General features: G+C 38.8%; 2 protein-coding genes across 2 annotated transcripts; one reads left to right on the forward strand and one right to left on the reverse strand.

Annotated features, from left to right (window-relative positions):
- Positions 1-7,918: 7,918 nt before the first annotated feature.
- Positions 7,919-40,667, forward strand: lpin2 (lipin 2). Its single transcript, XM_053483578.1, has 20 exons — positions 7,919-8,239; positions 16,526-16,726; positions 24,491-24,577; positions 24,813-25,111; positions 25,222-25,326; positions 25,452-25,578; positions 28,201-28,519; positions 28,689-28,788; positions 29,039-29,220; positions 29,305-29,398; positions 29,500-29,662; positions 33,077-33,156; positions 33,657-33,813; positions 35,021-35,169; positions 36,014-36,100; positions 36,211-36,363; positions 36,745-36,859; positions 37,571-37,674; positions 38,447-38,655; positions 39,145-40,667. The coding sequence occupies exons 1-19, from the start codon at positions 8,111-8,113 to the stop codon at positions 38,592-38,594; spliced, it is 2,799 nt and encodes a 932-aa protein (XP_053339553.1). The 5' UTR covers positions 7,919-8,110; the 3' UTR covers positions 38,595-38,655; positions 39,145-40,667.
- A 1,372-nt stretch (positions 40,668-42,039) lies between these two features.
- emilin2a (elastin microfibril interfacer 2a) lies at positions 42,040-57,885 on the reverse strand. The gene is made up of 9 exons (XM_053498831.1): positions 57,660-57,885; positions 56,984-57,094; positions 51,000-51,193; positions 48,974-50,845; positions 45,024-45,368; positions 44,880-44,927; positions 43,835-43,882; positions 43,564-43,704; positions 42,040-43,444 (listed from the first exon to the last, which is right to left on the reverse strand). Exons 1-9 carry the CDS (start codon positions 57,758-57,760, stop codon positions 43,116-43,118), a joined length of 3,189 nt encoding a protein of 1,062 aa, XP_053354806.1. The 5' UTR covers positions 57,761-57,885; the 3' UTR covers positions 42,040-43,115.
- Between the last annotated feature and the right edge of the window lie 14,204 nt (positions 57,886-72,089).

The raw sequence follows: 72,089 nt of genomic DNA on the forward strand, positions 1-72,089 counted from the left end.
TGTGAGGGCCAGATGGAGTGTGGTAGAGATGGCGTCGTCCGTTGAATGCTTAGGACGATATGCAAACTTCAATGAGACCAGTGAGGGGGACAGCAGGGTCTAGATGTGTCTCGTGACAAGCCGCTCGAAGCACTTCATGATGATGGGTGTGATTTCTACAGGATGGTGGTCATTGGGGCAGAACACTAAAGACTTTTGCGGCACGGGGACAATGGTGGTGGGCTTGAAGCACATGGGAACGATGGCATTGCTCTTGTCGGTAAAAACATCTGCCAGCTGTTTAATAATTCTCTGAGCAATCTGCCAGGGATATTGTCTGGTCCAGCAGCTTTACGTAGATTGACTTTGCGTAGAGTTTTCCTCTCATCAGCCATGGTAAGACACAGCACCTGGTTGGTCAGAAGAGGGGTGGTCTCCCTCGCCGTCACAGCGTTCTGCGCGTCGAATCAAGCGTAGAAGCTGTTTAGCGCATCCAGGAGGGAGGCATCACTGTCACAGGCAGGTAATGATGTCCTGTAGTTGGTGATGACTGTTATGCCCTGCCACATACGCAGTGTGTCACCGCTGTCTCTTAAATGGTCTCTGGGCATGTGCGTGCTTCGCCTCTCTGATGGCCCAGGACAGATTGGCCCTTGCTGTTCTTGGTTGGGCGTGAGATGATGTTCTTGGAGATGGTGACGTCATCTGTGCACTTGTTGATGTAGCTGGTCACTAATGATGTGTACTCCTCCAAGTGGATGAAGTTGCCTTAAGTCGCAGCTTCCCTGAACATGTTACAGTCCTGAAAAGCAGAGATGGCTCCTGCTGGCCAGGTTTTCACCTGCTTCAGAACCGTTTTTGAACACCTGACAAGTGGTCTGTATGCTGGAATTAGCATAACAGAAATGTGGTCTGCGTAGCCGAGGTGGGGATGGGGCTCTGCCTGATATGCGGGGATGTTTGTGTAAACAAGATCCAGTGCCTTTTCCGCTCTTGTTAAAAAGTCCACATACTGATGGAATTTGGGAAGCACTGACTTGAGATTTGCATGGATGAAATCTTCAGGGGGGGGGACTGTTCTGCAGTTCACTGATCTTTGCATACAGTTCACAGAGCGCTTCCTTAGGATTCCACAGCCAGACTTTTGATGGGGATAAGGTTAGAAACTGTGGTTGCCAATTTATGTGTGAAATTTACTTCTCATGCTCCCAGAATCACCGCTTCACAATTCCAGCCTGATGAATCTTGGAATTGTTGTCCTGGAATATGCCTGCACCAGGAAAAAACAATGCATGATAGAATGACGAGATAATCTGGTCTGCAGTTCACAGACAGACAGACAGACAGACAGACAGACAGGCAGACAGACAGATGGATAGATAGATAGATAGATAGATAGATAGATAGATAGATAGATAGATAGATAGATAGATAGATAGATAGATACAGTAGATAGATAGATAGATAGATAGATAGATAGATAGATAGATAGATAGATAGATAGATAGATATCAAAAGTTTACCTGACAAAAGTTCGGACACACCTTCTAATTCCAATTTCCTTCTTTATTGTAAAAAACATCTTTTTTGCTACTTATTGAGATGTAGCTGCAATTTATGCTTTGTAAAGCCTTCATAACGGCTCTAATCTGAGGTGCTGTTAATTGGTAAATTCTGAGCCTGGTAACACTAAATGAACTTCTCCTCTGCAGCAGAGGTAAGGTTTGATCTGGCTTTCCTTGAAATGGTCTTCGTAAAAGCCAGTTTCATTAGTTTCATACTGTTCTGCAAGAACTGTTCCAGAACAGCTGATCTTCATGTCTTAAAACAACAACTGACTGACCAAGTGCTATGTCATAGTTTTGAAAAAATCCAGTATTGTTTTAGAATGTAGAATATTAATCACAAAACAAAATGCATTAAATTAGAAGGTGTGTCCAAACGTTTGACTGAAACAATTGATACAGTAGATGAACAGGCATATCCCTTAAATAAATTCACTCAGCCATCTAGGAACCTCTGATCAGTAGTCCAACTGATTACCATTTTTTTCTCATTTTACGACCGTGGTGGGATCTCTGGTCAACATTCACACACTACAGGTATTTTCGGAATAGCAGTTTGTTTAATGTTTTGACTGTGGGAGGAAACCGGAGTACCCGGAGACAACCCACACGAGGAGAACATGCAAGCACGGGGAGAACCTGAGGCGGGAATCAAACCCGGACCCCGGTGGTGCAAGGCAACAGTGCTAACAATATTTATACAGTAGATAGATAGACAGACAGAGTGATAGATAGATAGATAGATAGATAGATAGATAATTTATCTTTTATTCAAGTAAAATGTCAGTGTGAACCATGCACTACTGATGTAGTGTGGTTTTCTTCCTCAGACTTTTTTGGATGTACTTATTTATTAATATATTAATTTGCCTTTTGTTCTGCAGGATATCATTTTTGACATCTGTGAATTTTCTTCAGAAGTACAATTTTTTTTCCCCAAACAAACAAAACAAACAACAACACATGGGTGCGTAAACTTTTGCACCTAGCCGTATACCATAAACACATTGTATAGGTCAGGCACACGCATGAGACTGTCATGCCGCGGTGAATCATGGGAAGGGTCTTTTACAGCGGCCACGGTCGCGCGTCACACAGCGCCTCACCGCCGCTGCTTACAGCACATAAACAGTGCTATGATTTAACCAGAAAAGACAAAACAACACCAGCACGTCCTTCTGTGTGTTTCTGGTCTGAGGAAGACCAGCTTTGCCTCTAAGCCGCAGGAATGAAAGGGTAGCATTTACCATCGGCGAGGAAGCTAATCGGAAGGAGGAACGTAAGCATAAACAGCAGCTCGTCTCGTCTCATCGCTAAATTACAGCGTTTTCAAATCAGGTGATTAATAAACAAACGATATGTGTGTACGTTGACGTTATGTTCTCTGTAACATTTACATTTTGATTTATTAACTAAATGTCGCTGGTTGACGGTATAAACTTGGGTGTCCGTGTAGCTAGCCGGTTAAAAAAACAGAGTCATATGATATGACAGGATGAGTGAGTGTCGCCTGGGTAGAGTTAGCCTGCTAATGTTTAGCTAACGTTCATCGAACATTCTGGAAACGTTCAGGTAACGTCAGCGGCGTTCTATTCAAAATGGCTAACTACAGTAGCTAACGTACAGTAATGCAGTGTGTTTGGTTAGCCAACTTGTTTTATTCATGTTATACTACTGGTGGTGTTGGTGGAAATACTAGGGTTTAGTTTGGAAGTTGTTTTGAGAAAATGAAAGTGCAAAAAAAATATGAATAAAAACGAAATCCTTCCTTCTGTGTAACCTGAGCTTCTCGGATGCCGGTTGGTTTCTCAGGTAACACGGGAAAACACTGTGGGCTGACAGGCTGGTTTAGTTTTCAGGGAAATCACGAATTGATTATAGTAACGATAATACACGCTCCTGAATGAGAAATCACTTCACATTCAGTTTTTTTTTTCCCTCACCGATATAAAGTTTTTTTTTTACTTCAACAAAACTCTGCTGCTACGGTATGTGGAAGTTTTCTTTCTTTTTTTCAGTCGCTTTGCCAACTCATCATTACACTGAGCCAGAGAGAATGGCGGCGCCTCACACTTAACTTACTGTGGGAGCAGGGAAAGTTTTTTTCTTTCTTTATTTCCTCCTTTGAAAAGGATTTCTCCTCATTCAGAGCTGTGTTCACATTCTTAAAAGCTTTAGTGTTTTTAAAAGAACATAGCTTGCTTATTTAAAACTATTTAAACAGCAGATTTTTACCACTGTGTGAACATGAACAGCTTTCTTCTTTCATATGTTTGGTTTATATAATCCAATTAAAAGTTGGAGATTAGCACAGTTTTTTTTAACATATTTTTTGTATGAACAGAACATTATACATATCCATTCTTGCCTATCTTATTTTGAGTAAAATAGCATTAAAATACAATGTCAGTGTCAACTTGGCATTCTGTCCAGGGTGTACCCCGCTTCGTGCCCTAAGTTTTTTGCTATAGGCTCCAGGCCCCCTACAACTGAGTGATATATATGGTGCAATAAAAAGTGACATTTTTAAGCAAAACAGGCAATATCACCCACTTACTCACTCACTCAACCCTGGGTTGCAGCGGGTTAGGAGCCTATTCCAGGAGACTTGGGGCAAGAGGCGGGGTACACCCTGAAATGGCAGCCAATCCATGTACACAAAATGAAAAAAATAAATAGGACATATAGGCAAAGTAATAGCACAGGTACACATAATCATATATTCTTCTGGTTGTTTCAGTTGTTCCTAGGACCCCCCCCAAAAAAAAAAAAAAAAAAGGGCAAATTTTTAGAGTATTCCGGTAGTGGTAAAATTTACATGTTATAAAAGTGTACACGTTCCAAAATTGTCCTTTGTGCATGCACATTCCCTGCAAAGGATTGGCACCCTGTCCAGGGTGTACCTCACCTCATGCCCATGCCCACGCCCACCAAGTCTCCTGGGATAGATTCCAGGCCTCTTCAGAAACTTATGTAATGTAAGATAAATGTCATAGACGATGAATGAATGAATGAATGAATGAATGAATTAAATGACTTAATATGTAATTGAAGTTTGTTTCGCATATGGGAAGGATTTTCCCCCCCCTATTTAGAATTTTACATTCTGGAAAAAAAATTATAATTTTTAGGGCTGTAGCTATCAAATATTTTAGTAATCGAGTATTCTACGAAAAATTTAATTGATTATTCGCGTAATCGGATAAAATGTAATTTCGCTTAATTAAACAGCAATGTAAAATATATAAGAGAAGCAAAGATTAATTCATAAAAATTATACAGCATTTTATCAAAATTAACCATTGTCATTATTCACAATACAAGGAATTGCTTTTTAAAGCCTTTTTTCAGATGAAAAAACTAAAAAAGGTATTTAAGCATAAAAAAAAAAACTAAGGCACACTGTTGTGCGCTAAAATGCCTCCCTGCCACGGATTGCTCCCTCCCTTACATAATCCCTATCAAATATTATATTAGAACATAAATTCATAGGTTTATGATTTACAAATGACAATTGCAACGAACAAATTGAATTATAAAATAAGCAATATAAAAATAGAGATGTTGTACAGGAAAAAAATAAATAAATTATATATATTTTTTCATATACAAAATGTATATTTTTATATTGCTTATTTTATAATAAAAATCAATCCATGTAACTTTTTCATCTAAACAATATTTATTTAGTGTAGATCATAACATTTTTGTATTACATGACAAACCCCTGCAAAATAAATGTGCCACAAAATAAACATTATATAATTTTTAGTACGTGTCTTAATTTTCGTGTATTAATTTGTCACGTGCCTAGGGTTAATTATAATGGTAATAATGTCTTTGATGATAATAATAATATATTCGATAATATGAATTTTTGATTGTGGTGTCCTAATATGTTTGATAGAGACTATGTAGCAGGGGCAATCCGTGGCAGGAGAGCATTTTAGTGCATAACACACATTAAAATAAATAATTTTACAAAAACACTAAGTTGTGCAACTTAACTTTCAGAACTAAAAGTAAAAAAAATGTACAGCTCAGACATAACATAAGCCTTTACAGACAATTTCTGTCGTTTTCTCTTGCTCGTTTATTCATCTCTTGGCCCGCTGATATTTGTATCGCTCCCTTCCATTTTGCAGTCCGCAACAGAGTGCTCTATTAAATCAATACACAGGTAACTGTTTGCGTCTCCTTCCGTTGTTTTAGCTGACGTAAGCGCTTCTTCTTTGTTGGTATTTAGTGGCGGCTTGCATCTGGAAGTGCGCTGTGTCACGCCAAACAAATACTGTAATTGCGCAAAAACATAACGCAAGCTTTTAAAATTAATTAAAAGGAGCTTCAAGGCAGAAGATTTTGCCTTGATCATTTTTTGTAATCGAATTACACGAGTTACTCGAGGAATCGTTTTAGCCCTAATCACACTTTCATCAGGGTATCAGCACCAACAGCTATGATGATGTTTTTGTTTTAGGTAATTAAATAAAAACTTAAAATGAATGGTTATGACTATAACCTCTGTTCCGTGACGAAGAGGAACGAGGTACAACACATAACGTATGGGATATTACGCTCTCTCGTGTCCTGGCTGAAGCCACCTATATTCACACCGTAAAGGCAGTCAAACCTGTGGTGACGTAGGTGTAGCCACGCCTATACCTATAAACCATTGTCACCACGGTTGACTCTCAGTTCGATAGCCGCTCTTTGCCGGGCTAAGCTGAAAGGCGGGGCAGCAATGTGTTGTAGCTTGTTCCTCTCCCTCTGGGAACAGAGGTTATAGTCATCACCATTCGTTCCATTTAAGTCGATTTACATGTTCTGCACATATTATTTGTACACTTTGACTGAAAAGTCTTCAGCTGACTCTTGTATGGTGACCCAGTGAAGAAAGGACATTTGAATTGACCTCTAAATAGTATTTATGTGCTTTCTTACATACAGATCCTTTTTAATCCCTTTTGAAGTACAAGAAGTATAAAAGTCATCTGGGAGACATGCAAGATGTCTGTGTTTGAGCTAATGTATTATTATTAGTCATCCGATTGGACAAGAGATTGATGGTCATAGAGTGTAACAGCACTCTGACATTCAACTATATGTATCACAGGTGTTCTAACAATTACACTAACTGTTAGTCACCAGCATGAGTAAAAGTAGGTCTGTATTATCTGCAGTACTGAAAAGACGGGAGAGCAGCTGCCTGGCAAAACCCACACTCAGAACCAGTCATTGAAACAATTTCATCAAGAAACCACATTCAATAATGTCTTGTTGGACAACACTTTTTTTCCCTAGTAATCGCTATGATATGTGTTGGCAGAGCCAAATAATTGGTTAAATAAGCAGACAAATAATAATTTGTTGATATTGAATCAACATTTGTGGAACTGTTTCAATGATTGTATCACAGCCATGCTGATATTCACTACAACATCACTGCCTCTTATGTTCATATTGCTTAATTAATAGTGTTTAATGTCCTGAAATGTCTTAATATCTTGAAAATATTTTCTCTGCTGAGTTTAATAAAATTAGCATATATTTTTTCACCTTTTTAAATGCATTTCTCCACATCCAGAATTTTTTTTACTTATTTTTACATTGTACATTTACTGTACTTATTACCTTTTACTGGTTATTTAATGGGATAAGAAGAACCTAATGAGAAACAGCCAGATATAACCATATGAGTATATAACCAAGCAGTGTTTGGTCCTCTAGAGGAATTTGGGTCTGACTTTTTTGCCCAGGCACAAATTTTTATTTTCCAATCTCAGAATTTTTAAGTACAGTCTGGCTTTTTTGCCCAGGCACAAATTTTTATTCTCTAATCTTAGAATTTCCAAATACAGTGGAACAGCTTTGGCAGCTTATTTGGAGCTTAGGCATTTTATTTTGCTTTTCTCAATGGTATCTCCAGGACTTAAAAATTGCTCTTGGACATTGTTAGCCTTTAACCTCGAATTTATTATTATTATTATTACTACTATGGAGAATTCTCTGTGAGAGAAAAGTGTTGTGACTAATGCACTGTTGTTTGCCAATCCTGTTTTCCTTTAGCGCAGAGCTGAACGGTCACGTCATAACTCGGGTTGAGTTTAGGATAAGGGTAAAATTCCACTCTGTCCTCCCTGCTAGTTGGCTGATTTCGCAGAAGCACAAGCTCCTCATGGTAAAATCATTAACTTGACTGTGCGTGTTTTTGAGTCAGTAAGATGGCCTCTCAGCCACGGTGAAGTTCATTCCCACCCTACACCCGCATGCATAACCCTTATCAGCAGCGTCCGTACCACGAATCATGTCGTCTTATCTGTCTATAAAATGCTGAAATTGTGTCCCGGTCCTCATGGGTCACACAGTGGGTGTGCTCTTACCTCATTGGATGACTTGACTACTCTGTGCATTAGAAAAACATGTAAGAAATATATTAGTATGCAAAATTTATCTGAGGATGACGACCAGGACATGTTTATACTTGCAAGACCAAGTGCATACAGTATATGAGGCATTAGTATGACAGAAAAGCAGGAGCACATGGACGAGTTGGAAAGGTCCAAAATATGCTTGAGGTGTTCGCTGTAATGAAGAAATTGGATTTTCGGCCAGAATTAGACCTTCCCTGCAGTGGGATGGAGAAAGACAACAGAGGGCAGGAGGACTCTTCAGCCCTAACGGCACCCTGGTCTTTTGTAAGTAAACCCATATTAGGATTTGTCAGAAGGCCAGGACCTGGTATATGACTCCCTTTCAATTTATTTCACATATTAGGGATAGATTTTTGCATTTCTTAATTGACAAACAAATATTTTCAGGCATAGTATATTTGGACACATTTTAAGATTTTGTGCATTTGTGCATTTGCTTAATGTTTGTCATTGTTAATAGCTGGATAAAATGTATCCTTAGCAGTATGAAGACAATATACTAATTTGATTACCATACATTTGTTTAACTTGGTATTTTGCTTAATTCTGTAACTGGCCAAAGCTGAAGATGCCTGTCCCACTTTAAGAAATCTTTTTCTTTTCTACTACTACTACCACTACTTTTTAATGTACTTTGATTACTTTGCACTGTATTTAAAGATGATCGTTTCAAAAGAGGAACACTTCGAAAGCTTCGAATTGCTCAATAAGACATTTGGTTTTACTTTTGATTCCTATTTATTGCTCTGGGAAGTTTATCAAATCACCATGATAAGGAATTCCATCGTTATCATAGATTTATTGTGTTGTTAATCAGCACGACTGTAAATATCAGCATGTACATTGATTTGATCCACTAATAAGTGGAAGTTATTGAATAATCATTAATAAATGCCCTGGATCAACTTATTTTACGTATTAAAAAAAGGCAGTAGGGATGGCAGTAAATAACCTAATGTGAATTTATTGCTATGCACTGTAATTATGGCATGTCTTTAATAAAACTAGGGATCTAGGGATGCACTGAAGGGGGAAAAAGCACTTTTTGTCAGACTGACTACTTGTTGATGGCGAGTACCGATACCAGTACCTGGCATTGTCCCAGGCTACAAGGTGAAAAGACCTCACGTCTGAACCATAGCATCAAACACATCTACTATTGCTTTACTGGTGCTTAAACTCAAAACTGTTAATTGAAACATGTAATGAAGCTGAGGCTTTTTTCACCAAAGTTAAGCAGCTTTGGGAGCACTTACTTTTTTGTTTTTTTCTCCATTATTGTGCGGTTGTGCTTAACTGGAAAGCCACAGACGATTACATATTTGATGATTGTCACCAACAGTAAATACATTTGATTGGGTTAAAAATTACTATATTTTTCGGTTTCTTTGGGGTCAAAGAAACATAACACATTGTGGCAATGGTAATGCCATTGCACACAAACTGCGCAAAAATATTTGACATTTAAAAGATGATCTATATATAGATAGATAGATAGATAGATAGATAGACATTCTTTAAAGAAGGACATTCTTTTGTCACCTCTGTCAATGTTTGAAAGGCAACCATAACACTGTTTTATGTGCAGACGACAGTGTTTTCCCCACATATAGAGTATAATTTGGCAGGCTGCCCAAGTATATTGAGGGTCCCATGACTATATTTGCGCACCCTTTTTAAAAATCTGTCCGGGAGAATGATGCCATCCGCTATCGATTAACTAGTAGTGAACAGTAGTTGCACTACCGTTCCTGTACCTGTTTCTTCTGCTACGGCAAGTACTGAGAGGCACTAAATGCAGCAGATGGCAGCTTTCTTAAATAGACTAAGATGGGTGTACTGTCAGTCGAGAAAGACAAAAAAAAAAACAAGCGGCGCTGATCCATAAAAACTGTTTATTAAGGATATAATTGTTTTCATTTTTTAAATTGTTTTTTTTATTTCAGTTTAGTTTTTATTTTTTTGTTGCCTCATTTATCTTTCGTTTTGGTTTTTTACTTTCAGTTTTTGTTTTAGTAATTTACTTAAGGATGATAAGAGTTATCAGTCTAGTGGGGTGTCAAAAATAGTCTAATACGCATGAAGAAACATTGAAACATTAAAATAAAGACTAATATAACATATGGAATACATCTGTTTCACCATACACCCTCTAATACTCCAGTGTGTAGATGCCAGATGTGAGGCAAACTAAGCAGAGCATGATGAGTGTCAAAAGTCAAACACTTTTTAGTCCAACCATCTACGCAAAGTGACTCCTTACTGTGACTTTTTTTTTTTTTTTTTAAGTTAATTTTTAGTAATTTTTTTTCTTCCCAATTTTCTTCCTAATTTAGTCTTATCCAATTCCCCCCATCACTAGGGGGCTCCCACATTAAGATGACTACTACTACTACTACTACTACTACTACTACTACAGCATCACCCGGGAATCAAACTCGATCTCCAGATGATAAGTTAAGCACTTTACCAGTGCGCCACTCGGTGGCCCCCTGACCTGAGTTATCTCAGTCAAGGAATTTACACGAACAGATCCTGGTGTTTTGAATTTCTTGTCAAGAGCAGCATTAAATTCTTTGTAAGCTTGTGTTTCACATAATCTGGTTGACATATCAGTCTTAGTTAGATAGCATTTCCCGGTCCTTTTGTATTCGTTTGAGCTGGTTGTTCACTCCTCCAATCTCTTTAGTGAGTTAGATGGACTGTTTGGTGTACGTACTGCTAATGCTGATGCTTTTATAAAAAAAAAACTGTGCAATTTTTTTGTGAAAGTAATGTTTTTACTTGATTTTACCCTTACGTGTGTTTAGATGGAGGGGAAAGTTTGTGGGTTGGATCTCTAAAATCTGAAATTAATGGACATGTCAAATATGTACCATTTTTGGGCTGGCAGGTAACACTGGGCCCGTTCTGCTGTATGCTGGCCGTAACCCTATTTTCATTACATTACGTGGGGAGCGCGCATCAACTTAAAGTTACTTTCACTCTTTGACACCAAACTTAGGAAAGAACACATGCTAAGAACACATGCTAACTTGATTGCTGTTTCTGCAGTTCACTCAACAATTCAGCACAAACCTTCGAAATAGTTAAAGATTTTACAAGAGTCATTTAATGCACTGTTGTATTTAGTGGGAAGTTTATTACCATTAATTCCATTGTGTTGTGACTCAAGTCGTCACCGGAGGGTATCGCTAAAAACGATTTTTAATCACGACACAGGCTTCCACAATTTTGATTAAATTTAATATTGAATGAAGAAAAAGTATGACTCAAAAGTAGGGCTGCATGATTCTTGCCAAAATATGAATCACAATCTTTCTCCAAGGGAATTGAGCTCAAGATTCTCTCAAATGATTCTCTCTCCTTTTTTTTTTTTTTTTTTTTTAACCGAAAATTTCTTGCACACAAGTTAAGAATTTCCTCTGGGTGCTTCAGTTTTCTCCCACAGTCCAAAGACATGCAAATTTGGTGATATAAATTAGACATAATTGGTGTTCTCAAATTGCCCAATTTCGAGAACAATGTGTGTGAGTGTGTATGTATAGAGGATAAAGCAGTAAAGGGGATGAGTGAGTTCTTTCACTTTTCCTGTTAAAGTAGATTTTCCTTATTTCTTTGCTTTTTGTAACCTTAGCCAGCTACAGTACAGACCTTTGAAAGGTGCCAATCAGAAACAGGTCATTACCTTTTTTTACTCTGTTTAATCAATGAGGGTGTACACACCTGTAAATACAGCAATCTGTTTTTTTGTCAAGTAAATAAGCAAACATGTGAACTCAATGTTATCTAAAAGATCAGAAAAATACAGAAAGGCAAGTGAATCAGAAATAGGATTGTGTGCATGTATGAATCAAGATTGTGATTTTATTTATTTTTTTAACGGTAATCTTTTAACTGTTGCTCAGTCACAAATCTGTCCTAACAATGTACATTATTGTCTATACAAAACAAAAGGTTATATGAATAGTTACTTGCTACAAACAAAGATTTTACATCTTAAACAAAAATTCATAAATTCTCCCAAACATTTGATGGAATTTAAAAAAGGAAAAAAAAACAGTCTCTGACCTGGTGAAATAAATGGCTTAACACATAACGAGCTTTGTAACAGCACCTGAGGTGTTGTTTTAAACAAAAATAGAGCTTCAGAGTCAGCTAAAATGCTTCTACAACACTTTTTTTTTTTTCCTCTACAGGCATTGTAGATTGCATGGGGCTGGTGGTGTATGAAAACTGCTGAAGTTTTTTATTTTTTTTTAATAGCACTTACAATGTGCTCATGTGACCATATACAATAACATATAATCGTTTTGATTTTGAGCTCTCGAGTCCAGCGTGCGCTCATTATACAGCATTTTAATTGTACGGGTTGTGCAGTTTGGGAACAGTGGTGTTTAAAGAATGTATTAGGGTAATGTGTATTAGATGTATAATTAGTAGAATGCTGATTTCCTTGTTGTGAATTTTTGCAGTGCAAGTTCTCGAAGATGCGATTCATTCCTGTTTATTACCCATGTGTAAAACATACAGTAGTATGCAAAATCTTTTTTTTTATAGCGAAACTTTGTTATACGTGTTTATTTCATGATTACTAAGTCTGTTAAAAAAGAAATTGTGTTCCAGAACAAAATTTTAATTTTACAGGAAAATGTCTGTAGGCCTGTAGATCTGAAGTGGCATGTAAAAGACCGCTTTTCAAAAAAGAAAAAGGCTTCTGGCTTTGCATGAAGGTGTGACAGTTCTTAGAAGGATTGTGGCTGGTTCTGCAAGATGTTCAATAAAACTAAGCAGCTAATTTCTTTATCAAGTCTACAAAACATTTTTTAAGATATCCTTGCTCTACAGCAGTTATTTGCTTTTGCACAAAACTGTAATCTCGCCTCTGAGAAAGACTTTAAGTTGAAAAAGTGTCTGTGGTGAATACACACTCTTTTTGGACGTTCCTACAACTTTTCCTTCAGGTGCACTCTAATTACTTCACCCGTTTTCTACAAATAAAAATGTCTTTACAAATCTGGTCTCAAGGGCAGCGTTAAGGTTTTTTTCCCCCCTTGAAATCAACAGCCGTTAAGGGATTTCTGTTCATATACAATTCCCTGTTCTCATTTGCTCTGTAATCCCATGTGTGAGGTGTGATACCAGCATTCGGTGTCAGTCTGTGTTGACTGTCAGACTTCTTTTTTTCTTTTAAAAAAAAAAAACACATTATCATTGGATTCTATAATGGCTGTAAAGAACCTGTGGCAAGACATGTATAGACAATATACTTTATGTCTTAAAGTTCATGCTTCATCTGATTACACTGAGTTGAGCTATCAGGCTAACTAGCTTATAAAACAAGGCTGAATTCCAAATTCCTCTCTAAACCATCATGATCAGGGGAGCTGCTTAGTGTGTGGAACGAGGGATTGTAGCTTTCTATTTATGCCTATTTTTTATTTAATAAGGTGAAATATTAATAGAAACCTATGAGATTTAACAGACTGTCTACCACCCCCATTGTTTATTTTCGGTTGTCGGTCGGTAACTGTCAGTCGCCAGCTCGCAAGTTGTGGACGGATATGTGTTGGCGGAGAAAAAAAAAGGGTTAAATAAAGAAACCAATCATAGCCTGTTGATAATATATGCTGTTTATAGAACCTATATATAAGAGCAATATTACACTGGTGACATTTCGCACGAGGCCATCCATCTCAAATGGCAACAAATGAGTTACTTAGCAGGTTAGAGCTACTTAGAGTTTTACCTTGTCTGCCTGAAAAAATTGCCATTGCAAGCTGCTTGTGGAAGAAGATTTTCTAACATGCTGTTCTGTTTTAATTTCGTTGCTATGACTGCATGCATTCAGATAGAAATCCAGGTTACATCCTAAACAGAAAAAAGCAACTTAAGTAGCAATGATCATGGTGTAACAAACTAATGTAGTTTGGGAGTTGTTTTTTTTTTTTTTTAACTGAAGATAGTTGAGAAGCATTAGTAGAATAAAGTTTTATTGTGCACATCAGGGTTAGGTAAAAGATCTAACCTCTCAGGAAGAGCTTGTCTTGTGCTGCATCTGCTAGATAAAATAGGAAAGGGGGAAAAATGGTTGTTGAGGTGTAATCACAGCATGCCGAAAGTTAGGATTTGCTGTAATCTACTGTAGAGAGAAAAGCCATACCACCCCAGTTGCTTCTGTGAATTTTTTTTCCTCATCTCTGTTGTGTGTTATTTGCTCAGTGTGTTGTGTTTTCTTGTCTGTCTGGCACAAACTGGATAGCGTTAGCACAGTACTTCAAAACCTCATATAGGTCAGGGATTCTCTTAAGAGGCTCAGGATAATCAGGAAAAACTGTCACTGCATCAAGTAATCAATAATTAACTCACAATGACATTAACATTACCTGTATTGAATAAAAAAAAACTCACTAAGTTTGATACTGATAGTTTTTTTTTTCATCAGAGTTGTTCTGCAAAGAAGAATGGAGCCATTTTCATCAACATTATGAACACTGGGTAAAAAGTAATCCTAGCCAGCCTGAGTAGTTTACACTTGTATGCAATATTGCATATACTTTTTTTTGCATCTAAATACTGAAAAGGAAGTATTATCTTTTGTGTTTCCTGTGGTCATATTCATGAAATACTGGTGTGATGTAGTCTCGGTACAAAGTCTTCTTAAAGTAAAGCAGCCTATAATAAGAATGACCTAGATTCACCCATTTAGACAGCACAATGGTGGCCTTCGTGAAAGAAAAAAAAAATACCTGGCCTGGTGCTAGAATAAAAAATATTTTAAGTCTGATCATACTTAAAAAAAAAAAACATTGAGTCTGATCATTTAGAGTCTGAAATCTTTAAATGTTTGACCACGCTCATGAATTTAATAGCTCTAAGATTTTTTTTTTTTCTGCTCATGTAAAGAACGAGGTGGAAAAATGTTAACAAAATAATTAGTGGTCAGTGTAACTAATTACACTTTGTGTATCTGTTTATTGCTGCAAATATCTGCCTTTATTTGGATTCAAACCTGAAGCACTTGCGGCTTAATGCAAAAGTCTTTTCACAACATTTTAATAAAATATTTTAAAAAAATGTTGGCATTGTTAATATTGTCGGTAAATTCTGCCTCTGACAGTTTCTTACTCCAATTAATAAAATCTTATATTTAAATAATATTTTGGAATATTTATTCATAATTTAGTATTTTGATTCTGTCAGTATCGCGATTTTATAAGAATCCCTATATTATTAATACTAAATTATTAACATTATGTGTGAACAGATTAATGTGTGCCACCTGTAGGATTTTAGAGGAATGGCAACATTTCACCACCTTAAATGCAAACATACTGTATAAAAAAAAAAAAGAAAGAAAGAAAAAGAAAATTTATGTGGGGAATGACTTTTAAGAGATGGGGACAATTCATTGATGTATCGTGAGTCTTTTGTGTGGCAATACATGTTTCGCCAAGTATCACCATATCCTTTTTTTATTTATTTTTACATAGTGTGTTGATTGTTTATCCAGATACAAGGGCGAGTTAGCTATAAAACTTGCTTGCTTGCCTATGCCTCTCGTATCTCTATAAGAGTGCATATCAACGTAACTGACCAAAATGAATGTCAAGTTATTCGGTAAAGGATTTAAACACAATTAGTTGGTAACATCATTGTGCCATTTTTATTTATTTATTTAATTATTCATTTATTTATTACCCCCTTTTTTTTCCTCCAAGTTTTTTACAGTTAAAAAAAAAACTACTAAACATATTGCATATGGATTGAAATGCTGTTAATTATTTAATATGTAATTTTTTTTTTGTTGGCCGAGATGCTTTGTGAAGGAAAAAAACTATCAAAAAAAAACAAACAAACACTGTTATGCACTTCCTGTCCCTGTGATCACTTGTAGATCACATTGTCATTGGAATCTAAATCGTATTTGGTCGTGTTCCTAGTTTATGCAGAGCATTTATAGCCTCTTTTATCAAAGCAGTCTCTCAGGCATGCTTTTGCTCATCATGCTCACCGCTCAGCTTAACATTGTCATTAAATATCACAGGAGTTGAGGTTCTGGTTCTGCTTAGCCTTGAGGTACAAGCGTTCAGTTTTCTGGTGAAAACATGAATTTAAGTTTCATTGCCAAGAGAGAGACAGCCTAAGGGATGAATAATCTGCAGCTTCCCCACTGTGAGTCTGGTACCGGTCATGCACAAATAGATAGACATTAACAGAGCCAAACTCCTGCTTTAATATGACGTGCAGAGACTTGAAAGCCAATGTTTCAGTCCCGCTGTGATGGGTGGCTGTGATTTTGTAATGTAAAATATGCGAGTGTTACATCTAATCATCTCATTTTATGGGAACTGCTCATTATAGGCAAAAAGCTTTATGGCGGTGATTGTGTTATCTGAAACTGATGTGCTGTACACTTTAATAAGGAAATTGTTCATTGTAATGGAACTAATGAAGCCATTAACATAGGGCCTAAGACACTGATAGAAAGCGCTGATCTGTATTGACCTCCTTTTTTTTCCCCCCCTCCATTGTCATGTTCCTGAGCAGGTGGACACCATGAACTATGTGGGGCAGCTGGCAGGTCAGGTGCTGGTGACAGTGAAGGAGCTGTATAAGGGCATTAACCAGGCCACGCTGTCGGGCTGCATCGATGTGGTGGTGGTGCGGCAGAAGGACGGGACCTACCAGTGCTCTCCTTTTCACGTGCGCTTTGGAAAGCTTGGAGTGCTGCGCTCCAAAGAGAAAGTGGTGAGTGACAACAGGATCACAGGTTATAATGGGAAGGATGTGCTGTTTAAAAAAAAATAAAAACTATCAGAGGTAATATCTCTTTTAGATTCTTTTCTGTATTCTTGAATCTTTATATAGCAAGGTTGTCATGGTAACAATTTCTGCTTAACCCCACCCTGCTGTCATGTTTCAAAGGTCGCATGTGAAGTACATTTATTTATAGCTTCCTACCATGTTAATTTTCCAAAATAAACAATCATCTGTCATGGGTCGCGATTCCATCTTTTTATTGCACAGTTGCTCCCATAAGCAAACAAACAATAGATCAAAATGTTGGGCCGAGGTTCCTGTCAGTTGTAGCGAGCCAGTCCTAAATGGCTCCCTGGTTTTAAACAGTAAACAGGTTCAGTGAGTTTAAACGCTTTATCAGCACTGGGCCTGTGGTGTGCCATTGTTACAAACCGTGTTACGAGTTTGCTTGAAATGTATTCATCAGCAAGCGTCAGTACTGAAACACCAGCTCTTGTTGTAGAATAGAAAAAAAAGAGATTATCTGCACATTCCCTGTAAATCTCACTCAGTGGTATGTGCGCGTGCATCTGTCTATATTTTGTGTCCTTGTACTGTTTTTGTACCTGTTATTCCCCTGAATCGAATATAACCTCTTATATATTAGCCTCTATGGAACCTCTGCAGAGAGCCAAAAGGTGATTACTTGTCTTGCATTATAGGAACAGTGTAATAGGTATGCTGTAAAATCCTACATGATTGCAACACCACTTAAATGGGTGTCTGTTAGAAAAAATGCAAAATTGAATCAATGGCCAGTAATACAAAATGTCCCTAAGTTTCCATACATAGTGGTAATTAACACTAAAATATGTAACGCAGTATATGCATGTATATCTACAAGGGTGAGCCAGAAATTGTCCACACTACAGTTATATTAAAACCTTTCTTGGCCGCACTGTCTTATCAGCGCTTTCCGTTTAAGGCTGCTGTCTCCCCAGTCACTGCTGTGCAGTTGTGAACAGGTTGCAATAGTTCATTTGTAACTGCGGTGCAAGCAAAAATAGATGCCCTATTTCTTATTTTGAATGAATGAAGAGCAGCGGGCAATGGTAATTTTTACTTCTTTATGCGCATTATGGAGAAAGTGTCTGGATATCTGCAAATAAAATTTGGAACAAAACTTTAAGAAAGTTTAAAATAGAATCATTACTAATGTTGAGACTTGGATTCATCACTCCAAGCCTAAGAGTAAATGTCAGAGTATGCAATGGAAACATCCTCAATCACCGACTGAGAAAAAGTTAAAAAAACCAAACATCAGCTTGAAAATTGATGCTTACAGATTCCCGGGATTCTCAAGGGCCAGTATTGGAACATTATCAGGAAAAAGGTTCAACAATCAACAGTGTTTGTTACAGTGAGATGCTGATTGAAGAGCTGAAGCCTACTCTTCGGAGTAAATGCAGGGGACCGCTATCCAAGGGTGTTGTGATTTTGCATGACGATGCACGTCCGCATACTTCTGCACACGCTGTCGACACTCTGCAAAAACTTTACTTTGAGGTGTTAAAGCATCCCCTCTAAAGAGTCCTGATCTTGCTTCCTCAGACTTTTACCTCTTCGGTACCCTGAAAGCAGCCCTACAAGGGGCGAAAATTCTGTTGCTTTTGTGGCTTGCAGCTCAGCCCAAAACATTTTTTTAATGAGGGAATAAGAAAGCATGTCAATAAATGGACAAAGTGTATTGAAAAGCGAGGAAATTAAGTCAAATTATGTTTTCTCTTTTCTAGAATTTCTAGGGGAACCCCTTAGTCTCGGGTACAGTTTGGCAGTTGTATAAGGAAATTAGCAACTAAATTTAACTGAGCTTCCTGCAAAACCACAAACAGTTCCTTGTCTGCTGCACCTGCTTTTTTTGCATGCAAAATCCAGCAGCTTCCTTTTTTTTTATTTTTTTTTTTGCTAAAAAGTGGTTTCTTGTTTGTGAAAGTGCTACTTTTCTTTTCTTGCATACAAATATTTTTCTGTAACTTGTAATTTTGTGTTTGAAAATCAGAAACGTCTTTGTACTAATAATGAAGTCCCAAAATTTGAAATAAATCTATAGGAAAGTTTGTACCAAAAACACAGTACTTTTGCACAGTATATATAACACATGAGTAACTTTTATTTTCAAATGATTTTGAAAAAATGCCTTTTTTTGTTGTTAACACAAGGTCATCTCTCCCACTTACGATGAATTCATGTTTTCTACTGTACTCATTCAATTAATAATACATGGTAATAGATTCACTTTGTCCTTCTATTTTTTTTTTTTATTTAACTAAATTTGTTAGCTAAAACACATTTCCTGTTATATAATTGCATTTTTAACTATATATCACATAGCTTTTAAAGGGGTTTATTTATGGTTATGATATCTGACAACATCCAAGTAACACCAGCACCCACATACATACACTTGAGAATTTTATACATTCACTTACACACTGAAAATATTGTATGTAATTATAAATATTGGCATCTGGTGCACTGCAGTGTCGATTTCTTGTACAATACATGTAATCTACTGCTGTGATTTGTTTGCATTTATGACTGTTTGTGGAACCGCTGTTGGTTTGTATCTGCGGGAATTTGTAACTGTAATGTTCGTAAGGTGGGAAATACCTGTGTGTTGCAATGTTATTTATTTGGAAACGGTGAATGGTTTTGTACATCATAAAAATTGTAGATAATATGGCATTACTGTTAATATGGCACTGTACCGTATGTTTACATAACTAAACATGCACAGACAAAATAAGTATGCTTGACTACTTTGATACATTTTAATAAAAGTTTTATTTATATAAACTTCAGGAATAGTTCTATCTTGTTTCCTGCTTCTATAATAAGATCACTGCTATTTCCATGTTATTAAACAACAGGAAACATAGGCGTTTTTTTTTTTTTTTTTTTTGGGGGGGGGGGCATGTAGCGGACATGCAAAGAAGGAAGGAAACAAAAAAGATGGGGGATGAAGAAGCTCTGCCAGCCCACAAGAAGTGTGGAGATGCTGAGAGGTAGGTTGCTATGGCAACAGGTTTCTCAGAATAAGAAGTGCCTGCCAAAGTAGGAGTGGGAATAGTACCATCAAGGTTACTTATATAATAGAAAGACAAACCAAATGCGACTTTCTTTTTTTATCCTTTCCTGTGCTCATTGAGAGTCTTAAATGCCACTTCGATTTCCCAGCACACATATTTTTATCTGACCTTCCCTTACCTCACCTCACACATGTAGAGAGAATCGGGTTTAAAAGAAACAGTCCGGCTTTTCTCTAGCTTTTAATATTTTATATTGGGTTGGCATGAGGGACAGCTCTGGTTCCTGCTCAGCCCAGATCATCGTTAGTGGCATCGTTAACATTCTGGCCCGTCTTTCTGCGCCGAATGCCCAGATTGCCTAGCAACCTTGTAACTGAAGACAAGAGGCTTTTCCCCTAAGTGGGTGTCGAAAGGCAGAGATTGAGTTAAGCGGAGGCTGTGAGGATTCTGTGTAAAAGGCCAAAATAAATCAGTATTCACCAGAGGTTTTTGAGCGGTGCTAGTGCTTCCAGCAGTCTGGCTGGTGGCTGAAAGCTGAGCATTCTGCGTCTATGACACCCTGATCGTGCAGGGTCAGGTGGGTGATATGAGCTCGGTGTCCGTGACAAAATGCCAGCACACTGGTCCAATTTGGTATTTGTGTGGAGTCGTGGCTGAAGATGAAAAAAAAAGAAAAAGCGGGAAACCAAAGGTTTAATTTATGAGAGGCTTCACGCTGATGCACCGAAAAACTGATTTGGCAATAAAAAGTGGAATGAAAGAAGAGGTTGTGCAGTAAGCATTGATTTGTTGTATAGATTTGTATCCGTGAGAAACACCAGCTGCTGAAAGCTCTTTCAGAAAGCTGCAAGATCATTCTTTGTGATGCTCCGTAATTATGCGTTTTGATAACCACAACAGCAAATATTTTCCCTTAGCTATTTCTATTGTCTTAGAGTTATAGAATAAACATAGGATGAGGCATGGACCCTTTCCCACCTCCAGGGACCCAGGGTCGATTCTGAGCACGGATTACAATCTGTGGAGAGTTTTTTATATTCTCACAGTGTGCATGTGGGCTTCCTCTGGGCTTCCTCCAGGCTTTCACAAGAGTTTCACAAGGGTTTCCTCACACAATTCATACTGAAAGGTGAAATGGCCACTTTGAATTTCCCCTGTGTCTCTGTCTGTGCGCGTGTCATTCTGCGTCTGCGCGCGTCTGTGTCTGTCTGAGTCTACAAGCTGTCTTTACCCTAAACTGCAAAAAAAAAAAAAAAAGGTTTAAAAAATTTGTAGATAGTTTTGGCTTCAAGAATCAGTAATAAGTTTACAACAAATATAAGATTATTAAGCTTATTTCTAGTCTAATTCATTACCCCCCCCCACGAAATAAAGTCCTAAAAATTTGAAAAATTAAAATGCTGATAGAACAAGACATTTTTTGCCTAAAGTTTTAATAATGTGTATGTATATATATATATATATATATATATATATATATATATATATATCATTGCAAATAAGCTTAATAATATATTTAGTTTGTTGTAAATTAACTTTAAGAACTTATAGAAATGTTGGATAGATTTAAGAATATTTTATAAATAAATTAATGAATACATTATTAAAAACATAAAATCCAGCTAATGAAATACTGTATATTGAATAACAAAGCTATAATAAACTCCCAAGTTTGTGCAAACTGGTTTTTGAACCAAATTTACCCATAATATGTCTTTTATACCCATTATGCCCACCATGTCCAATAGAAACATACAGCGAACAGAACTGATATTATTTTGACTACTGTTGTTGGCAGGAGTGCATTTTACTATCCTTAAGGTAAAGCAAGTTTTTATTTATTTATTTATTTATTTATTTATTTATTTATTTTTAATACAAATATCTCAGCCATGGAGCTGCACAAGACTCAACTAGACACTAAGAACTAAAGAGATGGGTTGACGTACTGTAGCACAAAATGAACCTTTTTTGCTCCACTCGCTCTAAAAAAATAAAAGGGTTTCCTGGGATATTCTATATGATTTGCTGGTCTCAGTAAGCTGGTATTAAAATGCAAGATGTCTGTATTAGCAATATAAATATAGCACACAAATGAATGAAGTCTTTGCTACTTACATACCTTACTCTGCATGTTAACAACACCTGCCTTCATTAGTTGCAAACCGATCCGTTCAGTTCACTCAAAAATGAGTGTGTTCAAAGTACTGTTTTTTTTTCTTTTTTTTTTCCTCTTTTTTTTAAGTGATCTTGTGCAGAACACAGTTCTTGGGTTTGTTTTGTTTTTCTTACTAGAGCTTTTAGAAGTGAATCTGTTTGAAGTAGGGAGAAGACACGGAGAGGCACCTGCTAGACGCCCGAATGCAAATGATTATTTCCAAACAAGCGTATATTGGACAGGATTAGGTTTTTAAAAGGCCTGCCGTGTAGGCATGAAGGCGGGTCTCATTGGTATGGCAGCCCACCATGCCTATACTGTTGAGAAGAAACACTGGTGTAAGAGTGTGAGAGACCCACTGTGTGTAAATCCACTGTGACCCTGACCATGATATAGCTCTAACTGTAGATAAATGAATGGGGATTTTGTTACATTAGGTCAATAGAAAGTGCTTAAAAAAAAACCCAAATCAATCACATGTTCATGTGTATGCTTAATTATTTGACACAGGTGTCATTGAATCCTGTTTGTTTACAAGTTTACTCCAGAGTGCTGTCTATGGGAGAAAATAAACCAGAGTCAAAACCAACACTTAAAAAAAACCCACTGGTGTACTTAAGACCAGACTTGGAACAGGTTAGCTAAGAAAAACAACAGTAGCTGCTGACTGAAAAAATATGAGATCTGTGAAGAAAACCCCACAAAACACAGGCAATGACATCACCAACATCCCTTACCGGGCCAAGGATGAACTAATCACAATCCACAGTTTCAAAGATGACTTGGAGAGCAGAAATATAGGGAACATACTGCAAATGTCTCGTGAGCAGTAAGGATCAGAAAGTCCAACTGGAATTTGCAAAGAAATAGAGATGAGCCTTAAAGGGTTCAAAACTGAGAGTTCCTCTACCAAAGTGATGGAAAGGCCAAAGCATGGAGAAAGAAAGGATTTACCCTTAACCCTGAACATACATGCATACATTAATCAAGCGCAATAGAGGTCCTGTCATGGCTCGGGCTTACATTGCTGCTTCTGGAACAGGCTCACTAATCTTTATTGATGTTATAACTCATGATGTTGCAGCAGAATGAATTTAGACGCCTACAGAAAGATTATCTGCTAATTTAGAGATACGCATCCAGTCTAATAGAGAGGACAAATGACCCAAAACACAGCCAGTACAAAAAAGACTTCATCAGGGGAAAATCATAAAGGATTAGACTGGCCAACCCAAAGTGAGCATGCATTTCATTTGCTGAAGATGAGACTGAAGGGAGAACCCACAAAACAAACAACCAAAAGAAGCTGCAACAAAAGCCTGTAAAAGTGTCAGTGAGGCAGTGCGTCGCAAGCTTGATGGAGTTAGTGCAGGCGAGGGATATGTAGCTCAACATTAAGTGTTATCTACACATATAATAAAACTGTAAAGTTGGTGTGTCTGTTAATATAATATATAAATAAATATTTTGCGGGGATGTAAGATAAGTAATAGAACACCTTAGGATGGTTTTGGAATTTTTGTCTGTCTGCTTGTGCACGGGTTAAAAACTACTGAACGAATTTAAATGGGGGATTTATAGGTGAGTTTGGCCAAGCTTGAGGTAGCACACATAGGATTTTTCATTGCAGACGGCCCACAGGAAGAGAAAATATGCTAATTTAAATTTTTTTATAAAAAATGCCTTTATATCATATACTAAATAATTCATTAATTCATCTTAAAATTCAACAGATGGCGCTGCACATTATTTTTAAATACACTCTTACGAGTGTGCAGTTGAAATCTACTTAAACGATGATCTCCCACCTTCATTCCGCACACTTCATGGTTTCACAAATTTTTAGTTCATTTCAAAGTTCAACAGATGGTACTTTTTTTAATATGCGCTTGTTAGTGTGCAATTGTGTTTTAAAATATACTGGCCAGTTAAAGTATACAGTATCTGTCAATTTGTAATAACTATACAACTTCAAAATTCCACACGAATGAAATCACAGGCACAGCTAGTTTACCAAAGTTTTTTGAAAAATAATATATCTAAAAGAAAATTTATAATGCTAAAATTGTGTTATTTTGTCCTTTGTTATTTAATGTATGTTGCAGCTGGATGTGAACCAGATTGCCCCTTGGTGGCAAATCCTTGACCTTGATTTGCTGTAGAGACTCCTAATGGGAGCAGCCAAAAGAAAAACAACTCCAATTGACTCTCTGTACCAATACTTTGCTTATCTAAAAACCGGCTGCTTTGCCACTGAACATTTCTCCATCTAATTTGTATAATATGTTTATATTAGATATAATTATCAGGAAATGAAAGCTTAAATTCTGATCCGTTGTCTCAAATTATTCTATTGATTTCAAAACCAAATGTCATCATTGTGTAGCAAAAGCAAAAGAATTAGCCTTGCCGTTCAAGCACATTTTGAAACAAAGTGTAATAATACAATTGTATACAGTAATGGATAGAATGGAAAGGGCTCAAGCCTGACTGTTGTAATGAAATTTTAATTTTAAATTTCTTTAGATTGACATAGAAATAAATGGAGAGCCTGTGGATCTGCATATGAAGCTAGGGGACAACGGAGAAGCTTTTTTCGTCCAGGAAATTGAGGTAAAGGATGTGAGTATTTTTTTACTAGAATAGACTGTACACCTAAACAAAAAAACTCTTTTTGGGAACCTCCCTACATAACTGGAATTCATTGCTTGACTTAATTTGCATCCACAAAAATATATTTATTTAAAGCACTTTAAGTGTTTAAGTGTAAATTTTTATTTGTATTATTAAGGAATAATTTTGTGAGTATCTCTCCCTCAAACCTAAAGTGACATTCTCTCCAATTTAGGAGACCGTCCCAGCTCACCTGGCCACCTCCCCTATCCCCACTGAAAGTCACATGTTCTGGGTCGGGAGCGAAAGAGCTATGAGTCAGGGCCTTGACAATGAGGACCTCGAGGAGCCTCCTGAGCCCCCAGTTCCCAGTACAGGGACAGCCAAGAAGAAAAAGAGGCGGAGAAGGAAGCATAAAGTGGACCCTCGGCGTGAAGAGCTGACTCCTCCCGCCTCTGTTGGTGCCTCTGCCAGCGCAGACGACATCTTCGAAATGGATCTGAGCACTGATGAAGAAGCCACTGCCAGCACACGGTGACTAGAGCCGACACTAAGAGTTTTTATTAACTGTCCTTTTCAGTTAACAGAAAAAAGACAGCACATGAAATCAACTTATTTTTTTGTGTGTAAATTTCATATTTTAGATCGTCTTCAATTAGCACTTTAAAAGAGATTGAACCTAAAGTAGCTGTTCGTCATTCTCCGGAAAGCTATCCTTTTTCTGATGGAGACTGGTCACCTAATGACAGGTAACTAACTATTCATTTAATCCCAAAATACAAGTATGCATTCTTATGATTAAAAACATACTCTGAGACGCATCGCGTGTATCAGGAATTTGATTATCTCTGTTTTTCGTTTTGCTCATGTGCAGTCATGGGTTGTCTGAGCCATTCTCCCCCAAGAGCGACTCTGAGCTGGTGATTCGGCCCTCAGACAGCATGCTGAAGATGGAGTCTCACATGCAGTGGACATGGGGCGGGTTCCCAGAACCCACCAGGGTATGTGTGGGACACCAAATCTTAACCGAGACAATCACAATTTTATGAACATCTTAATTCGACATTACATTTTTTTTATTTTCTTCTATTCTAAGACGTTGAACCTTTTAAAAAAAAAAAAAATAAATAAAAAAAGTCACAACTCAAAAGTTTTATACCTTAGCTTTATTAAAAAGCATCACAGCTGAGTTGAACACTAGTAATTAAATGTAGCCCATTCCTTATAACATTAGTTTTCTGACTTAAAACCCAGGGACAGCATTTAAACAATACAAACTAACTTCAAATAAGGGAGTTTAACTATTAATATAAATTAAACAAAAAGGCACATTTTCCCTGTTATGTTATCTGCCAGAATAGTTATTCCTAAGCAAATTTTAAATCAAATGATTCACTCCTACTACACCGGATCAAAATATGTGAAATACAGTACCACCTGTAGGCTTATAGTGAAATGACAACTTTTTAGGCCTTTCAAAAAAACTCAACTTGACAGCGAGCGTGCGGAATGAGCGGCTGCGAGTACACGCAAATTCTAACACACACAATGCTTCTTCGATTTTCAAGATTACTTTGCGCTCATGGTGCTTTGAGACTTGTGTAGGCGCAGGCTTCTTATTTGCACAATTTTCGGTATTTCGCTAGTATTTGGGGGGGGGGGATTGGTGTTGGAAGGGGAAATGAATAAATTGAATTGATTTTAGATCAGTGTGGCGGTGCATGAATTTGCCAAACAAAAGAAGCATGACTCGAAACTGAATCGATTTCCGATTATCTCGTGTTAATCAGCATGCTTATATTAAAATGACTGATTGTTTTGTTTCATACTACGATTTGTACCATGTGCTGCTTAATTCTTGATTCCCACTTGGTCTTGTTTTAGTTATTTTATTTGTTTTTAGTAATAAGATAACTGATATTAGTGCCAGCTGAATGGCAAACAGGTTTATCTTGATGTGCTAGTTGTAATATTTAATTGTTAGTAGCAGCTAATTCAGGAAGACTTGGAGGAAAAAGGAATTTCGCCATATAATCTAAAATATAAAAAATGGTATTTGAAGATTTTTGTAAGATTTTTCCTTTATACCATATAATGCTTTAGTCAGATGCTGAGAGTAGGAGAATAAATGCGGAGGCAATATCTTTACATTAGATAGATTTTTTTTCAAATAGAGAGTTACAGGAGCTCTGTCTCTGTCTTGCTTTAAATTCAGTCTTGCAACATGAAGTTTTCTATAAAAAAAGAGATTTTTAATTTTGGTGTACAAAGCTGTGTTTTATGTCTTATGTTTTATTAACTTCATGAGGAAGAGGAAAACAGAAGAGGCTGGTTTATGGTTGCTATAACATAAGTTATTACAGGATCAGGTTTGTTTCATGGATGGTTCTGCTGCCTTTATTGTAACTGAAATATTTGAAAAGTAAGACAGTCTTAAATAAAAAAATGTTAGTTGGGAAAATGGTGTCGTCTTAGATAAGGAAAGCACTTTGGGAAATTAGTTTTAGGTTGGCAGCAGCATTTCACAAACGCATCAGATCATTTTTCTTACAAAAGTACCCAGTCATGTTATATTTTTTACAAATAGGCAAGCTGCTTTAAAAAACGAGGTATTACAAAGGGTCTGTAAACTTGGACCAAAATAAATAAAAACATGTATGATGATTTTACTGCCCAATAAAATAGAGCTGACAAGATCAATTTTAAATTTTTTCACGTACACAACGATACACTGTATGCTATGCAGTGAAATGTTTGTACTGCTGTTCATGACCTTGAAAAGGAACGATTGCACTAAAAAAAGAACATAATCTACAAATATATAGGTGCAATAAAATAAGAATATATAAAAGTTAAAAGGGAAAAATATAACAAAATAAGAAGGGTATTAGCACTTACCATGGATCTATTTTAAATCCACGCTCATTGTACATACATGTAGGTATGATGGAAGCAGTTAACTTCCTTAGCTAGTTAGTTTTTGTTAATTTATGTTGTAATTTATGTTGGGTCAATCTGTCTTGTCTCTGCTAGCCAGCTAACTAGGCCTCTTAGTTAGCTAGTTTAGTTTTTCAGTTAATTTATGTTGTAAATTTATGTTGCATGTAGCACCTTAGTCCTGGAGGAACGTTGTTTCGTTTTACTGTGTACTAACTGTATATGGTTTCTATCTGTTGTTTACTTTCTCTCTCTCTCTACTGTCTCTGTCTTACATTTATTACTTTTTCTCTTGCATTTTAATTTGCCTTGTTGGCTCTTGTTTGTTGATTTGGGGATCTTTTGATCCGGGTTGAAGCTAATCAGGAGTGTTATGTCAGAAAGGGCATCCGTCGTAAAACCTGTGCCAACTTGTGTGTGGATTGGATGGTCTACTGTGGTCGACGGGAGCAGCCGAAAGAAAGTTTATCTATTAAAATCCCAGTTAATGTCACTGATTCCAGATTTGAATTGATCTCTAATAAAAACCTGTAGTAACCTGTAGGTATTTACTAAACAATATGCTTTAGGTTAAGGATAAAAATATAGGTTAAGAATTTTACCTTTTTTTTTTCTTTTTTTTTTTACCTAATTTTAATTTATGGGTTACTTATTTGTCCTGCACTTCTTTACATTATTGCGTTTAGATGGCCAAAAAAGACAAGACGGACCTGCCCAAGACTGTGACCATAACTCAATCAGAGAACACGCACTTCCGGGTGATCCTGAGCTCCGAGGCCATGGAGCCTGAGGCTGGTGTGAAAGACATCCTGGAGCCTGCACCCATATGCACTGTTGTAAAGCCTGAGCCTCGAACTCCAGTTACCCCGATCACCCCGCTAATGTCTTCTGACTGTGTAACCACTTCCACACCCACAGAGCCCCATACTGCTGCTGCTCCCTGCACTCAAGGTGGAGCCATGGTGGATGTCTGCCCAAAGACAGACTCTCCTTCTAAGAAGAAAGGTGAACTGATTGTAATCTCTTTGTTGTGTTCTAAATTTTGTGTGCTCTGGGTTGATGTTCCTTTGTTTTGTTAAGTTCATGATGTTTATTAAAAGTGATGCTGGAAAAATGCTGATCTGAGCGTTGCTGAGAGTTTTAAGCGTATTGCTTTTTTCTGTTTGTTGTTCAGGAGTACCAAAGAGAAGTCAGCACCAGGGGCCCGAGGACATCTACCTAGATGATTTGAGTGTGCTCGAGCCTGATGTGGCCGCACGCTACTTTCCCAAGAGGTACACAGCCGCTAATAACTTGCAGCCTGTGGTTTGTTAAAACGCCATGTCATGTCTTTTGCAATGGTATCCGAGGTAGCAGATAAAAGCTGCCGTGTAGAATTTTTTTTTTTTAGGGGAATCCTGGATCACGCTTTTGAACTTTAAGTGCTAGCCTGCCTGTGAACACACTGACTGCACTTACCATGGATCTATTTTAAAACTTGTTTAAGAAGAAAACTTAGAGCCGTGTTTGTGTGTGTGTATGCAGTGATGTAGACGCCAAGCACTGGATAGACTCAGGGATGCGTTCGGGTTCTCAGTCCCCTCAGTCAGTGGGCAGTGCTGCGGCTGACAGCGGAACAGAATGTCTGTCTGACTCGGCGTCTGACCTGCCCGACGTCACACTCTCTCTGTGTGGGGGGCTTAGTGAGAATGCAGAGATATCCAAAGGTACACTTATATCACTAGTATTCTCTGTAATTGGCTAAACTAGTGGTAATGTTTGTATTATATCCCCTTCTTTTCTATTTTTAGAGAGGTTTATGGAGCATATCATCACTTACAATGAATTTGCTGAGAATCCAGCCATTATAGACAATCCTAATTTAGTGGTGAAAATAGGGAACAGGTAATAACATTTAGTAAAGTATGTTAAAAACTTCTTAAATCTTTATAATTAAACCTATTTGTCCATACAAAATATTTACAATGCATTTCTTCTGCCAACAGATACTACAATTGGACATTAGCTGCACCGTTAATTTTAAGCTTGCAGGCTTTCCAGAAGAATTTGCCCAAGGCTACAGAGGAAGCCTGGGTTAAAGAAAGGATGCCAAAGAAGCCCGGCCGCTGGTGGTTCTGGAGGAAAAGAGCAGACAGTACCATCAAACAGGTAACGCTGTTAAATTTATACTGTCAGCTCGAGAATATTAGCAAATTATTACTAAATGTGGAGACGAAGAAGGTTATAAAAATCTCTTACAGAAAGGTTACACTTTGGTATTTAGCATGTAGTGCAATAAATTGAAATTCAATTTTATTTGTATAGCGCTTTTAACAATTGACATTGTCGCAAAGCAGCTTTAAACACTCAAAAGAATTGTTTAAGTTAAAAAAATGTGAATATGTATGAATCAAAATGATAAGACAGTCCCTGATGAGCAAGCCGAGGACGATGGCGACAGTGGCAAGGAAAACTCCCTGAGATGGCGATAGTAAGAAACTTTAAGAGGAACCAGACTCAACAGGGAACCCATCCTCATTTAGGTGAAACGGATAGCGATGATTAATCTGTATTCATACTGTGCGAGACTGGAAGTTCAGTATAACAGGAGGTGTGTTTAAGTTGAAATGGAGACCAGTTCATTCTTGGAGGCTCAGGTAGACTGTAGAAAACTCCAATCCTGAACTATCGAGCGACTGAAATCACAAGTCCTCAGAGAACAGCTGTCTGAATCAGCCAAGGAAAGCACAGTCTTCGCAGAAAGTGGAACTGTCCCCAGTCACCACACGGATCCCAGGCAGACCATGCGGGCATCCATGTGATGAGATCTCTAACCAAACAGAAAGGGACATGAGGACAAGTCACACAGCTCCAGAGAGCAGAACTACAGTTTGCCAACTGAACACAATTAAACTAAAGTCATCTCCTATAATGAGACTGGAATAATACAGAGCATGGATCCTCTATTCTCTCTGCCTCCTCTTTTTTAAATATCAAGCCTGTAGAAAGGGACTGGAAAATACTATAGGAGAAATAACACCCGTTTTAACTCATTTACTTTGTCATGAGCGATTTCAGGCATTTCCAAGTTATTTTGACCTAATCTACTGTGTGTGTTTAAGTGTTTAATATGTAAAATAAAGAAGGCTTGGTTAACTGTTAGGAGGTAGCCGAGCTGGGTGAAAAGGGAGGGGCTGAGCAATGAGCTGAGGGAGGATCTCTTGGTGTACAAGGTCACATTATTTGGAAAATTTCATTGGCTTTAAAAGTCCTACACATCCCATTTTTCATTAAATCTTAATATGATCTTTAGGGTCCTAATGAAAAGTTTGTATTATAGGTGACTTAAAAATTCAAAAGAATTGTGTAAAAAAAAACACTACTTTTACCTGGTAAAAACTTGCTCTGTTCTCAGCAACCTGTTTCAGTACATGCTAATTTAAATGCTCATGACCTCTGCTGAGCTCGCCCCCCCCAGTTCTGTGGGGCGTGTCTTCACAACACATGTAGGGTTTAGCCACGGAAGTGTAGTCCAGTGCGGCCAATGCTTTGGACTGCATTACCCACAAAGCATTGCTCACAACGCAGTGCTTTGTGGGTAATGCAGTCCAAACTGGAAAACGCTGGATTATGGAGCCCGAGCCTGTTTTCTTCAGTCGTTTTTGGTTTGATTTAAGTACGGAACCTACGCGGAAGTTTGTAATATCGCCTGACAACGCAGAAATTAAAAGAATGGACATGCATCGACTCGATTTGTCTTTCTCATCACTGCATGGGCATGAATTAACGGGCTGTTGCGCTGCCGCGAGCAACAACAACAAAAAGCGGAGAAGCTTACCGAAAGAGATACGGACGCGATGTGTTTACTGATGTGTTTACATGACTTCTTAATCTTCGACAGACATCGTTATAAACCATCTAACGTAACAAAGGTAAGCATAATATAGTTTTCCGACTACGTACACAGTTTGCAACTAGACAATCACCTTAATGCATTGTTTATTATAAACGGGCGATTAGAGATTATATAGAGACGGATGTGCATAGAGAAGAAGCCATAACCATGTTCTATGAGAGTATAAGTTAACTCACACTCCGCAGTCATCGTGATTATTAAAAAGGCGATCTGCAAAGAGTCATAGTAAAAGGAATTACACTTACCGAGCCTGGTGAAGATGAAGCAGGAACACGAAGCGTTAGTACAGATCCATTTTTTAGGAGCAGCTTCCTAGTAAAACCTGCTTTATATTGACACGCGTTTATAAAGCAGTCTGGTGAAAAATTATTATCGCAAACATGAACGCATCTAACTAAATCGGCGAGGACATTAGCTTTAAAAACTAAATTCAGCCACTGCGTCCTCAGTGGCTCAGATACCTAACCCGAGGTAGGTACCCTAGGTCACTAACCCTAGGTAGTAAATGACGACTGCTGTGTTCGCTATTACACCCAACAACTGTACACAACACTCGCTTAGGCGCCATTTTGCTCTAGTGGCGAAAAACAATGGCCGACAGCTTCTTCTCACTCGGGGCGGGTCTTTGCTAAAACACCAGTGTCAATCAACTAGTGTAGGAGCGGCCTCTTGTGGTGTGGCGTCACATCGACAGGCATTTGCGATTGGCCTGATTTCAGAAGGGGCGTGTTATTGTAATAAATGAAAAGAAAACCACTGGGGGGCTCTTTATCATCGTAGAGCGGTTGTGTACGCACTCTCCTAACACACAGTTCAGTCCAAACGGCTTAAAAAAGTGCATGTAGGCCTGTATGACCCCTTTAAGCAGAGATTAAACCCGCTCCCGAGGGGTTTTTTGGTATTGTTCTCACACACACACACACAATGAAGTTTGTGTGAAGTTCGATTGGATTAAGCAAAACCAGTTCCTTTTAAAGTTTAGACTTGTAAAATTTTCGGTGTGATTATACTTTATTTTGCCCCAGTCGGGCCAATCTGGGTACTAGTTATTTCTGGACTTGAACCGATCATATTATGTTTTAAATACTATACAGAGTAATGTATTATCCAACTGTAATCCACTCAACATTCACTGTCATATCTTTGTTTTTCTGAAATGCTCCTCGATCTAGTAGCCTGTAGATGAGTTCTTGGCTCTCTTGCTTTACTAGGCTAGTTGTTTTTCTGCTAATAGTAGCGTCGTTTCTGTAACTCTTAGTGCAGCGCAATGAGTGATGTGTTTGTTAGCATCTGAAACTCTTTTATTTGCTCTGAAGCAATTTTCAATTGCTCGCACATCACAGTGCCTGACTCAGTGTCTCCCTCCATCCTGCAGTTCAGTAATTAGGACTCCATGGAGTGTGGAGGTTTACAGGCTCAGTGATGATGGATATAAACAGAGCAGGCAGCTCATTACTCTCAAGACTTTTCATCAGGAACAAATTGAAAGGCTGTTGATTTACAAACAGCTTGTGCTCTCATTCTCTTGGGTCTTTTGTGTTGCAGGTTTTGCAAGACCAAACAACAAATAAAAAAAAAGGAAGAAAAAAAAAATTAGTTTGTGCTTTATGGGTTATTTGATTGTGTTATAAGCAGCCATCTCATTTCTGTTTTTTTATTTTATTTAGTCTGAAAATCTAGGAAAACTGGAGATGAAGGAGGAGCAACTGAAAGAGGGAGAAGCCACCTTGGAAAACGATCCCTGCAAGTAAGACATCCTGTCATATAACTTGCTGTTTATGTGGGTTAAAGGGCAGGTTTTTAGTTTGGTTCATTACACACACACACCCAGGTAAAAGTGAAAGTGCAAACCAGATGTATCACATTGTGCTAACTGTTAAGGAGAAGTATGCACCGGTAGCTCAGTGGCTAAGATCTGATTAAACAACTGATAGGGAAGTTGTAAATCCAAAACCCAGCACCGCCAAGCAGCCAGCGCTGCCTTAACCTGCATCTGCTCTTTTGAAAAAAAAAAAAATGAAATAAATGTAGGATGCTCTGGAGAAGGGCGTCTGCCAAACGCCATAAATGTAAACATTAATTCACTATAATTTTTCCCAAGCCGCTGACTGACTGAAAGTTTCTTAGATTTGCCAGGCAGTTTGCCAGCCTAGATTCTTTTAGACTTAAGCTCACTTTAAACTGAATGAGGAATGAGGGAGCGCTTGTAAATATTGTTCTCTGACCAAATGATTGCTGTTTGTACAGAGTGGAGTCCAGAGAATCGTCCAGCGATGAGGAAGGAAAGGAGGTGAGTGCAGCAGCTGCCTCTCTGGAGCGCGTGTCTCTGACTGAGCCCCAACCCCAGACTCAACCTAGCACACTCTCCTACAGGAAGTCTCTGCGCCTGTCTTCCGATCAGATTGTGAGTCTCCTTTACCTTCACTGCTTTCCTGATATGAGCGAGGCTATATTTCAGCTAGTTGAAACTGCAAAAATGTTACGCTTTGTATGTCATTCATTTATCAATCCAATTCATTGATGTCTTGATGTAAATTGGTCTTATTAGTAATAGTTTTCTTTAGCTGGTCCTGGTGAGCTACAACTACCCATAATCCTAAGGCTAACCCCACTAATTAGTGAAGTGGCTGTAACCATGGAAACAAGCAGTAAATGGGGTCACCATAGAGGTTATGATCTTATTAGCTGTTTATGTCTCTGTAACATCTGAACAGGTTTTTGACAACAGACATCAATGATATCCCTTTTCAATTAAATAAATCGTGACCTGTTTCATACAAAATTCTCCGTCATGAAATGTGGCCGAAAACCACTTTCTCTCATAGGAGATGGCCATTTGACATGCCAAGCAATCGACCCTTTTGGCAAACATGTTTACTCATCATAACCTTAAATGTCCACAGTTAAAGCTTACTGACAACAGCTACCTGAATGTCTCAGTGGTTATTAATAGAAAGTCATTAGAACAAGACAGCTTTTACTACATTTAACCACCTACAGAGAGTGTTTCACTGTGATTCCTATAAAACTTAAAGACTTTGTAAATTTGTTTTTTCGTTAATCACTTAAATTATAGTATCTCCCTGGGCAAAACAAAGCTTAAAAAGAGTTATTGTTATGAGAAGGAAAATCCATTTGCTCTTATCCCATAGCTCCTGTGTTAATGGGTGTTAAAAAGCTCCAGCCTTTTAGGCTTTTCTAATCAATACATCAAATGGTTCTTCAGAATCCTGAAAGGAACAAGATCTTCATCTAATGCCCCATTAAAGGCTTTTCTGTGAAAATAAGTTATCTATTCCACATGCTTTTGCTGCTGTTATTCAGACTAATATGCAGCACAGTAAATCTTTTTAGAAAGGATTGTGTAATGTCCAATTTTTTGATGAGAGCTCCCTCTCCTGGCTTCAAATCATCTCAACCAATTAACTTTTAAAGATGATTACATTAGTAGTTTTAGTATAGCTGTAATTAGGGACTATAGCTATTTGCCTATGTGCTTCATGTAGGAAGTTTAGAGCGTAACATTTCATACTGTTTTGCCCAGCCCTGTTTGAGTATTGAGTGTACACTCGCAGTATAAATATCATGTAAAGAATACCTCTGTCCTGCAGGCCAAACTAAAGCTGAAGGAAGGGCCTAATGATGTCACCTTCAGCATAACCACCCAGTACCAGGGCACATGCCGCTGTGATGGCACCATCTACCTTTGGCACTGGAACGACAAGGTCATCATTTCTGACATTGATGGAACCATTACAAAGTAGGTTCTTCAGGGTCTCAGTGGCAGTCAAAGCTGCCTCTGTGTTTTATTGTGGAGAGCATGATAAAATGTAGTGTTATTGCTTTATTTTATTTGTTTGTTTATTTATTTATTTTATTTGCTTATTATTATTATTTTTTTCTGTGCTGTGTGTGAAATATACTGGCGCTAGATGTATTTACATGGAAAAGCCAATCAGTCGGAAATTAAAAGTCATGTTGAAAGCGATGCGTGAATGAATACCAGCTCACTACACTGCAGCTTGTAATTTCAGAGAAGTGTTTTCACCTGTTTGCTCAGTCTAATGGATACTGTCTTACTGAATAGTGCTGAGTTTGATGGTGCATGCCGCACTAAAATTAGCTTAAGACCTGTCTGGGGTTTAAGAGTTTTAACTGCAGTAGTGGTAGATGTGATGAGCATTCATATATTTAAAAAAGAAAAAAAAGAAAAAAGAGAGTTCCTTTGTCTATGTTCCCACTGAACGGGGAGCTGGCAACTTGGCAACTGAAAAAAAGAAAAGAAAGAAACATGAGTGGCACTTATTATTTCTGTAACATCAGTGTGGCAAGAGCAAGGCCATGGATTCAAACCTGGCGGAGGACGTCACCATAATGAGCCAATTTAAATTCCGCTTTTCTGCACTCCTACCTGGGCTATGCACCAGATAATATGTTTAAATCAGGGAGAGGTTCCTCGTTAGCAGATTACATGGTTTAAGCCTCATCCAAAGAGCGAGATGTCTTTGATTTTTTTTTATTCTTCAAGAAGGTGGCACTTTTGTGGTTATATTTAGATACCAAGCTCTGGTTGCTTTGCTGACTTTTTGTCTGCGTGTTTATAGATCAGACGTGTTTGGGCAGATCCTGCCTCAACTGGGGAAGGACTGGACACACCAAGGCATTGCAAAGCTTTACCACTCTGTAGCCGAGTGAGTTCATCACGGATGAATTACTTTTTTTGGACTTTAACACTTCATAAAAATTTTCACATTGATTTGTATGATCATGTTTTAAATCCTGGTTCTGTTGTGCCGTGCAGGAATGGCTATAAGTTTCTGTATTGTTCAGCGAGAGCTATCGGCATGGCCGATATGACTCGTGGTTATCTGCAGTGGGTGAATGACGGCGGCACTATTCTCCCCCAGGGACCCCTCATGCTTTCTCCCAGCAGCCTCTTCTCCGCATTTCACAGGTACCTCATGGCTGCTGAGACCAAAAAAAAAAAAAGTTTGCACTATGATTGCAAATTTGTGTTTGTGCACCTCTACTTTTCCTCGATAGCAAGACTAAACAGTTGAGCATGTGAAAGCTTGGTGTATGTAGAAAAGGGCATTTAGGGCTTTCCTTAAAGCATGTTGCAGCTGTCTGATTGTGAAACAAGTGCTAGGGATTAGAGAGCGCTAGTGAGTGGGAATTGGCAAATAACCAAATTAAGAGTCTTTTTTTTTAACAAGGAAAATTTAAATTACTCTTATATAGTATTGTCAACATGTATCATGATGAGTTGTAAGTGTACTGAGATTTATGTTCATTTTTTCTTGTTCTTCTTTTTTTTTTTTTTTTTTTTTTACAGAGAGGTGATTGAGAAAAAGCCAGAGATTTTCAAGATAGAATGTCTTACTGACATCAAGAACTTGTTCCAGTCCAACAAACATCCCTTTTATGCTGCGTTCGGAAACAGGGCCAACGTGAGTTGAATTGTTCTCGACTCTGTTTGCATTTTTATTGCCTGCCGGTGGCAACTACGATGCATGGATTCAGGATTGAGGTGTGTGTCGTCCGTCATGCAACAGCGTCAGCAGGGTGGCAGGATGATTGAAAAAAAAAAAAAAAACAATATGGCAGTGTATCATAATTAAATTTGACAGTTCAAATATTGCTTATGGCAAAGGCTGTATTTGGTGCTGTCAAGTGTAATGGATATATTTATAATATTGGGAGTGTTATGGGGAGACAGTTGCACATGTGGAGTACTTGTAATTGCCTGCAGGGGGCAGAATGCTTATAAGACACATGGCAGCACTTCCAAGGAGCAAGATTCAGTCACTCAGTGTTCTTTTGTATTTTCTTCTTCAGACATTCATTAAGGAGGTAAAAAGCACAACCTCAGTTTAGAATACTGCTTGTTTTAGGATAATTTACAGGATAAGATGAGCAGTTATTGAGCACATAGATAAAGTGATAAAATATCGTACTCATCATCGTGACCATAAGAGTCCTCGCGTTGGCGATACTCTGCCTGGGTGGAGGGTGTCAAAAATTATTGCCACCTTTCGCCGACATGATTACGTCAGTTTTTCTGTCCGAAATGTGTCTTGTTTATGTACTTGGTGGAAAGATGTTTTGTAATTTTCCATATTCTGTCATGTAAGTCTGGCTCGCCTTTTTTTCTTTAACAGGATGTTTTTGCCTATAAAGAGGTTGGTGTGCCCGTTTGCAGGATCTTCACCGTCAACCCTAAAGGAGAGCTCATTCAAGAGCAGACCAAAGGAAACAAAACCTCGTAAGCATTCCCACGTTATACATCTGCAGTGCTGCAATCGAATTAACCCTTAGAACCCAGTTAAGGCTGTTTACGGCATTTAGGATTTAGTGTTCCTCGTTTTGTAACCCTGTTATTTTTTAGTAACAAACGAATAAGGTTTATTCAAGTTAAATTGACTGCATCTTTCTACTCACTTTGTTGGATTGAGACCGCAAGGAATCCAGTTAACCTAGTTAAATCCGACTTAAAAACCTACTGTATATTACACTAAATGTTTTAATTTTAAAGGTTTTCAGTACAATGATTTTGACTTTTTTTATCTTAAATTTTATCTAGCAAAATTCTTGCTACACCTTGTATAGGTAACATTTTATCTCTTTGGTGTTTATAAGAGCACAGCTTGAGAGTACATCATTTTTCAGACCAAATATTCATACATTCAAAGCACTTATTTTGCTGAAAACTATTACACAAACAAGCATGCGCTGGATTGTGGATTGCATATGCACCAGATATGCAAGGTCAAGTTATGATTATAATTTTTGTTGTACAGATTTTTTTTTTTTTTATTAGTTTCACTGTAGACACCTAAATAATTCATTGCACATACCGAATTACTGTGCTTTAAAGCAGATCGCTGAGTAACAAGCTAGGATTTAAACAGGTTAAGCTTATTTTTCTCTGTGCATCTGCTAAATGACTTTCATGATTTCTATAGCATTTCTAGGTTATGTTATCTTCTGGAAGGCGAGGTGTCTTTATGTGTGTGTGTGTTGTTTTATCTGTGCAGGTACAGCAGGCTGAGCGAATTGGTGGAGCATGTGTTTCCACTGATGAACAAAGAACAGAGCTCGGCATTCAGCTTTCCAGAGTTCAGCTCGTTTTGTTTCTGGAGGCAGCCCATCCCTGCGATCAACCCAGACGACTTGCTCTCATAAGGCTCAGCAAGCTCTCCGTCACTGTCTGTCCACCATCATACGGACCAAAGTGATTATTCCTGTAAGATTCGTGTGTAGTCTTCACAAATCCAAAAGTACCTGTTTCCTGTAGCTGAACTCTAACCAGCTGAGGCGTATTCTGTCATAAAGGATTATATAAAATCCATCTGCACATCTAAGAACTAAACGATGCCTCGTCGCCCCTCTTTAATCTAATGTCCATGTTGAATTGTGGGGTTGACCATGTTGAAAAGGTGATGGAACAGTTTTTCCCCTCATTATCACACACATCAGGGATATCTAAGGCCTGCCCGAGTGTTAAGGCTTCTAAATAGATACTCTTATTTCCCAGTTTTCAGTTTGTGTATGTAAGTGTGTGTGTGTGTGTGTGTGTGTGTGTGTGTGTGTGTGTGTGTGTGTATACCAGAATGTATGGTAATTACTTAAAATAAGGGTATCATAGCCTTAGTTCTGGTCTTTATGATAATGATGGACAATTTAACAAGGTGTTTTTTTTTTTTTTTTTTTTGGTTTGGCCCTCCGGGACCAGCGAAGGTATTCATTCCTGCTGTGGTGGTCCAGCGTAGGCTGGTGTTTACAGTCCTGTGGCCTCAGCGCTTACCAGTTACCGTGTGGGTACAATGACACAGTGTGTGTGTGTGTGTGTGTTTAGTAGGAAACAGGAAATTAGTCATGTGGGAGAACATGTAGGATCAAAGATCTAATTAACAGATATTTATTTACAAATGCTAATTTATTTTGTTCTCTAATAAATAACTATTTAGTGGTAAGTTAATTCTAATGACTAACATGCACTGCCTCTAATATGCGGTAAAAGAATTCCTGTCTGATTGTGTGTCTGTGATGAGATTTGATTAGACGCTCTCTTGAATGCTGATGCTGCTATCAAAGTCAGCCTTGGCCGGTGGTTAATCGCTCGCTGGTTTATCGTTTCACAGCGCCTTCAGTCCGATGGTGCATTTAGGCGTGTAGTTCTGCTGGAAAAGCCCTGAGCCCCACTGAGCAAGGCTTCCATCTGTTTTCCAGGTGTTTTCCACTCATTAACAGTTTCATTGTCTGGCTGCTTTCTATAACGCCTTACCGATCGCACTTTCAGCAGCAGCCAAGAGAGCGCCACGGATCAGCTTGCAGTTAATGAAGGGATGGCCTTATTGCTGGAAGCTTTTCAGTAGTCTTTTTTTGCAGGAACGCTTTAAAAGCTTTTTTCTTTTTTCATCATGAGACTAAAAATAAGACTTGAGTGTTTTTGAACTGCACTGCAGGTAACTCACCCTCCTTAATTTGTCTAAGCAAAGAAATAGACCCGAGTTGCTAATGGATTTTGATTTCCCAAGACGACTAGTCCTAATGTGTTCTGATTTGTAGCTTTAACCTTAGTTTATTAGTATAAAGCAGTTTTAGTTTTAAGATTTAAGAAACCTTTAGGTCTATAGATAAATATAGGTAGTTTTTTTTTTTGTTTTGTTTTGTTTTGCACAGAAAGACGGCTTATGAGCATGGTCTGCAATTTAAAACTCTGTAATGCACAAATTTCAGTGTTTTGGAAGAAACAGACAGGAGCTGTTTTTCAGAAGGAGTGTCCCTTATTATCTTCCTGGCTGATGACTGACTGATTATTTTCCCTGGCCAAGTGAAGGAGCATATCCTTATCATGAATAGTTAATCTGCAAATGCTGGTCTTTTCCTTTGTGTAACAGAAACAGTGTAATTACAGTGTATTATTTGTCTCTAGTTTTTCCTTTTAAATGAAGGCGTAGGTAGGCATGCACACCGACTCGGAGCACAATAGCAAGTAATTTATTTGCCATAGAATATTTGCATAAGGGAACAATTGTTCAATTGTTTGGGAGTTGTCTGGTTGTTTAATTTGTTGATGCACAAATGTATTATCACATTTGTATTGTTTTTTTTTCTTGTCTTTATGAAGTTATGAAGTGTAAAAGTATGAAATCTGTCTGTTAATGATTAACAAAGTGATCCCATTCTTTCTATGAAAGTAATACCTCTTGTGTGGGATGGACACACTCATCTATGGTTATGAAAAAAAAAAAGTACTTTATTTAGAACTGATCATTTATTGTTTATTCCTCTTGCTTTCATGCCCTTAATTTTATACGCTTTTATTTGGTGACTTATGCGCTTTGTGGTAAACCTGTCTCTAAGATTGTATTGTTGTTTGGGGAAAAAAAAAAAAAAAGAATTTTTGCATCTGACTATTCTAGTAAACCTTTAAGTGGATACTTACTGTATGGATTTATTGTTTTGGAAAATGACATGAAAAACTATTAAAATGCATTTATTACAAAAGATTGATAAACTTTCTTTTCTTTTTTTTTCTTAAGGAGAATGTTTAGGATTAGCAAGTGAGTGGTAGTTTGAAATAAATGCTGAACATGGGGGCAAATCAATTCCATTTGGGAGATTATCAGCAAACATTTTTCTAAAAATGTAATTTTGTGTAAAATTTAATTTTTATATTTTTGTGGGTTTTTCTGTCCCCCCCCCTATTGTCTTATCTAGCAGTGCAATACATAGGATGGAAAAGCCAAACCATATGTTTCAGAGTTTGTATAAAGATTGGAAATGGGGAGGGGGCGGGGAATTCCTGAAATCGCTTTACAAATCCAACTGTTCTATTTAGTGTTGGATGAAATAGTAGAGCTTGTTATGACACTGTTTACAGTCCAAATCCAAACAAACCCTTTAATTCTTTCTGCAGCGGATTGAGTCTTGCATTTAGCTTTTATCTAATGAAAAAATCATTTCTACCCCAAACCTTCCCCTCAGTAACTGAAGGAGCTTCATGCTCCTGCATTGTCCCTAATTTTTTGATGTAGACTTTGCCATTCCATTAGATGATGTAATAGATTATAAAAGCTTTTACCACAGCATTTGTTGAATGCTTAACTCTGGTCAGTACTGTAAGTATTAATGAATTTTATATAGCAGCACGGCTTCGGTTTTATATTCAAGAGCTGACCGTGTGCTGTAGTTTCTATAGTATTGATTATAGACTACAGTGAGTAGTCCTTGTTCAGACTGCCAGGCCAAATCCTATTATTGGCATATTCAGATTGGAATCAGACTGATTTCATGTAGTCTGAACAGTAAAAAAAAAAAAACTTAAATCAGATTTATCTAGTGATGGTTTGAAATCAGATTGTATTCCTAAAGACGTGTTTAAGTATGGATGTGCTATCATGTGGTACGGGACATGGATCCATGGTTAAAAAATAAGCACAACTCTGAAAATCTGGAGGTGTTTGTGCAGGGTCCTTTTTTTTTCCTTCCACTTTTGACACTTTTACGGCTAAGTATGTAAAAGCCACACCCTTTAATTTTCCATGCAGATAAATTAACCATGCTTTAGGAAGAGCCGCCCGATTTAACCATAGTATGGAAATGGAGAACAGCAGTCTCTGGATACAGGATGACGTAAAATTTTATCACTTTTGGGGGTCAGTACAGTACATCAGTACAGACAAAGCTAGAGAGAATGTACAGAAATGGTGATACACTTTATGAGGAAATATGTGAGCCTCCAGCGTCATTCTCACGGCAACCAATACAGATAGGTTCGACAATGTATCAGATTTGGGCTGCCAGTCTGTACAGAGTCGAATCCTATCTGGTCACTTTCAAATAACTGTGTGTGTAGTCAGTCCTGAAAATCAGGTTTAGTTCAGCCTGCACTCTTGAACAAGCCCTTAGAGACTTGTGTCACACAAATAGATAAAAAAACAAACAAAAAAAAACTTTATTGTTGATCTAATGAGGTTTCTGTGTAGAAATGTTCATTTTACATTGATGGAAGGAGTCTCCAGTGTCGACATTTTCTAACAATTAGAGGTAAAGCTGTAAATGCAATTTTAAGATTTTTTTCTTTTTTTGGAGGGTACAAAAGACACTGGTGATGGAATGACTGTTTTAAGGGAAGTGATGACAAGAACTAATATGCTTGACATACATTGCACAGCTTTAAATGTAACTAGAAATAATTGACATTGTTCATTAATAATAATAAAAAAATTTGGTTAATTCCTATGGTATAAGAGTAATGAAAGACATTGGAAGGTGTTGTCTTCATTGTGGTAATGTTACACCATCCACTCATTTATTATAGTCCTATGACAGTATGGATTTTTTTTTCTTACATATAGCAAAGGTATTTATAACACTGCTTATTCATTTGTAATGAAATGATTCAATGCAATCTGGTGTGTTGATTATGTTTGAAGTCGCTCATGATAAGCCACCCTTTTATATTAAATGGTTCAAGGTAACTAAAAATATTATACAAAGAAAATAGGCTAAATATCTTAAGTACACTGTGTGGCACTTCTTTTTCCTGAAGATTCTTAAGCCAAAGCCAAGCAGTGATTTCCTTGCAGTGAGGTCTAAGCTCTCCACGGGCTGCCTTGTCAATGTGGAGCGCTGCACAGCCAGGCAGTCCTCTGTAGCATATGTGTGCATTTTTTTTCTTCCCCTTTTCCCTGGGTGTTATCTGTGAACCTGAGTCGAGTAGAGGAAGACACAGCTGAACGTTGAGAGTATCTCTTTGGCCTCAGAGAGGGCAAGCGCGCCAGCTGTGCGCACTAGCGCAACTCGATCTCCTGCACGCAAAGGGAGCACGAGGCTGAATGAGACAGAGCTGCCGCACTGACAAGGCCTTGATGCGCGCTGGCCGTTCTGTTCTCCATAACCTGCTGAATCCAGCTTGTGTACGCTGCGCTCAGACACGGAGAGCACAGCCTCGATGCGCTCATGCCGTGGAGGTGTCAGCACGGTCGAGACTAGATAACGACCGGTCACTGGCACCGTGAAGATACCTGCAAAGCAAGCAGGAGGAAGTTACTGTGTTGCCAACTAGGACATGTACTGGCTGCTTTGTCCTAAGAATCTTTGTCATTGAAAAAGCAGATCTGAGAGTTTTTGTTTTTTTAAATACCTGTTTGTGGATTGTAGTGCCCTCCATCATTAACTAGCACTTTATTAAACTGGATAATGCCAAAATCTCCTAAATGCGCCTGTTCTGTGAGACCGGCTGAAAAGGAGATCGGCTCTACAAACATGTTTCTTTCAGGTGACACTGTAAAAGAGGCATAGAAAAAAGTGGTGCATAGATTGAAATATTCTCCATTTCAAATGAGCTGTTATTGTGGTGAAAAAATCATAATGTGTATGCATACAGTATAGTAATACATTTCTATAAACTTTACCTGGAGTAGCAACAAGCCTTTGTGTGGGATTCCATAAAGCTTGGGAAGCTAATGAAAAAAACAAAAAGGTCTCATTGATTAAGGACAAAATAAACAATGCAAGTAAAGTTGGATATGAGGATGAATCAAAAATTATTTGCATTCTGGTTATATTAAAATAAACAAAAATGATCTAAAATTTCTGTCTTATCAGCGCTTTCTGGTTAAGGCTACTGTGTCCCCAATCACTGCTGTGCAGGTGTGAACATGTTACATCAGTTCATTTGTAACCGCGGTGCGAGCGAAAATAGATTCCCCTCTTGTGAATTGCACGCAAGAAGAGCAGCGTGCAGCGATTCGTTTTTTCTGTGATCTGAGGGTGTAACAGGAGCCAAAACAACTCACAAAAGAGCATAAACAGAAGTGTATGGATATCTGCAAACATAATTTGGACCGATACCGAAAGTTTCTTAAAGAGAAATGGTAATGGAAACATCCTTAATCGGCGACCAAGAAAAAGTTTAAAAGTCAAACCATCAGTTGGAAAATTGATGCTTACAGTTCCCTGGGATTCTAAAGGGCCAGTATTGAAACATTATCATAAGGTTTAACAATCGACAGTGCTTGTTACAGTGAGATGCTTATTGAAGCGCTGAAAGATTAAACGCAATAACAGCTATCCAAGGGTGTTGTAATTTTGCATGACGTTGCACATCTGCACAGTTCTACCCACACTGTCGACACTCTGCAAAAAAATTTACTTTCAGGTGTTAAAGCATCCTGCCTATAGAGTCCTGATCCTGCTCTATCAGACTTGACCTGTTTGGTCCCCAGAAAGCAGCCTTACGAGGACGAAGATTCACTTCTGATAAAGAAGTGAAGACAACAGTCCCCTCGCAGCCTATAACATTTCTTTTAATGAGGGAATATGAAAACTTGTCGACATGAACAAAGTAATGCTTTTGTCTTTTTTTTTATTTTACTTAAATATATTCGACAGCCAGAGTGCAGATAATTTTGAGTCACTCTCCTATTTAACTCGGCTACAGAGACAAAAACTTTTTACCTGCCATCGGGTAGGGTTTATAAGCCACTCGATTTATGGGAAGAGGGCCTGTGGTGGAGATGCAAGATAAGGATGTAAACATTTTTTAAAGAGTTAAACCATACATATATATAGCAGAAGCTGATAACTTGTCTGATCACTGACCTGGTGCACCTGCAAATCCGGAGACAGGTTTGCTTAACTCATGGGATCCACGCTCCCGTCGTGAGGGCACTCTTTGTTCGTATCCAGGTGGTCCAGCCACTCCAGTCACGACAACTGGTACATGAGGCTGTAGGTGTGGGGTTGAAGGCCGCGGAGGAGCGTAAGGTTGGCGTGGGATTGAGGGCTCGCCATGTGGCTGCCGTTGAACTGGATAGGAAGGAACAGGCACTTGCCTTTGTGGAAACAGCAAAGGAATGTGGATCTCAGGAATATGTGACCTCTTCGGTGGGTAGAAAGTCCTGGAATCAGGAACTGTGTTCGGTTTGTCAGGCTTCACTTGCACTCCTGAGAAAGAGAGGATTGAGAGATGTGACTCATATTCTGGGGGGAGAGGCTGTCAGATAAAACTCTCAGGCAGCAAATATATGAAATCGAAATGGATAAATCAATCCTCACAAATGAAAAATATGAAAGGGTGGACTAGATGACTAATCTCATAAGGATATGCATTTGGGATGTAACAGAATATGAATGCGTTATACTGGTTGAACAGACATTTAACAAAGAGATATGAATATGGAAAGTAATAGGAGGTGCACTGTTCTTTCTTTTAAGAAAGCTTGGCAGAAAGGTTTACAGAACATCTGGTTAAGACTAGATGTGTGCTTCAGGACTGGGATCCCACAAGACACAGCAAAAAAAGTCAACCAAGCAAAAGGTTTTTTTTAACAGCAATTTTCAATCTTAATCAAGAGCCTGTTTCCTTAGAAATGAAATGCAACTATAATGTTTATTATAAAAGGGTAAAAAAATTTCATCTGTGAATTTAGCCAAGGGGGAAAAAAAAAATCCCTTTAGTGGCTAAATTTTAACTACTATCAGCAGTCTCACACTGTGATGTTTCCTCAACCTAGCATGTGCTGTTCATCACACAGGGGTTTACTCAACACTGTAATTGCATCTTTGTCTTCCTGCTTACACCCGGCATGAGTAAAACAAAGCCAAGGCTAAAATCCCAAGGGTTCTCTTCAAACAGGCTACCACCGACCGCTTTCCTGCGTCACCGCTGTTCGTAACACCAGGTATCTCAGAAACACACACGTAAGGCCCTTTTCCCATGAGATAATTGCTATCTAACTGTTTCCCATGGGGACTGCTTGGGACGCAGAGGAAATCACGGGCTACTTTCTGCCATGGCTCAGCATACTACACACAGATGTGGCATCTTAACCAACAGTGACACACTAAACTACTGTAAAGCCCAAATTAGTCCTGTTTCTGGTAATTTAGCTTCCCGTCTGATTCAGTTTCCCGAATCCAATTCATCCTGATAAACATGAACAACTGTACTGGATAATGAATATAATGTTCTGGGAACAGGATTGATGAACACTGGTATAAAAGAATGCTTTAGGCAATAGTCTTGACTCAGATACACTGCTTGTTTACGGAGAAGAAACTCGATCTTGGGAGGCTCTTGAGAAAGAACTCTTGATCTAGGGAGGCTGTGTTTACAAATTACTAAGATGGGATGACCAGATTGGGATAATTGAAATTGAGAGAAAATGCTAGGTCTTGTTTCATCCATTAGTTCAGAAGGCAAAAGAAAGAAAGAAACTTTTTCCACACACACACACACACACACACAAACACACAAACACATAGGTGTTATTAACGTCCAGACCTCGGTGAAGTAATCTCACTCTTGGCCTGATCCAATCTGAAAACATCCAGATGGATCTCTGAACTCTGACTTCGAACTTTGACCCTGCTTTTATTGATCTCTCCATAGAGAAATCACTTATAGTAATGCTAGAACCCTTCTCAAAACCTACGGCTGCTTGGTTCACCTCCACCTCCTTGGTTCAATCCACAGACTCGCACTTTGAAAGAGGGGAAGAGAAACTTTTGGCATTCTATACTAGCAAGATATCAATCAGCAGGAAAAGAAAGACAGGAACGAGGATGATAAAGATTAGATAAACTGAATTACACAGCATGTCAGGCCATCTTGGGTCATATTTTCAAGCTCCTCTATTGCAGAATTCAATAACTATCAAGTCATTGTCTCGAGTATTCCAGTATGAGCTGTGAGCCTATTAATCCGTCGGTTTGGCTGATGACCAGAATCTTCAAATAGGTTGAGAATTATTAATTCATAAAAAAAAAAAAAGATTTATCTTGCTAGAAAAATTGCAGAAGAGCATCAGATTTTAGAAACCAAACCACATGCTTCCCAGCAGATTGTGTTGTCACGGACAGAGCAACTGTATGAATTATTCCCAGAATTGCACAATGGCGTACCCCTGCCCCAGACGGCTTGCCAGAAGGAATGAGTAATCCTTAAGACCTTGCAACAGCAAGCCCAGTTGTCTAGTCGCTGCGGCATTCGTTCGTTTTGCCTTTTGACGTTCTTATAGAGCTACGAAATCGGTGCTGTTTTTCACACACTGTTTTAGTAATTATACAGAACAATTATTACCTACAGAGATCCTAGTCACAATGCACTAAGATTAGGGTTTATACTTAAACAGCAATCTTCCGAAGACAGATACAAATACAAATAGTGTATTTGTGTTACACCTCTAATACTATCATTTTTATGTAAATTTAATCATTTGGACTTGAGCCTGGACATAACCTTCATGCATGCTTAGGACTCAGAGAACTTGATATCCACCCTGGAATAATGACATCAGACTTTACAGGGAGGCTCCCAGGAATCATGCATGCAGGCGTTACATCACGGACGGCTCCTAGCCCAACATCTGCACTCGGGTGGGGTAGTGAGCCTGCTTTACAGCACCGCACATCCAGAGGCCCAGTCCCAGGCTTTGCTGGTTAATAAAGACCAGACCCACACAAGCAAACACGTACTGAACATTCTACAGGTTCCCAGAGTCTGTGTTGGGAAAAGTAGAGCATGACTAGGAAAGGACCACAGAACTCATGAGCTCACAAAACTAAAGAAAATAAGGAGAAGGATAGTCACTCATTGATCATCCTACACAAATTAGCTGTGCAATAAGTGTCAGGGAGTTTAAATAAAACATAGGAAATTTTTTGTTAGAGTCAAGTTAACCCTACGCACACCATGACGTATGGGTTTAATGAGTATGCCTTTATTATTATTATTATTATTATTATTATAAAAGAAAGACCTTTATTATTTTCAAACACTACAGCAAGTAAGCAAGCCGTATCATAAACAGCATTAGCCATCACTTGTTAATGAGAAAGGTATGATTGTATTGGGCTCCATTCCAATGCTTGTAACTCTTATTTTTCTATGTCTATTGAGGCCTCTTGCTTTTCTGCAGCCCTCGGGAATTGTAAACTTATAAGCAAGCCTGTATCTCATCATAGCACATGCATTATGGGCACTCTTTACCTGGAAAATTAACTTAAGTGTAAGTTTCTCTGAAACCCCCCCCCAAAAAAAAAATTTGAATAACAGGTCTGGTTTGGTTGACAAATCTCGTGGATGGATGTGAGTCATGAAGATAAATCCTGACAACTGAAAGGGGAGTCATGATTTCGTTGTGTGGCAGCAGCCCAATTTCCATTTAGGAGCTTTTCCAAGTCAAACAAATCCTGTGCAGTTTTCCAATCCGTATCTTCATTTTTAAATGGTAAAAACAGTCTCACTATTCCAGTGGTGTTAGGACAAGATCAATTATAATTTGATAGAAATGTTTACACTAGTACAATCGATTATACAAACATTAGGCATGATGCAGGAAGGAATAGTGCACGGAAGCAAACGATGATGTAATATAATACCCATATCTGAGTTGTGTTCTTTTTCCCCAAAATAAAAGTGTTGATTCAGTGAGTGGGGTGGCGTTAGTGGGAATCTGATGATATTACATGCTATCATAAAAGTTCTGCTGTTTGCAATTCATTTTAGCACATCACTTACAGTTAACCTGTGGTTTTGCATCACTTACCTTGCTGAGTCTTTACATTTTGCAGGTGGCGCTGGAGGTTGCTGATCTCTCCGGAGTGCATCTGCAGTGTTGAGTTCATTTCAGCCAAGTTTCTCTCCAGACCCTTTTTCACATCCTGAACTTGAGTTCTTTCATCATTTACCTTACCACACAACCCTTCTAGTGTAGTAATTCTGCTGCCTAGTGCAGAGATGCCTTCAGCTACACCCTGTGCCTTCTCCTTGCAAAGGGTCAACTCTGTAGTCATCTGGGATTCCAGGCTATGTAGTCTGTTGCTAAGCTCCTCCACTTGACTGTGGCTTGGTTTACCTACCTCGTGGGACACTGGTGGTGCCATTGAATGTATCTGAATGTGTTCTGTTTGTGTCCCTCTGCAACAAGTAGAGTTCAGGTTTTCAAGATCTTGGCTAAACTTGCTCATGACATCTCCTAACCCTGTCACAGATCCAGTTAGACCACTCACATTATCCGTTAGAGGCTTCAACTTGTTCTGCACAACCCGTATGCTAACACCGTTCTGTTGATTCTCAACCTTCAGATCATCGACTTCGGCTTCTAATTCTCTAAGCCTCACTGCACTGTTTTCAACATTGGTGCTCAGGACATCCAGTTGATTTCTACACTGCCTCACATCATTTGTAATACTCTCCAGAGGGCCTAGATGTTGAGGATCCACTGATGAACTTGATTTGCAGTCAGTGGAGCATATGTTCTCGAGAGCATTTAGCTTTAACTCCAGCCCCTGAATTACAAACTTGTTTGCATTAACCTGATTTTGCAGAGCATCAACGGATTCGCTGAACATCCCTGGGAAGGACGTGTTACTTATTTCGATCAGCATGCTTGTAAAGTCTTCCTGTATAGAATTCAGCTTCTCGTTCAAGAGCTTCTGGAGCATTGCTGCTTCTTTAGCTAGAGCCTTGGTTAACTTCTCATCCACATAGAAGCAGTAGGTTTCTGCGTTCCTCTCGGTCAAATTCATCCTGGCTTCAAGCTCATCCATGCGAGGGCCAAATATATCCTCCAGCTTTAACATGGACAGATGTTCCAGTTCGTTGTCCACACGAGCGTTTAAGATCTGATGAGCATCTATCAGTCGCCCAAGTGTTTTTTGTAGATCATTGCCATCCGCTTTAAATGGAGTCGTTTGCCTGTGAGTGCGCACCAGTCCATCGGACATAACCATTTCCAGACGTAGCTCACGCATCTCCTTCCTGAGCTCAGCCTCCTGGTTGCCCAGTAGATTTGTCAGATTGTCATGACTATTCTTCAGTCCCTCCTTATATATTTTCTGAAAAGAAAGTATCTTTTCATCACATGCACCCTTCAGCTTTTCTACCTCATCCTTCATGTCCGCAACCAGCTCCTTCTTTAATTTCTCAAACTTTGTATCAATGTAGGCCTCAAGGATATCAATGTCTGAGGAAGCACCAGCAGTAATCACTGGTCCCTGAGAAGCGTCCATTAGCATTCGGATCTGGCCACTGTGTCCAGTCACAGCTTCCCGCAGCTCCTCAATTGCCTCGTCCTTGCTTTTCAGAGCATCTGTCACATCATTAAGCCTGGCTAGCACTTTTTCCATGCCCCTGTCCTCGAGTCCCCTTGTGGCCTGGTGACCATCCAGATGCACCAAGCTTTCCTCTATACCTCCTGTTTTTGCACTATCTTGCACATGCATATTGGTAAGGAGCGTGGCAAGCATTTTGCTAGTGTCCTCCTGTATATCAATACGTAGGTTTGCAGTCATGCTAGTCATAGCTGCCTGAAGATCCAGCACTGTCTGAGACAGGCGTTGCACTTCTTCTTCCAGTTGACGAGTTTTCTCAATCCCGCTGTTGGGGTTGTGACGCCCCGTCTCCTGTCTCTCTGGCCCTATCACAGGAAATAAGATATCAATCGGATCATTCTAATCGGAATATACTGTCTGTATGTATATTAAACTGCATGCCAAATATTAGATATTATATTACATACTATATAATTTTTAACCAAAAAGAAAGAAGACACAAGTTTGAGACTATCTTACTTTGTGAGTTTCGTATGTATCCATTATGAGGCTGAGGATGTGGCTTTGGTTGAGGTTTAAGTAACATCTGCCGATTTGGGGTGCCTTTTAGTTCCCTGCAGTCTGGACCTTGATATCCTGGGCAGCACCTCCATTCCAGTTCAGTTACAGTCTTATAGGAGATCCGGTAACTGGGTTGGAAATGGGTCTGATACCTGGAAAACAAGATTTAATGGCAACAAATTAAATCATGCTGTTATCCAAAAAAAAAAATGCATAACTTCAAATATTAATGAGATATCTACTTAATATTACTGCCACGGTATATGCTGTGATGTGATATAAGTCTTGTTAACAGACTATGCAATGCCATTGCCTGGTTGGCCGTGAACTTTTATCTAGTGTGCCCTGCACAAAGCGGTCCTTAAAAGTAAAAGCAATCCGCAATCATGTATCTCACCTCATATACATAGTTTCTGGAACAAAAATCTATAAAATTACAGAGGTATTTTGGGCATTTCAAATGTAATGAAATAATTTGATTAGACTTTTTGCAGTGTAAATGAAAAAACACTCCTTGGCAACTTCAACAAGTCTAAAAACATTTCCCGAAAACAAACTGATTGAACACAGTTACACACCCACACACACACACAGACAAAAAAAAGCCTTCAGTTTTGTAAAAAAAATGTTCTTTGGTGTGTTCATCTGAAACAATTGTTGAAGATGAAACGTAGAGAACCCGACAAAGCTCTTTCCAAAAAAGCTCCAAGAGGACCTCCTTTAGACTGCTAAAACCATTACAGTCCTTTTATGTGTTAAGTAATTATTTCAAATCTGCTGATTCTTTCACAAATCTGCATAAATGCACTTGGTTCTCTACATACACAATTACGTAACTGGAGAGTAACATAATAAACCCCGGTGATACAGTGGATTCCCTTTAGTGGTAAAAAAAAGAAAAGAAAATGAATAGAGAAATGGCATCATTTCCTGCGATGAGGTTGGGGCTGGGTCAGTTTTCACATCTGTGAGTGCAATTATGGACGAAAAAATAATGCATGTTCCCACAGAAATCTCCCAGATAACAAGCCATATTCTATTTATTGTAACTTTTTGTTAAGAAACTGTGAAAGACACCTCATTATGAAATCTGATACGAAACATAAGGTCAAACCTGCATGAACCTTCGGGTTATTTTTCCCCTTCGTAAAGGAGACAAACTATTGTTTCTTTGCGATCCTTAAACAACATACACTGCCAATCAAAACAACACTGTGCCTTTTGGCATCGTTGTTAGATATTCTAAAATGTGAAAAATCTAACCAAGCAGTAAGTATAATTAAAGCATGAAATGTTTTAAATCCTACCTTTAGGCGTAACAAATAGCCATTTATCGTTTTATTGGAGTCTGGCAATCATAGTGATTAAACAAAAATACAATTTCAAAGATTTTTGACTGGCAGTGCATGAGATAATCTCACACGAGATGAAGAGTCGCATTACTGTGAATTACTGTTGTCACTTTTATCTAGATAACATGGATCACATTGCTGTGATGGCCTCCTTGTTAAGATCATGTTCAGATGACCTGACCACTTAGCACAGAATGGGGGTCTTCTGTCATGTCTTGTGTCTGCAGGCTCTCATTCCAGCTAAATAGGGAGGCACACTTGATTGGAGCTCAAGATGAACTGATTATACGAGTGGAAACAGAAGTGACTCCTGCTTGGCTGAAATGAAAGCCTGCAGCCACACTAGCCCATCCACAGAAGAATGGGATTTTTTCACTTTGTGGCTGTTGCTCCAGTCCCAAATGATATCATAACATCTGTCGTCATCTTTAAACACCGCACTCTGGTGACATGAACAAAGTACGAACGATTGATAAAACCGTAATTATGCACTGTTGAAAAAAAAAATTGTGGAAAAAACTTTCGGCTGGTGCCATTTTTGTGCTCTCCGTCATATGCTTTATAAAGCAATAACTGAACAGTGAGTTGTGTAGTTAGAAGTTACGTAAGAAAGAGAATAATGACCTTAATCAGACCACTTACAGGAAGCAAGACAGACATACCATACAGCGAGAAGGTCTTAAGCACACTGTGATCTTTCCTACTGATCTTTTTTAGTACTTTATTATTGAGTTAGTACAAAGGTATTTCTGATTTTCAACCACAAAATTAAATGTTAGATAAAAATATGTGCGTGCCAGAAAAGAAAGCAGCACATAATATAAGCGAAAAAAAAAAAAAGGAAGCTGCTGGATTTTGGATGCAAAAAAAGAAGCAGGTCCAATAGTCAAAGTCCTCAGAAGACCTGTGGGTGGTTCTGCAGGATGCTCAGTAAAACTAAGTAGATCATTCCCTTTAACTTTAACTCTCTTACTCCCTCATCGTCTATACCGCTTTATCCTGTATAAAGGGTCGCGGGGGGGCTGGAGCCTATCCCAGCAGAGAAGTCCAGGTTACACCCTGGACTGTGTCCCAACCCATCGCAGTAGTTTGTTTATAAAACTGCACAAATTTGAGCTGAGACTAAAGGGCACTCACATTACCACACCAAATACTGACTGTTTTGCATTAAGTACTGTTTGCTGGGCTTTACATTCATATATGATATAAAGCAGCATGCTAATATAGTACAAGAATAAAAGAAGTAACATCTTCATATTTTGACTAAGTATTCAGAGATGATCACATACGCTTGTGTGTAAAAGTACTCAGCTGAACAAATAGTCCTTGCTTCTGCCAGTTCTTGGAGGTAACAGGATTTCTCTTAGAAACAGAGATAAACACAGCAACTGATGTAACTAGGGTGTAGGACAAATATTACCATACGCGCAATGTTCGCTGTGTCCATTATAAAATCCACGCACGCAGGTTATATCTCAACACTGAAAGCAGTACACATTCTCTGCTACACTAACACCACAGCAAGCATAACACTCTGATGTCTGCAATATCACAATGTAAAAAGCACAGCTGCTTAGTGGGCCCTTAATTTATTGTGTGAATCGTAAAAAAGCCTTCAAGCTGGTATGATATGAAGAATAGTGTGAACTAACCAATAACCCATAAACGGTTATCTTAGACAGTGGTACATTAGTGTTTCAGGATAGTAAAAGTGTAGATAGTGACAAGTGATTCAACCCTGCATAGGAGTGGGTTTTCCTTTTTACAACACAGCAGAAATATCCCAGGAATGCAATGTTCTTTGATGGTAATCAGCTAATGAGTTGATGTGGATGAAATGAGTGCTGTGATGTGCTCTAAAGACTGACATCCCTTCCCTTGGGCCTTCGAGCTGTTTTGAAGTTAAGGACAGTGGTGCAAATAAGCTGCAAAGAATGTCTAATAATCCTCCATCTAAATCCAGGAACCCACGCTCAGACAGAGCCCTGGTTACTTAATGCCACTCTGATGGTGCTTTCCGATTGGCTAGCAGCTCCCTGAGAAGGGAACTCCACATGGTATTCAGCCATCTTAACTAAGATTAAAAACCAAAGGCCATTCCAAAGACTATTATCCACTGCAAATAAGATAGACCTGGTACTAATTCATATGAACCATTCATTATTAACAAGGACGACATAAAATAAGAATTAATAATCTTGTAGTTTAAACAATCTGCAATGAATTGGCACCCTGTCCAGGGTGTACCCCGGCTCGTGCCCTAATTCTTTAGGAATAGGCTCCAGACCCCCCCAGGACCCTATACCCAGGATTAAGCGGTGATGATGATGATTGAGAGATAGTGGGAGTGAGTTTAAACAATAAAAAACAGGGCTGGATTGGTAATCTCATATACCGGGTACTTTCAGATGGGCCAACACACTTCAGGGCCCATATAATGTTTGTTTGTTAATTTCTTTATTCATTCACGCATTTATACATATGCATGCAGGGACAGCAGCCCATTGGTTTGTCTTTCATACTGGCAGTTTATGTTCAATTTCATGGCGCCATTCACGAAGCAATGAATTATCTTGCTCCGCCTATATAATATCTTTTTATGCCACCCGCCGCTTTTTCTTCTTCATAGCTCGTGTTAAATTGGACAGACCTAAGCAAAATGGTGCTGCGGAAAAGCTGTCACTCATTGGCTATACCGTTTTATCTTGTGAAGAGGGTTACGGGAGGCCTGGAGCCTGTCCCAGGAGACTTAGGGCACAAGCCGGGGGTCACCCTGGGAACAGCCTAATCTGCATGGTTACTGTGGGAGGAAACTGGAGCACCTGAAGGAAACCCACAAATCATAGGGTGAACATGCAAACTCCAAACACACAGACCTAAGGCGGGAATCTAACCCGGACCCTGGAGGTGCAAGGTTAAACAATACCAACCACTAAGCCATTCTGCCGCCCTTGCGGTAAAGCTATGCGAGAAAAGACATGCAGATTTCAGATGTTTGTTGCACAGGCTACCACAGCAGATGTTACCTCATCAGCAATGCCAAAGTTTGTGCAGCATCATCAGGCAAATGTAGAAAAGCAGGTGGTGAGCAGGCATGTAACGTAATCGATGATAAGGGCCAGAGAGACAAGCAGAATGAAGAGCAGGAGGGGAGGCTAGTTCAATCTGTTAGGATTAGCTTCATGATAACAGGGACTCAAAAGGAGGGAGGGAAACGGAAGATAGCCTACCCTATTGTGTGTGTGTGTGTGTGTTTTGAACAGCAGTATATATATATATATATATATATATATATATATAAATAAAATGCATCTGAAAAAAAATATTATATCGTGGAAAAGTTATTTTTGTGCGTAATTTAATTAAAAAGTGAAACTCATATATTCTAAACTCCTTACTTATAAAGTTAAGTATTTCAATCTTTTTACAGCTCATGAAAATCAAAAATCCAGTATCTTAAAATATTAGAACATTCACGAGATCAATCACACAAAGGATTTACAATACAGAAAGTATTGAGCGCAAAAATGAGCATGCTACTTTTCAGAAGTCGGACACTTCTGTATCGTAAATCATTTTTCAATTGATCTTAGATATTTGAATATTTTAAAATACTAGATTTTCATAACCTGTAAGCCGTAATCATAGAAATTAAAAGAAGAAAGGGCTTGAAATATTTCACTTCATGAGTAATAAATCTTGAAAATATGGGTTTTATTTTTTAAATGAAATTAGAAAAAAAAATTCCATGTTGGTTTTCATAAGATGCTATCGGGGTGCTGTCTGACTGGCCTAATTCTGGATTATAAGTGGTGGGCCATCTGGACCAAAAATCCCAGTTTTTTTTTTTTTTGTCTCAGTCCAGCCCTTGCTATGAATCTGCATAATTTTAATCTCCTTAAGAATGACGGTGTCTATCTATCAGAGTACCTGGAGGAAACCCACCAAAAGACCACGGACAAAGACACGAGGTTGGAATCGATCCTTCGACCCTGGAGGTGTGAGGCCCCAGTGCTGATCACATGCCTACATGCTGCATTATCTTGAAAATTAATCAAATCACATTTATGTACGAGTTATATCCATCTATTCATCTGGGAACCACTGAAGTCCAACTGGGGACTGCGGAGGCCATTGGTGACTATTGTATTTATTCCCATTTTTACGACCATGGTAGGATCTCAAGTCAGCATTCACATGCCCATGAACTGTGGGAGGAAACTAGGGAAGGTAAATGAATATTTAATTAATATTTCATCTCAGTAGTGCAGCAACAGGTATCCTAGGTTACCAAGGTTATGCATGGAGGTAGTGATGTCTGCATTTGTGTTCCGAATGAAGGTCTTTTGTCAAGGAAAGTTCCTATAAATTATACTACACTTTAAAGCACACTGTGTGACAGAATGCAGCATGAATCACCATGGAACAAATACCACACACACACACACACACACCTCCCATTTTGGTTTGCAGTGCATTCTAAGGCTCCATCTCCCAAGCCCCACCCTCTCCCTATAGTATTAGCGTCACTGTTTATGAGGACTGTGGCAAGCCCCGCCCCCACGCCCCGCCCCTCGCGGTGGTACTCACATCACTGACGGCTCGCAGTCGGGCTGGTGTGGAGGGCAGCGCGCGGATTCGGGAATGTCCGCGCGCACCACGCAGCTCACGTTCTTCTGCACGATGAACGCGCACCAGTTTCTGGCAAATCGGAAAAAAAAACAATCACAGATATACGATTCTTTATAAAATTCATTCAATGTCACTGCGATAAGATTCTGTAGTGTGAAACCCAAATTACGCAATGAATGTACCCAATTAAAGTGTTACATTACACATCTGGAACATCTGGTTTCATCGAAATTAATTCAACCTAGACTGTAATCGACTGTTTTAAAGCACTTTTGTGGCTTTGGGGAAAAATAAAAAAAATATTATATAAGGTGCCACACATGATGATGACATTTTTTTGTTATTAATCTGTGTGCTTTATAAAGGCAGTTTATCATTCTGTATCCACATGTCAGCGTTTGAGTTATTAAAAAGAAGTCTAGTGTGAAATCTACTTAACTTACTTGTGATTCAAACTTGTTCATTAAATAAACGAGGTTTCTAAGCAATATTCTCTTAAAATAATCAGTTGTAGTGTATTGGCACAAACCAAACAAGCAATTCATCCGTTTTTTTTTTCAAATTATCATCTAAATGAAAAACCCATGTGCAACTTTCACTTTTCCCAGTCCAGTGTCTGTAGGTTGGTACTCACTTGTTTCTTTGCCTGTTCGTGTTGTACTGGAGACTCAAAGACACGCTTCCCAAAAACAGCACAGCGAACCCCAAACTGCTCAATTCAAGCTTAACACTCATTGTAAATTCTGGCAAATAAAAACAAATAAGGGTAAAAAGTAATTAAAAGAATGACTTAGGTCTGGCTGGGGTTCAGCCTTCCCAAAGCATGTGGACAAAAAGCAGGAGAGTCCGAGCAACTTCTCAACTTGGAGGAAAAAGTTAGTCTCAACTCTACAGGGGTCTGAAAAGCAAGGTTGCCAGATTGAACCGTAGTGTTTCCACCCAAATGCCTTTTAAACCCCTTCTGTATCTCGTACAACACCATTTACAGCTACATTCTCCTTAGAAATAATATAATACCATGTTTAACACTGTAAAAAACATAATTTGTTTACATATCCCAACCATGCAAATGAAACTTTTAGGTCCACACTAATCCCAATCTGGCAACACTCTTCACAAGAATTAATGGAGGCGGGACAAGTGGCCTAAAACACAATAGAGTACTTAAATACCCCACAGCGCTTTTAAACGGACACCACAGCCTAGTTGTGACTTTGTGTAGGCTTGTGACTTTGCGTGTTTGGGGTTCTGTGTTGTATGTATGTTTGACAGTTACTCTCATCATCCATAACTTTAAAACCACCTGCATATTCCCCTTGTGCTGTCAAAACCACTGACTCCTTGAGGCATGAACTCCACAAGACTTCATGTGTGCTGTACTGGGTACTAAGATGAAGGAGATCCTTGGTGTCGTGTACGTTGCAAAGTGGGGCCCACATGGACCAGGCTTGTTTGTTCAACACATTCCACAGATGCTTGATCAGATTGAGATCTGGGAACTTTCGAGACCATTCCTGATCAGCGTTTGCAGTGTGACACGGTTCATGTTCCTCCTGAAAGAGCCCACTGCCAGCAGCTGACCCACAGACTGCTGCCATGAAAGGGATTATCACGTAAACGCTTGTTTGTCATTAACACACTATGCACAATTTGGTGGTGCCAGTTTAAATTTACATTTACGCATTTGGCAGACGCTCTTATCCAGAGCGACTAACATCTCATTATACATCTGAGCAGTTGAGGGTTAAGGGCCTTGCTCAAGGGCCCAACAGTGGCAACTTGGTGGTTGTGGGGTTTGAACCTGGGATTTCCTGAACCGTAGTCCAATGCCTTAACCACTGAGCTACCCCTGGCCCTTAAATTGCATGTCTTGGACTGTCGGGGGAAACCAGAGTACCCGGAGGAAACCCACCAAGCACAGGGAGGACATGCAAACTCCATGCACACAGAACCGAGGCGTGGAGATGCAACATGACAGTGCTAACCTCTAAGCCACCGTGCCACCTTGTGTAGGTACTTTACTAACCACTGCATATTGGGAAAACCCCACCAGACCTGCTGTTTCAGAGATGCTCTGAATCATCTAGCTATCACAAGTGTATTCATCCTTGTCATTTAGCCATCCTAACTTGGCCCTTGTTAAAATTGCTCAGTTCTTCAGTCCTGCTCACAACCGAAAAAAACTGAAAAGCCAATTGTTCAGTCGTTGCCGAATACAGCCCCTTGACCATTGCAATGAGATATTTCATTCACTTGACCTATCAGTGGTTTTAAAGTTATATCTAACAAGTGTAAATTTTTTATTCACGGCCAGGTTGTTATTACTGTTATTCACCTAATAGTTCTAGGCTAAACACATCACCAAACCATTTTACAATTGGATTTTCCCTCTAAAATTATCGTCTTAGAAAGCTCTAATAAATATTTGATGTTCAATTTTACACTTAGGAAAAGGGTCAGTGTGGGGAGGAAGGCTCAGGTGCTGAAGAGTCAGGTGCTGGGAGGAGTAACCACATATCCCCCTCCTGCTTCCATTAGAATAGATTGTAGATTAATTAAGTGCAATTATAAGGAAATAATTGCAAAATAAAATTTTTGTTATAAACATTATGGGATGAAAATTTAAGACAACATGCAAAGCTGGTCTAAGGTCAGCAACCTGTTTGTTTAATGGGAAAACAAACATTAGAGTAGAAATTCGATTTTTAGATTTAATTGGAAAAATGTCGTGAATGCAGTATAAAGTCGGGTTGTCACAGAATGCATTGAACGTCACAGAATGCATTGATACCAGGTAACTGCTGGTTCAGACTTGACGCGTGTAGGGATTACGTGCCGCCAACGTGACGCACGCCCACAGACACGCCCCTGCACGCGGGTCCCGCGCGACTGTGTGCAATATATGAAACAGCTTTGAAAATGATACATTTAAAGAGAGAGAGACTGGTTGCAGAAATGCTCCATGCACTGAATGCACTATGCAGCATCTCAATTCCAATTCTTGAAGCAACAGGTCACAATTATTTTTACATTTTAGAAGTTATCTTTTCATTTCTATCAATGTTCCTTCACACAGTCTTTTCAACCTCGAACATAACAATGGGTGTAAACTGCATTTTAATCTTACGGATATCTGTATTCCCAGGTGAAACCTCAAGTCTGTCTTAATGCACATCCACGCATCTCTTTATGGGCACTTAGTAGCACTTGTCCACCAGCAGAGGGCAGTAATGCTACACGACTCCCTTCGCTAAGAGACGCTAATTGCCTCTGTTAACGAGCCTCGGCTTTCCCTGAATCCACTGCAACATACACAGCTACTGATGCTTCTGTTTCCACTGTGCAAAACTGGTAAGTGAGACAGATGGGAGATCTGCTGCTACGCATTCGTTTGGTATTCTTGCTTATAATTACGTTATGATTTTCTGATGTGATATGCGTAATTCCACAAAATGTCATTAACTGAAATATATAGTGGAAAAAACAGTCTAAGCTTTTCTTTGAGCTTATAGAAAAAACACAATCTGTCAACAAATGCAGTTCTGATTGTATTTCACAAAAAAAATACTTCATTGTAGGAATTCCTAGAACTGGGGAATTTCTAGGGATTTCCATCCTTTGATCTCAATGTTTTTTTCTCATCAATTTACAGGCGTATTGATGTGCACAAGCTGCTGTTTGTACTCTCTAAGAAAGCAACAGACCTAACAAACTAATGAGAGAACTTTATTTCTCAGAATGAAGGACTGCCTTAAATACAGACTTAATGAGGCAGCAAGGTTTATTGCCTAAACAATTGTCCACATTTAGCTGATAATCATGGCCCAATGTGCCACAGGCTCTGTAGGTCTGGGTCACATTGTGACACAAGTTGAGACTAATGAAGATTAAAGGGTCAGGTGAGTTTGTTGGTCTGGAGCACTGGTTCTCAACCCCCTTCCTTGTTCATTTTAGCGATTTCTCAGGTCCCAGCTCACACTAATGAGCTGATTAATAAGGTGTCCTTAAAATGTTAAGCCGGGTCTAGAGAATAGTTTCCTAACCCTAGTTAGTACTGGTTTACCCATTTTCCTGGACAACATTAACATTTTCAGTGGTAACACATCTGGAACAACGAAATAGCTAGTAAACATACCTTTCTGATTTGAATTGAGGATGAGGTCAATTATTAAAACGGGCATGGCATGGGGTTCTCCATATCCAGGGCTGTGAAATGTTAATCTTGGAAATGTGTGCGTTTGCTGCAAAGCAAATACTTTGTTCCATTCATAATTTAATGTCTAATTGGTCCATTTTAATCTGACCTGAAATACATGGGAAATTAATAGAGAAAAACACCCTTTAAAAATCAAACACTAAATCTACAGCCGTGGCCAAAGTTTATGGACAGAGTCATTATTTGCAAAATTTGCCTTCTTTTTCAAAACCCTTGCAATTCGCCCTGGCTGTCAATCATCTTCTGGACCACATCCCCATTCATCCCCTTCTGGTCATCCCCATTCTTGCATAATCAATGCTGGGAGTTTGTCAAAATTTTTAGGGTTTTTATTTGTCCACCTGCTTCTTGGATTGATCACAAGTTCTCAATGGGATAAAGGTCTGGGCGGTTCCTGGCCATGGACCAAAAATTTCAATGTTTTGTTCCCTGAGCAACTTAAATATCACTTTTACCTTATGGTAAAGAGCTCAATCATGCTGGAAAAGGCATTGGTCAGCCCCAAACTGTTGTTGGATGGTTGAGGAGAAGTTGCTCTAGAAAGAAGTCTTTGTGTTCTTAGGCAAAATGGCTAAGAAGTAACACCACACATGAATGGTCTCAGCATGGTTTTCTGTTGGCATGACATAGGACTTATGGTATTTCAAGAAGGGCAGCTAAGAAGCCACTTCTCTCCAGGAAAAACATCAGGGACAGACTGATATTTTGCAAAAGCTACAGGGATTAGACTGCTGAGGACTGGGGTAAAGTTATTTTCTCTGATGAATCCCCTTTCCGATTATTTGTGGCATCCGGAAAAAAAAGCTTGTCTGAAGAAAAAAAAGGTAAGCATTACCTTCAGTCCTGTGTCATGCCAACAGTAAAAAAAAAAATCTTGGGCAAAAGAATGTGTACACCTGACCATTGCATTAATGTGTGCTTTTTAAACATTACATTATATTTTTTATTTTGCTGCTATAATAACCTCTACTATTCTGGAAAGTTTTCCCCCCCAGATTCTATACCATGGCTGTGGGGATTTATGCATTCTCCCAGATGTGCATTAGTGAGATCAGGCACAGGATCTCATTGTAGTTGCGAGAGGAGGCACTGTAGTTGCAATGGTGACTGCACAACAGGCCTTTTCTCGTAACAACAGTGAGATCAGGCACTGTAGTTACGAGAGGAGGCCTGATGTGCAGGCGGTGTTGCAGACCATCCCAAAGGTTTTTGGTCAGTTTGAGGTCAGAGTGCTCTGTGCGTGATACTCGGATTATTCCACTCCAACTTTGGCAGGGTTCGCTTAGTGCACAAGGACATTGTCATATTGGAACATGTTTGAGCTTCTTGATAACATTGAAGACTGTATGCTTCCAATGTTGTTACAACAGTTTCACACTGTCAGGTGTGTGTGCAAAAGTTTTGAGTGTATAGTGTATGGCAAACTAGGCCTAAGAGTACAACAGCTTTTGGACATTGTGGTATTAATTGTTGCATACCATACTATTTTTTTTTATTATTCTACAGTAGTGTGCAGTTTATATTAGATTAAAGACAGCAGTGGTAGAAAATAGTAGGCTATAAAAATAGTATGCTTTTTTTTTAATAGCGTGCTCGTTACGTCATTTTTTACTGCGTATTGCCATCCTGAATTATATGGAAATGATAGGAAGCGCTGTGAGCTGGTGAGGAACTGGAGGGCAGGTGCGCGCGCGTGTGAGCTCGCAGCTCCCCAGGCGCGCGCTCTGGCCGTGGCACATTGCCGGCGCGCTGACGCGCTTCTGAGTCACCGTCATCTCAGCGCGCGTGCTGCTGCTGCTCGCTCCCTGCCGACAGCGTGTCGCCTTTTGGCCGCGACTCGGCGCCACAGATCGGCCCCGCAGACCGCAAGAGCTCACGTGCTCCTGCGGCACCACCGGCGCAAACGTGTTTCATTGTTCTGTTGTTTGTGTGAAAATCTCCTCCTCTTCCTCCTCCTCGTCTTCCTCCACCTCCTCCTCCACCTCCTCCTCCTCATAGCGGCGCCTCGCCCCCACTTCACCGGACGCTTTGTGCTTTTACACAGAGAACCGCCTGACAGTGCTACTCTCTCCCAGTGGACACACTGTACCTCACCGTGGGGTTTCAGGGCGTCATGCAGACATTAAGGGCTGGTATTAGTGTAAACAACAACAACAACAACAACACTGTCTGAATAAAACGCACAGTTACTTTACTTCCTACAGCCTTACGCAGTTAAAAAAAAAAAGTGTATACATCTCACACAGTCCCATGGGTTCTTCAGTTTCTTCCCATCTGGCCTAGTAAAAACCATAGATGGACTGGCAACCATAAATGCTCCCCCTAGGTGTGAAAAAGTCTGTAAACGTATGTGCATGGTGCTCTGCTATGACCTGGCATCACATTTAGATTTTATTCTTGGCCCATGCTGTGTTTCTGGAATACACCAGGAACCAGTTCTTACTCATCGTCTATACTGCTTTTATCACGGGGTCGCCTGGGGCCCTGGAGACTATCCCAAGAGACAATCCATCACACATACTTAATTTGGGATCACCAATTTTAGCCTCATCTGTCTCTGGGCAGTGAGAAGAAACCCACCAAGCACATGGAGAACATGCAAATTCCACATAGCAGACCCGAGGCGGGAATCGAACTCGGATCCTGATGGTACAAGGTGCTTACCACGTGCCACAGTGCTGCCAGCCAGGAACTAGGTTATTATATTCTGTAAATTATGAAGGAGTATTTTAAAATCATGCTTTTAAAATGGTGGTGGCATGGTGGCTTAGTGGTTAGTGTTGTCGCCTCGCACCTCCAGGGTCAGGGTTCGATCGGGGTCAGTGTGCATGGAGGTTACATGTTCTCCCCATGCTTGGTGGGTTTCTTTGGAGTACTTTGGTTTCCTCCCACAGTCCAAAGACATGCATGGTATGCTAATGGCTTTCCAAATTGCCTGTAATGAATGACGATCGGTAGTCAAGCTGACAACCTGAACCCGTAAGTTCTGCCTAAGAAATGATGGGTTTATCTACAGGGTGGGAAGTATCTGTCATGCAATGTGTTGGATGTCACATGGACAGACCAAAATCCCCCCCCAAAAATTCATAAAAAAATACAACTGTATTTATTAGACGGTGATCCTTAGTTTGTATTTTACTTTAGATAAGTGCAGCTTAGTTATTTTAACACTGTGAAACATGCATAAAACATTTTCTGAGGAAAAATGCAATTATAATATAATTGGACTAAAATGCAAGTTTTTTTTTAAAGCAGCCTTCACTTCAAAATGAACTAGACCTAATTAACAGTATTCTTTATATAAAAGAAAATTTATAGTGTGTAATTGTCAGTTAAATATTATTATGAACGCCATTTTTCTAACAACACCAAGCCTGGCTTTCCACTCAGATAAATAACACGTTCACCTACACAAGAAAGCAGAGTGTACATACTGTCTTGTTCTGATACTGTTGTTTTGAGTGAACTGAGAAAACACACACACACACACGCGCACAGCTAGCAGTCATTTGGTCTACTGCAGTTTAATGACTCTAAAATGTTAATATGGTCATAAGCCTTACTCTAGAATATTTGATTAGGGTCATGACAGACGCATCACCCAAAATGTTAATGAGCTGAAATTGTGCACAGGAGGGACAGTCGCTGTCACACGCTGGACAAACAGTATGGATCAGCTGAATCTATAAGATCCCTCGACTATAACAAGACCAGCAAAGGGCACAGACTTCTACTTGGGTTGTGCCACAGTGCCGGACAGAAGAGATAATGACTTGTTCTGAACAGATTAGCAACTAGAACAGAAGCATAATGAATCATTTGCTTTGTATGCCTGTTTTTTTGTTTTTTTTTTACATTTTTGTCTTTTGCCCCACCCATGTGTCATAGATGTTACACAATGACACTTCATTAATATCTCAGTGTCATATTCAGTCTATGAGCTGAGGAGATGTGATGAAGCCTTAAATTATGTTTTGCGAGCTTTATTGAATTAATGTTTGTTAAATAGAAATCTAACTTATGAATTGTGTGTTTTTTGTGTACAAAAAGGGCACTTTTTAGATTTTAATAGTCAAATACTAAAGAGATTTGATAATTACTGCAGTCATTTATAAGTTTCATTTTTTTTCTAACTGGTATCCCCCCCCCCCCCCTTGAAATCCATGTCCTATAACTTAATATAAATTTAGCAAAAGAAATGCGATCCAGAAAAAAAAATCATGAATGACGGTGGTTGGAGATCACTTAAGCACTTATTGTGAAAAATCAACAGTGAAAAACACAGCTATGCTTAATACAGAAAATATTAATAATGCATTTCCACACATAAAATGCATTAAGGGCGCACACAATTGGAACTAAACTGGCATGTGGCTATAAAAAACACTTGTTAGTAAGAGCAATTGGAAAACAAATGCTTAAATTTTCTAGGGAGCATAAATATTGGATTTTGGTGTAATGGAAAACTGTCATGTGATCTGATAATTTCAGACTGACCATATTCCAGAGCGATTTGCTCATCAGGGTAAGAAGAGAAGTGCATAAAGTACATGCATAGTGTACACTGTATAAGCCTCTGGAAGCATCTGGGATTGCTTCAGTTGGTCAGGTCTCGGCTCAGCAATGTTATGTGGCAATAATAGCCATGGTCTGCTGATGACCTGAATGCGCTGAATGACCAATTATCACATCTATGGACACTTTTGTCTTCCCTGACATGACCATGCCAGGATTCATCAGGTTCATAGCACACAGATATACCAGGGACTGATTTATGGTTTTACTATTTGACAAATGTGATCTCCCAAATAAGGATGGATTCCTGTTGAGTCTTGTTCCTCTCAAAGTTTCTATTGTCATCTCAGGGAGTATTTCTTTGCCACCCTCGGCTTGCTCATTAGGGACAAACTAAAAGTTATAGTCTATACTTTTTTGTACATTTGCATAATATATATTTTTTTATTAAGTAAAGCTGCTTTTTAAGAATTATGACGGTTAATAACGCCGTGCAAATTATAAATAAATAAAGCTACTATAATAAAAAAAATAATAAATAAAGCTATGGAAACGTCAGGGCTTACACTTTAAATTTTACATACATACCATTAAAAGAGTTATTCTTTTACTGCTATTTTTAACTGCTACACTTAGCTGCTACACTTTTTCTTTATATTCTGTCTAGATACTTCATGATAGCGTAGAGTTTGCAAACCATTGTTTGCCCTGATTTCAAGTTATAAACTGTCCTGTGTGTTAATTTTTCTGTGTATTATTGTCATGCGCATTTATTATATTTTTTGCATTTTTATCTTACTGTCTTGTTATGTAATCATGCATGGTATGGAGTCTAAAAACAAAAAAAAGAGAAAAAAATGAATCGTATATTTCACTGCAACACATTCTGTTATGTAAAGAATATGCAATAAACCCGGTTGTTTTGACTTAACTGGATTGAATTCTTCCAGATTTGATGCTTATGTTTGGGGAGTACTTATAAAGGTGACTATACGCCAATTATTTTCTATCAAAAATTAATAATATTAAAAAAAAGTATTAAAAATATTGCCTTAGCAAAAAGGCTTGGGCTGCATTCAACAAAGAAAACAGCTAAGTATTTCAATCACTCAAACTGGGTTATGAACCATTCGACACATCATCAAAACCTGTGCTGAACCAACCAAGAAATCACTAGTTAGAACCATACAGTAGCTATGTGCATCACAATGTGATGCGAACTCACAGGACTGGGGCTAAACAGCTGTGTGGCCATAACCACTTGTTAGTTATTTAATTTGCGAGGTAGCATAAAGATTGGACTTTAGAGCAATTAAAATAGGTCATGTGGTCTGAGGAGTCCAGATTGACCCTATTCCAGAGTGTTGCACCATCACGCACACAAGCCTCTTGAAGCACTGTTATGATATAGGGTTGCTTCAGATGGCCAGGTCTAGGCTCAGAAACGTTATGTGGCAATAAAATAAAGTTAGCTGATGACAAGGGTATCAATAGAATCTTTCTTCCCTGATGCCATAGGTATATTCAAGGACTTAAATTGAAAAAGAATGTTTCTGGGTGCATGAGGAATCCTTTTACACACAAACTGGCCACCACATTGTGTGCTGTAATCAAAGCTGAAGGTGACTGAATGAAATTTTACAGTGTGCTGCCTTTTTTTTTCCTCGTAATTTTGTTTTCCACAATGGCTTGGCTGTCTTCACTTATGATGTGTTTTCTGCCTTCTCCCTTCTTGACTTACTCGCTTTTTGCCCCCTCAGTTGACCCATCATGTCTCATACACTACAGCACTTTTAAAACTCATTATGCCTTGTCAAACATGCCAAGACTTCTCTCAGCTTTTAAACGTCAGATAAAAGGATAACCTTGAGCGTTGGCATGATGTGACTGTGCTCGCCTCTGTTGGTTTAATTAAGTGGTCGTGTTCGCAAGAGACTGCAATCCCTCATACTCAAATCCTACCTAAATATCTGTTTAATGCGCATGTGGATGATTCACCCTTTGAGAGAGAAATGTCATTTGAAGAGAAAGTACTAGAGAAAAGTTGCAACCTGGCAGACCAATGTTGGTGGACTTCTTATTTCTGTAATCAATCATTTTTGACTTTAATGCTAATTTATTTTATTTAAAAAAACTAGTTTTTTTTTTTTTTCATATTAAGTTATTCTGTATTTGGGGTAATGAAAGTTGTTTTTTAACTGCACTATATAAATAAATATGGCTTCACTAAATTTTGTTTGAGTACAATATTTTATAATTATAATTTTTACCTTTTCTGCAAAGACTTTATGAGTGAACTCTTATGAGTGTCTTTATTATTAGGTCTTCATCTTAACAGCTATTAATTATTGCATCTACCCATCTACACAACATACACTTTTTCTTTTGTCACAGTATTATCAGCGTCACATAAATATTTTACTTTCCTGTAATAATGGATAGATACATCTCTCTATTTGTGAGTCACATGACCTTTAACCATAATACCCATAATTGGAAGAGTCATAAATATTTGTTCTATCAGCATGCATTCATCCAACCCCTTTTAGACTCAGATGTAATGCCATCTAGCAATTGATCTTTTGTCCCCATGACTCAACGACATGAGAAGCTGACTCAGTGGGATCTACATGTCCAAACAGATTGCGGAGGTGATGTCATAAGTTCTTACATCACTACGGAGCATATGGCCTCACCTTTCCTGTCTTCGAGCATCAGCCTAATATGGTGTTCAAAATCTTTCGCACCCTTGATCATTTTGTCGAGCAGAACAATTCTTTGACCTTCATTATTCCGTTTGCAAAGTATGTTTTGTCTCTTCCCTGTAAACCACGTCAGAGAAATCACAGACGCAGAGAGATAATCCAAGCTGTATTTATACCTCTCTGCTTCAAACACAAAGGGCAAGTGTCAAGTTAAGTAACAAATGAAATGCTACTAAAAGCCTCATACAAATACATCAGCCTGTAGAGCTGTCCTAGAGTGAAAAGGTACACACACAAAAAAAAAAAATCTTTGGACGACTTGTGCAAAAGAGGTAATGGCAAAGTTTTACAGCATTGGCCTTCGCAGCCAGGCTGTTTGAAAGCTCAAATAAGCACTTTGCCCATAGTGCTGTGAGGCCAGGAGCTGTGGACTTGGTGATCAGTAAAGTCAAATCAATAATTCATGTTAAAGACCAGCTAATGCACATGGAGACAGAGAGCTTTTGCTGTGTGTCTGCCACAAAAAATGGAGCACTGGAACAGATAAAAAAAGCCTAAAATGAATGAATAGACGTACGAATGACATCAGGACTGACAGGGTGGCTCGGTGGTAAACATAGTTTGACTTGTAACAGCTTAAAGCTGTCCACAGTCTGCCAGGATCCAAGATGCACAGGATTGCACAGACTGATTGAAATGAGATCACCTTTATTTGATTAACGTTCTATTCCCCTATCTAAAGCTGAAGAGGATGCTCTGACAAGGCAATATTTCAGAGACACTCACGAAGGAATTTATTTTTATCGACCAGAGGAACCCAAAGTCAACAAAGCCACAAGAAGTGGGAAGAGGGGACAAAAACAAGCTTATTGGAGCTTTCACTCAGAAAAGTCTCCCACCTCATCCTAATATTGCTGTAATGCTTCAAAATCAATAGCGGGCCAAAAAAACAGGTCAAGTGTGCAATCTGTCCAGGAAATAACGCAGGCGGAGAGCACAGGAGTCATCCTGCGGGAATGATTTCTCGCTCGGTCAGAGAACACAGGGTTAATGCGTTCCTCTCATCTCCGTCCCCTAGGCCATGCAGTAGTGCTTCCTCAGCCCATCCCAAAGTGCCAGAAAAAGATAATGAGCTAATTATCTAATTAAAAGTGACTGAAGCAACTGTTGGTTTCCTTTCCTCAGCTCACTAGCTCTACTGGTAACGGCCATAATGCCTCCAGAGTGGCAGAGGAACTTTGCTTTGCAGTAGCTGTGTCTCAGCCAGTAACAAGCCTAACTTGCCACTTTCAGACACGCCATTCACATGACATCGCTCCTACGTGACACAGATAAACACGCTGCTTTTTTTATACCTAATGCATTTCTCTGATCACAAGATGCCATGACCGACAAGGCTATAGGCATCTTAGCCACATCCGATATTGTCTAATACCTTGAACACTGACACGCGGCTACAGATGGGATCTGTTAAGCTTACTCAGGTTGGAAAATTGTGCAGTCGTGCAAGAAAAGCAATCAGAGATTCAAAGCTTAAGCAGTAAGAGAAAGGCATTGAACTTGTTGATTAAGAGAAAAAAAAACTGTTTCCATGGAAACACAGATGAAACTGTTGAAATAGTTCTTCTTAAGACCTTGGTCACTGTGGGGCTGCAACGTAACACAATGCACTTTTTGTCTCGTTGTAAATACACATATTTAATGGAAATATGTGGCCATGACAGATAATGACATACAAAAGATATGTGGATATGACTTTAAAACATTAGTAAGTAGTTAAGTAATACAATTAGTAATTTTAATCCCTAGATCTGTTCAATATATAGCTAAAGGAATACAAATACTTACTTGGTGAAAATTAACATTAAATGATTAAAACAATTAAAGTCTATTGGACAATATGGTGGTTTATGAAGTTATATTGAGATTATTAATTAAAGTTTGTTACAGAGGCCATAGTGTGGTTATTATTATTATTATTATTATTATTATTATTATTATTATGTATTTTACGTTAAAACTGCATAGTTTTGTTATAGTCTTAACCACATATTATGCTTTGTTTCAATTTGTAAAAAATTTTTGTACTAAATTTTATTATGCTAAAATTTGTTGCTTCCAAACATGTTCAGTGCTTAAGTACAAAGAAATGTATCTGTACCTTACTTGAAAAGTTTAATTAAAGGATACTTTTAACTTTTACACCACTCCCAGATTTTCTCCCTAATTTAGTTCTGTCCAATTCCTCCCCGTCACTAGGGGGCTCCCACATTAAGGCTACTACTACCACTCAGTCGGGAGGGCCAAAGACTATCATGTGTTTTCTCCGAACCGCGTGTAGCCAGACGACCGCATCTTTTTGTCGTACTGCTCACTCTGAGTGTGCATAACACACTTGGAGGACAGCGCTAGCCACTCCTTCCTGAGCTCACAGATGCCCCTGATTGGCTGTAAAGCCGTGATTAATGTGGGAGCACAAAGTTCCTCTTATCCCTCCCTTCTAAGAGAGCTCGGCCAATCAGCTCTCTCTAGACCTCCAGCTGCGAGAGGTTATCCAAACCAGCGATCTCTGGATGATAGGGCGAGCACTTTACCACTGCGCCACTCGGAGGCCAGTACTTCACTACATTTTCGCATGCTGTTTCATTACGTGACCGTTATGTTAGTGATGTGTAGTATCTGAGATGACTATTATGGGACTTTTGACTTGATTTACTTAAGTACTATTTTACCTAGGGTATCCGTACTTTCACTCATGTACATTTTTTGTGTACTTAGTCCACCACCACTTATATGTAAAGTATTTTTTGAAACATCACCCATATTTTTTCATGTAAAGGTAGATGGAATGTCCAGATACTATTTTTTGGGGGGGCTGTAATTCTATTTCTCCTCTGAAATTAATATAGGAATGTCAGGTTATAAACAGCATGGAGTCCAATGGTCACACAAACCTAGGATTACAAATTGTGCAACCTGTAAAGGCATTACCTGGGGTCATAATGTACACTGTTCTATTTGGCAAGATGAAAGTGTCTTAGATTGTATTGTTAGAGCATAGCACCTGCCCCGGTCTGTATTTCCAGCTATAAGGTAAAGTGGGGGTAATAGTGGTGTAGTGTTTTCATTAAACCTCCCCAGTACTGGTGAAACATCACACCACACAATACTATTAACAACAGAGCCTGTTACAAAGCAGCTGACAAAAATAGGTCCAGACCTAGATCACCAATGAACAAGCCAAGGGAAAAGGTTAGCTGATAAGAGAATGAAATAACTTTCTTGCATTGAGATTTAAAGCCAGATGCAAGCCATATCTAATATCACCCGTCATCAGTACTGACCTCAGTAATGTTCTTGATGTTCAGATCCTTACAGATGTAGACTATTTAAATTGAAGTTCATGTATGTATTTTTTAAACTAAAGCCTACCCTAGATGTTTAGTTTTTATTATACTACTACACAAAGACCAGCAATGTGGTTTAAGTGCCATCAAAGAAAAAAAAAATAGAGTGTAAGAGTATATTTCACCTTATATGAGCTGACGTCAAGCATTTAACGCCCTGCCTTGCAGAAATTGGCATGGCATTTTCATTTCACCTCAGGGTGACATCTACGTAATGGGAA

This window comes from Clarias gariepinus, chromosome 1, assembly GCF_024256425.1.
Source record: "Clarias gariepinus isolate MV-2021 ecotype Netherlands chromosome 1, CGAR_prim_01v2, whole genome shotgun sequence".
Taxonomy (NCBI): Eukaryota; Metazoa; Chordata; class Actinopteri; order Siluriformes; family Clariidae; genus Clarias; species Clarias gariepinus.

What these genes read in the sequence shown, in the direction of transcription:
- lpin2 (XM_053483578.1), top strand. Translation starts at nt 8,111, where the DNA reads ATGCTTGAGGTGTTCGCTGTAATGAAGAAATTGGATTTTCGGCCAGAA. An exon ending in TAACGGCACCCTGGTCTTTT is followed by an intron (nt 8,240 to 16,525) that starts GTAAGTAAACCC and finishes GTTCCTGAGCAG; the next exon opens with GTGGACACCATGAACTATGT. An exon ending in TGCGCTCCAAAGAGAAAGTG is followed by an intron (nt 16,727 to 24,490) that starts GTGAGTGACAAC and finishes AAATTTCTTTAG; the next exon opens with ATTGACATAGAAATAAATGG.
- emilin2a (XM_053498831.1), bottom strand. Translation starts at nt 57,760, where the DNA reads ATGAGTGTTAAGCTTGAATTGAGCAGTTTGGGGTTCGCTGTGCTGTTT. An exon ending in AAGGCTTGTTGCTACTCCAG is followed by an intron (nt 43,705 to 43,834) that starts GTAAAGTTTATA and finishes CCTCTTTTACAG; the next exon opens with TGTCACCTGAAAGAAACATG. An exon ending in GCACTACAATCCACAAACAG is followed by an intron (nt 43,445 to 43,563) that starts GTATTTAAAAAA and finishes CTTGCTTTGCAG; the next exon opens with GTATCTTCACGGTGCCAGTG.